The sequence below is a fragment of the Falco biarmicus genome, chromosome 14 (assembly GCF_023638135.1).
Source record: "Falco biarmicus isolate bFalBia1 chromosome 14, bFalBia1.pri, whole genome shotgun sequence".
In the NCBI taxonomy this organism is placed as follows: Eukaryota; Metazoa; Chordata; class Aves; order Falconiformes; family Falconidae; genus Falco; species Falco biarmicus.
Window position 1 is genome coordinate 409,599 of NC_079301.1, and position 57,044 is coordinate 466,642.

At 45.5% G+C, this 57,044-nt stretch overlaps 2 protein-coding genes across 8 annotated transcripts; one reads left to right on the top strand and one right to left on the bottom strand.

The window, feature by feature from the left end:
• Positions 1-2,310: 2,310 nt before the first annotated feature.
• LOC130158600 (heat shock factor protein 3) lies at positions 2,311-19,582 on the bottom strand. 2 transcript variants are annotated; one of them, XM_056359317.1, is made up of 13 exons: positions 19,408-19,581; positions 18,112-18,220; positions 16,332-16,459; positions 12,787-12,911; positions 11,832-11,907; positions 11,038-11,099; positions 10,493-10,574; positions 10,077-10,210; positions 9,012-9,257; positions 7,741-7,846; positions 6,548-6,613; positions 5,324-5,390; positions 2,311-4,742 (listed from the first exon to the last, which is right to left on the bottom strand). In XM_056359317.1, exons 1-13 carry the CDS (start codon positions 19,516-19,518, stop codon positions 4,411-4,413), a joined length of 1,644 nt encoding a protein of 547 aa, XP_056215292.1. In that variant the 5' UTR covers positions 19,519-19,581; the 3' UTR covers positions 2,311-4,410. The 2 variants fall into 2 exon arrangements, with proteins under 2 accessions (XP_056215292.1, XP_056215293.1); XM_056359318.1 differs by lacking the exon at positions 9,012-9,257 and having other exon boundaries at positions 19,408-19,582.
• A 79-nt stretch (positions 19,583-19,661) lies between these two features.
• Positions 19,662-46,265, top strand: HEPH (hephaestin). 6 transcript variants are annotated; one of them, XM_056359310.1, is made up of 21 exons: positions 19,662-19,812; positions 22,542-22,738; positions 24,992-25,236; positions 25,946-26,158; positions 26,719-26,898; positions 27,279-27,533; positions 28,130-28,298; positions 29,508-29,647; positions 32,596-32,727; positions 33,275-33,486; positions 35,141-35,291; positions 35,619-35,831; positions 36,632-36,842; positions 37,108-37,247; positions 38,145-38,276; positions 39,242-39,348; positions 40,099-40,324; positions 41,767-41,906; positions 42,265-42,427; positions 43,571-43,603; positions 45,144-46,265. In XM_056359310.1, the coding sequence occupies exons 2-21, from the start codon at positions 22,578-22,580 to the stop codon at positions 45,386-45,388; spliced, it is 3,468 nt and encodes a 1,155-aa protein (XP_056215285.1). In that variant the 5' UTR covers positions 19,662-19,812; positions 22,542-22,577; the 3' UTR covers positions 45,389-46,265. The 6 variants fall into 6 exon arrangements, with proteins under 6 accessions (XP_056215285.1, XP_056215287.1, XP_056215289.1 ...); XM_056359312.1 differs by having other exon boundaries at positions 24,995-25,236; XM_056359311.1 differs by having other exon boundaries at positions 19,676-20,003.
• Positions 46,266-57,044: the final 10,779 nt, after the last annotated feature.

Here is a 57,044-nt window from a genome sequence, read left to right on the forward strand (position 1 = left end):
AGTCTGGGGCAGTATGAAAAACAATTATGAAAGGAGCATGTGAGGGGCAGTTTTCACTTTCTCACGCTGTGCTTGTCATGTCTGGGTGTGTTCTGTAAATTCTCAGCATGTGGCAGTCAAGGGAAAGGAACCTTTCCTTCTCCAGACACGGGACACTAAAACCAAGAAGTAAAAGTGGCAGCTATGTGCGTTGGTGCTGAGGAGGAAGGAAACTTGCATTACAGTGAAGCAATTATGGTCACGGGTAGCACAGACTTGTTACGCATCAAGTTGCAGTGGCATAGTAGTCCTAACCAGCAGGTTGCTGTACATCAGGGGGTTACGAGCCCCTGGCTCTGCCCACCACTGGGGCTGTGCTGCGCCGCAGGTGTGCAACGGAGGAGCCTGTCCATAGCTGCTGGCTGCTGCCCTGGCCACATCCGTACAGAGCCATAGAATCATTTAGGTTGGAAAAGACCTTTAAGATCAAGTTATCTTGACATATAGTATATATATATTTTATAATATATATATATGTAGAAAATATAGCATATGAAATATATATAATCATCCTTCTTCTTGAATAGAGTGGTTTAGCTCTAGGAAAACCCTACAAAAAGCTCCACCCTACAGCCCACAGAGCCTGTTAGCCTCCGAGCAGAGATCTGTGTGACGCTAAGATTATCTGTGCTGTTCCCGGTTTCCCTCTCATGTTGCCTCCAGTGAATGTTGTTCTCATCAATACCTTATGGAGCTGAGGGCCTTTCTTGCTGCCATCTAGGAAGAACACTGGCAGGGCTGCACTACATCTGGCACAGCTGGCAGAGCCCCGGTGAGAAATGGCTTTTTGGGACAGGGCAGCGCTGTGTGGGCAGGTGGGTGCCCCTCTGGCAGGTGTGGGGGCCCTTGTGCCGCCTTTGGGCTCAGTCACCATCCTGCCAGCCGGAGCGCTGGGAAAGAGCAACCTGGGTGCCCCACCCCAGCTGCAATACCAGCTTGTTTATATTTCATAAGCATGAAGGATTTTCCAAGGAAAAGGAAAGCGTGATATAAACCGCAGCAGAATTTACAAGGTAGTTGGTTGTTATTACATGCTTTGCAAAGCACACTGGGCAGCTCAGACCGGGCAGGGCGGCACAAGGCCGAGACTGGGAGAGCTGGGACAGGTGCCCCAGCAGCGAGAAGAAGCAGCAGGTGCAAGGCCAAGGCTGGGATCCACGTGGTTGCAATGTGGGACCACAGGTTATGAACGAGCTGTGGGGACCCTGGACAACCTTTCACACCATCTCTGTGTGAGGTCACACCCTTGGAGAACTGCAGATCATGGTTGAAACTAACTGGCAAAATCCCAGAGAAACTAGGGCAATGGGTCTAGAACAGTCATTGGTTTTAATTTTTTCTTTTTTTAAACAAACGCGTAAGTAACAGAATAAATCTAGAAATCAGCATAGAGGTAATGCTAAGGGAAGAAGGCATAGATAAGTATTAGAAGGCACTCAGACCTGTCTGATAACCAACCTTAACAGCTGTAACCTAGCAAATGTAAGTTAACGCTGTATGATACGTGATCTTAAGGTGCTAACACCTTCCTTTTAAAGGAGAGGAAAGAGAAGATGGCAAGTGTCCATGCATAAATACACCAACTACTCGTTTAAGCTCCAAGGTGAAGTTTATCTGTCTTATTATAGAGAAGCGAGGGGGAGATGGAGAAATGGAGATGTGGGGGGGAAGAAGACGAGTATACTGGGTGCTTTTATGAAGGAAAATACTCCAGCTCTGGGAACAAAAGTAACTACTAATGAAAAGCTTTTTTTCAACAGGTAACAGAGGAACTGAGTATCCCCCGAACTTCTGGACTCTTACCAACTTAATGCCATTTCATCCTCCAGGACTAGCCTTGCTGCCTGCGCCAGGTTGTTAAAGGGCACCAATGGTTCCTGCACCTTGGCAATGCATGTCTGGGCATCCAGTTTCCATTCACTTGGTCCTCATCGTTTCCATCCTGTCTTTCCTCTTACTCTTCCTTTTGCTTCAGTTTATTTGTGTTTACGTATACTGCTTATATTACTCAGAGGATAGCTCTACTCCTCTGAGTAGATCCCCAGAGAGCATTAAAGCTCTCCTTTCTAGCAAATCCAGTAAACAGGTTTGGGAAGTATTGGCACACACAGGAAGTCACACAAAAAGAACATACAAGAAACACAGTAAGGGTTTTGCAATTCTTGAGTTTAATTACTTCAGCATGTGGGGTTTTCTTACTCTTCAGCTTTCCCCTTTCCACTGCAATCTTTCTTAGGAAACCTGCATAAATAAACACTTCATGGACCAGACTCAGATGCACAAGTTTTTATTTGCAGCTTTCTTAAGCCTTGGTTACTTAACCTCTTAAGAGAGAAAGTGTATTAAAAAACTATTATGCAATCCGATCAAATATCTGATGGTGAGATGCACTGAGATCAGAGGACTCGATGATGCAAGAACACGACAGTAATCCTTAACAGGAACTACACTTCAGTCTAACCTGTGCAGGAAGTCAAGAGTTAGAGAAGATCAGTCTTTCAAAGAACTTGTCTGCACTGTGCTGTCAAAACAGCACAGAAGAGTCTGTTTTAGTTACTGTTGCACTGCTGGCAAAATTGAAGCCTTTGGCAAGATATTAAAAAATAAATCAAAACAAAACCAGAACCCAAGACAGAGATGCAATTCACTAATTTCCCCCTCTCTAACTCACAAAAACTTGAGACTATTCAGCCCTTTTGTCTCAAGAAATAAGCAAAAGAAAGACTGGAAAAAGCTAGAATAAGACATACTTGACAAAAGGTAATTCAAAAGATACAAACATGAAGGGTAACAAGGTAAAGAATAGTTATACAAGCATGGGAATAAAGTGACAGTGGGGAGGCATTACACATACACACACCGTAGCAAGATCCTCCTCTGCAAGCAGAAGATTTGACAATGAAGCACAAATCTAACTAAGGCCAGCATAGATAACATGCGTTACCTAACAGGCTTCAGAATATCAAATTACCTTGGATTCTTGAATACAAAAGAACTCCAAACTTATTAGTTCAGACACTTTGGAGAGAACAAAGCCCATAGGTAGCCTGCATTCCTAAAACTGAAAAAAATTTCAAGTAATTGCACTGGTAGAAATATCATGTGATATTATATAATGGGTTTTCTACCTGCCTCCAGGCCTCTTCTAGCCCCAGCAGCTTTGTATCCCTACAGCAAATTTCAGGTTTGTGTGGGCTACGAACTGGGGATCAGTGAAGGAGAACTTGCTATTCCACTGACACCAGGGCCTGATGTCTACATTACAGTTGCGCAAAGAAGTTAGGAAAACAGTGTAGAAAGGGATTTTAGGGAAAGATTTTTTTGATTAAACAAGCACTAGTTTTTGTAATTCACTGTCAAAGGACTCAAATGCATCTGGTTAATGTAGCTTTAACATTCCACAAGCAGAAAATGCAGCAAGAAGTCCGGTGTTCATATATAGTCAGATAGACAAGCAGCTACTGCAAGCAGAAGAGAAATCTTAAATGTCGATGCAAGTTACCCCATGACTCCTTTTCTTTTTACCCCCCTCTCATTTTAAGGGCAGCTGCTAGACTTCGCTAGACACGAATCAGTTCTACTCAAAATTTCTGAGGACACGTGACCTGTGAGTTAGGTGCAAGTTATCCTAGAAGAACTGCCATGCAATGTGCATGAAAAATCAGCATTATGCAGGGTGGCAAACACTTCCTACCACAACACCTACAATCCATGGCAATGGATGTGTGTTAGCATGTTAAAAAGTAATATTCCACAGTTAAACTGTAATTTTCCATAGGAAAAATGTTCCCTGTACCTAGGAGCAAATCTAGGATTACGAAAGTGATCTAAGCAGATGCAAACAATTGCAGCCATAAACTATCAAAAAAGAAATCTCAAATTAAAACCAACATTTTTAAAAAAATATCTTAATTCCAAACAGTAGACAAGCCACCTACTGAAACAGGCTCTCAGAAAGAGTAAACCCCATGTTTAAAATATTACACACCACATTACTATCCAGCTAATTAAAAAAAAAATCCCAAACCAAAAATTCAACAAAAAAACCCAGCCAAACTTTACCAACAGGATACAAACAGATTTCCTCTTGCAATAAGGATATCGGATAAAAAGTTACAGAACACATAGCGGTACATTTACAGGGAGGTTGTTCTTCCTCCCGCCCAGTGCCTTCATTCTCACCAGCTCTTGCTTTGAGCTTGTTCTCAGTTTTTCCAGATGTGCTCTTTGCTTGTAGAAAGAGAACTTTCTTTTGCCTATACAGAATATGGCACCCAGGAAGCAGGTAAGGAGGGAAGTCAAACTTCTCGTGGATCCATTTCTTTGTTGTCTGTGTCACCTCACTAAGCCAGTTACAGATGTTACGTAAGTTCAAGAAGTTTCTATCTCAGAAGCGTCTTCTATGAAGTTAGCAACAGGACTGAGGAGCAAGAGTGGAAACAGTTTATATTCTCCATTCCCATCTTCTGAGAGGAGAGGTGGATCACCCATTCCCAGAGTGTCCAGAGGCTCAGCCTGGCTTACTGGAGCTGCTAGTGGCAAGACAGTTCCACTACCTGATGGAGAATGAACAGCAGTTTTCTCCTCCAGGGAGGGCAGCAGCAGGTCTTTCAGATCCTCTGTCTTCCCCGCAGCTTCACTTGAAGGTACTTCTTCAAATAATGAAAGCAGAGGATTGGCCCTGTACTGTATCAGCTGCATATCTAAGGGAAAACAAACAGTTTAAACTCCAGGCTCCTGTGTCACATAAGTGAAGGCTTCTATTCAAGACATGGAAAACTGGAGAGGCTGCTTCAAAACTTGGTTTGCTAAAGTAAACCATACAGCTGAGCTCTGACAGACTACCTCCACAGCTACAAGAGTGGAGTGAAGGCTCCTGCGTTGGTTAAGATCAGTACCTGAAGCACACTCCAAGCCCCTAATACACATGGCGTGCAATGGCAACACTGAAGTAGTAATGAGTAGCACTGCATGTGTGGGGGCTGCAGCCCGTATAGGAGAGATACTTCCACACGGATGTTTGCAATTCTGCTCCCTATTGTGGCACTCTGTCACGTATAACAGAAATGAAGTGGTTAACACCAACGTGGGGCATAGGATGGGGCCTCTTAAGACTGAGGCACAGCTTCACCAAGATCAGAGAAACATCCCAGCCTTCACAAAAATTTTAAGTCCAGACCAAAGAAGGAGATAAACCATACACAGGCTACAAAAATTCCATTTCAAAACACAGTTTTGGAAGAGTTTGGAGCCGTCACAGCTCTCAGTGTTCCTTCTTGCTCACCTTTGCTTCCTGCTGTTTCTCTCTCACTTGCTCCCAGATCTTCGGTGCTCTCTGCCAAGTTTGCAATCTGAAGCAAAACGGACAGAGAATAAGACAGAATGCTTAACAACAATAACAACAAAATCCAAGTCTTCACTGATTGGTTAACAAAATTAAAGGTAAAAGGAGGAGGGAAGAGAAACGCAACAGCTGACCAATGAGCCCACTGTTGCACATGAGGGCCAGCAAGCAGCAGCTCTCAGAAGGTGGCACAGTGAAATACAAACTTAACTTAAAGCCAAACAAGCTTCTGACTAGGAAATATCAATTTTACCTCCCAAACTAGAAGCTTTTATTAAAGTCTGTCTTGTTGGAATAATTATATTGATGAAATCATGTGTTAAATTTTGCAAGCACTGCTTGAACACAGCTGCATTTAACCCCAGTTGTAGTCTAAGCTCTTATGACTGGGAAGTCCTAGTTGAAGTATTATTTCAGGACTACAAAATAAATGACACTTGCAAGGCTTTTTTAAAACATGAGTCAATTTTAGGAACCAGACCAGGAGAAATAAATTTGCACTGAACTTTTGTATGTCCTCTGAGGAAATTTCAAACAGCTGTGTTCGGAATAAATACAGTATATTGCATTACATTTTTCATTTAGAACTTTTCCTTCGGTCTTCAGACAGACTAAAGACACACAATCTCATCTGAACTGTAACCCCAGACCTAGTTATTACTTGGCTGAAAGACATCATGGGAATCCCTGAGGCTAGGAGAAACAAGCCAAGAAGCTGTTCTCACACGCTTACACCAAAAGACGACAAGATTTTCTAGCCTCCTCATTCTAAACAGAAAGTACAGAAGTAACAGGAGTAAAAGAAATCCTCAACATGGACAGTTGGTCAAACAGACACTAGTTTGTTTCCCTCTTCCTTATGTTCTCGGTTTTATCCAGAAAGCAAAGAACACATTATTCAAAGTGAAGTGGCAGTTTAAATCAGCCCACTGAGTGTGTATTACTGCAGCTAGGAACGTAAGACTTGAGGTTACCTTGAGAACTCTCTTAAAGTCATATATGCCAGCTGTGATAACAGAAAACATTAAGTCAGCATGACTAGATAAAATGGCAGTTTCACCCCATGCCATCAATCCAGTCCCTCCCCTCAAACTGCATCAGTCACAACTCAGCTCTCAATATCGTATTAACACTCCCTATCATAGAAGCAAATCTTACTCTTACATTTTCCATACCAGAGGAAGTTTCCATCAAGTTCATATCCAGGGCTGGCAGCTCAGGATTAAGTGTCTGAAAATAAAAACAGACCATATGTCATATAATAAGGCCCTTAAAACAAAACTTCTGAGAGCTCCTGAAAGGACAGCAGGATCCAGCACACCACTCCATCCACTCAAGCCCAGGGAAGGCTCCTCCACAGGCCTACAGCAAGATCCTTTCATCCAGTGGCAGTAAACTGAGGTCACAGGAGAAAAGGACACCGTATTTCCCAGTGATGCCAGGTATATGGCTCAGTTTCATTCTGTATTGGGTATGGCTGAGCCCCAAAGCACCCTCACAGTGCTGTGCTTGTATTGGTAGCTAGAAAGGAGAACACACCAGGGCTTTGGCTACATGGCTGAGCAGTGCTGCACAGCACTGTGGGCTGTCTCTCCGACCTTCCCCCCCACCAGTAGGCTGGCGGGGGGAAGATCTGGGAGTGGGCATAGCCAGGACAGCTGACCAAAAGTGACCAAAGGGACATTCCATACCACATGATATCTGCTTAGAAATAAAAGCTAAGAGAATGGAGGAGCAAGGGAGCGGCGGGTATTTGTTATTTACGACGTTTGTCTTCTGGAGCAACCGCTACAGGTACTGAAGCTCTGCTGCTTGGAAAGTGGCTGAAAATTGCCTGCTGAGGGGAAGTAGAGAATAACATCTTTTGTTCCACGTGTGCAACTTTTTGCTATTGCTTCATTAAACTGCCTTTATCTTGACCCACAGGGTTTTTTTCCCCATCTTATTTTCTCCTCCTCATTCTGCTGAGGGGAGTGATAGAACTGCTTGGTGGTCACCTGGCATCCAGCCAAGGTCAACCCACCACACATTCCATGTCATAATGCATAATCAAACACATAATCAGGATGTGATGATATGTGACAAGGCTTGAGAAGAAGTGGATCAAATTTTTTCCTCCCCCCACCCTTGAGTTATGTAGAACAGAAATACTTTATGAACTGAAAAGGGCTCTCAATGTTACCTTGTACATTGTTAGATATCTAGAATGACTACGTACCATTCCATCCATAACGATTTGCTTTTCGGGATTTCCCCGCATTTTGCCCATTGACAACATGGAATAAACCAGTAAAATGTCACGATGCAACCTCATCAGTATTTTTCAGAAATCAGAAAAAAATTGCGGAAACACTCACATCACTGAAAGCTTCAGAACCAAAGTTATACTGCTTCCCAGATAACATTGCTTGAAGCTCTTCAAGGCTGGCATCAATGCAATTAAGAAAATCCTGAATTTCTTCTCTAAAAAGACAAAATCATATAGTACTGTAAGAAACAGTTGGCAGTCATGACCTTCTTTTGCCCCACAAAGCAGGTTGCTAACAACACAGAATAGCTTAATGTAAATGAATGAAACTGCATTCCTGTAGCACAGTCCAAATCTTTGAAGGACAGGTACAAGGAAGACTATCTGAACAACAAGTGTAATAATAGCTATCATATCGAAAAGCAGTTCCTCCTTCCATGCCTGCTTCCTCCTTCTTTTTAATATCTTTTGAATGTTTTCAGATCCCAGACTATATAACAGTATCTGTTTAAACTAAGGTCTGATGGCTTTCACCTGGGGGCAATAAATGATAAGCAAAGGGCTGGAAATATTTCAAATCTGAATGAACACTACCGATTTTGAAACATCAGATTGTTGCCAAATTGTACACCATTTTCAAGGACGGTGGGCAGGATGCAAGGGACAGTGAATTAAATTGTAAGGAAGCTTCATGCGTGGCACCAGTACTGAGCTCGCTGTGCTGCAAGCCACCTCTGATACTGGAACACCCTGCTATGAGCAACAGACAGTTCCAAGGCATCGCCCACATGCTGCGATGCCAGCGAGGTAAGGTACCACAGGGCCTGCAGATTACGCCAAGTGCTGTGACACATCATCTCCATACTTCCCACCTGAAGTTAACCACAGCAGAAGAGCTATCAGGAGGAAGAACTTAATTTTGTTCCTTGATCCAGCTCATGCTGCAGCCACAGAAATGACGGCACTGATAAAGCTCAGGGGCCACTACCACTGATACAAATCCATATTCAGCTCTCAGAAACAAAGCAGTGCACAGGGTCCTCCTGAAGTCACTCCCCTGGATCTGTGGCTTGGCAGCACGTGGCAGTGCCAGCAGTTAGCATTACAAGGGCTGCTGTGACAGACTGACCCCACCAGTCCGCAGACTGATGTATCCCAAGTCTGGCATGCTCACTCAGAGATGTGACAGATGAGCTTGCCCCACTTTTGATGCTAACACTTGTCTTTTTCAATATTTACTAATGAAGGGGCAGAAAATTCAGTTCATCAATGCCATTAAAAAAGCTAATTCCCTATATTTTGCTGAACGCATCCTCTAAAACCTTGACAGGGTCCCACGAGATGATGACAGCATAACAGTTTCCAGAAACAAGTTACTACCTGTCCAGCACAGGATCGTTTTGGTTTCCAGAATTGTTCTCATTCAAGATGGAGTCAATCACTGACACAGGGTCTTCTGGAGCATTAGGTTGTGGAGTATGGAGTTCCACAGCAACATTTCCTATCTCACTGGATTTGCTGACATCATTTATGTGAACTGGTGGAATAGGTTCTGCACAATTTAACTCATTTGACTGCAACACTTGACAAATAGGTAAGCCAGGATCCAGAGCTGCCTGTGTCTCTCTGAAAGACGACCCAAAGAGAAACAACACACAGGAGAATTCATCAACGTATTACTACTCATTTCAAGTTTAGTATCTCAAATCTTAATACCTAATAAGGTCAAGCCAGTCAAGAGTTTAAACAACCAACGCATCTCTAGAAAAAGAAGTGCCTTCCTAAAGGCAGATGAAGCATCTCTTGTTACAGGTTATACAGATAGCATGTAACAGAGCAAAAGACCCCATTTTGCCAGACCAAAAGCAGTGAAATTGCATATGGAAATCAGGTTGGAGGAAACTCCTAACCTTGTGTCTCTGGAAATAAAAGATCCTGAACTGGTCCATATTTCACTCTAAATGTTAACAACTAAATGGGTTTTCACAAGAATATGATGCCACACAAAAGAATGCCTCCCCTTCAGATATGCTTAGCATAGTATTAGAGACAGTAGTACTGAAACTGGAGACAAAACATCTTGATTTGTTTATTAGCAACCCATATACATTTTAGATTGTTTATTAGTAACCCATATATGCTTCCAGGTCCCTGTTTGGTGAAAAAATATGTGCTTACTTGTTGAATAGACAGAAAAGCCTCAGCAAATTGAACTTCAAGCACCAATCAGCCTGACAGGCCTTCAGGCACTCCTGAAGAGACACAAGCTCTTAAAAAGCTCTGCTGACCATGACCAATGCTATATGCTGTAAAAAAAGACAGCCTACAAACAGACCTGTCATGTGCAAATAGGCTGTTTCCCAGAATTCACACAGATCACTTACACTAATATAACCACCTGGTTAACAACTCGGGCATAAATACTTCCACGTCCGTTGAACGTACCTGGCTCTGTCACTTGTGTGTGCCACAGCAAGGAGACCATCGGTGGCATTTTCCAGGGTATCAGTGATATCTCGAATGATGAGACCAGTACCATTTCCATCCTCATCATCTGCATTATGTTCAGAAAAACCCATCTGCAGGATACAGCAAACAGTAAGTAAACCAAAAGGTCTGACTTTTTTTGATGTTGAAGCTCCATTCTTCTCGCAGATTCTCTTTCCTGTTCAATTTCATCTTTGATGAGCTGCAGTGATTTGCATGATTTCACAGACAGAGCAATGCTTAATAAAGCTGCCCATTTCAAAATGGAGTGCACTGGATTATAAGATTAGGGTATTAATAGTTACAAGGGAGACTTTGAGACCACTGTACATCACCCTGTCCAACCCACTGTCTCTTTCCCCGGGAAGACTTACTGCTTGGCCACTCTCCACGGGTATGCGAACATACTGACGGCTGTATTTGGAAGGTGAAGCACCTGCGGCATCTGTTAGAGACCTAAGATAAAACACGGCTTTAGTATATGGTTGCACAGTCAAAAGCTGTAGCTATGTCAAATACATGCAGCAAGGGTAAGAGCCATCATTCTCCTACTTCTAAGAAAACTGGCGTTTGGAAATGTTTTTCAGTAAAGTTTACTGCAGGCAGGCTGCATTCTAAACACGCTTTTTCTTTTGATTAAGTCACATTTGAACATTTTGAAAGAGTTACCATTTCTGACAATTGTGCCCTTCAAAATTTAAAGTGTGTATATATTCTCTTTCCCCCCATTTTTTTAGTGACAAAAAAGAGGAAATCTTTATTCTATGCTTTATTCCACTTCCATCAGCTTTCTCAAGTGTGAATATACAAGTGATAAAAATGTTCTTCATCCACTTTAAGAAAATTATCTTGCTTCCAGAAGCTGATTTATACCTCTAATTCACATCTGATGCTGTTTTGTGACCTATCCAGTAATTACCTCTTTCTTTTGACCCCAACAATATAATTTCCTCGCATCAAACTTAGTATAAATTGAAGAATCTAAAAAGGAAAAACAAAAAAATAGTAAGTGGTCAGCACAGTAATCCTAACATTAAATTATTAATTCATATTTTACTACAAAATTATGCAGTTATGTGACTGAAGTTAATAGGTAAATTAAAAATCCATTTGTATTCATGTCTTAAACCCCAAAATGATAGTTACAAATATCATTGAAAGATAAACCCACTTGGACAGTTTTGGTTTTTAAAAAAATGTAATACAACACCTCAAGTCACTAGAGGATTCCAGACCAGAAACAGCTGAGGGTTAAACCAGAGAAAATTTGTTCCAGTACAGAAATTCCTATAGTTTCTGGGTTCCAAGTTGACTTCTTGAGCGGTCTAAGTCTGTCTTGATCCAAGATCTTTCACAGACTCCATTCCATGTCCCTGCCATCTTTTGTTTTAGGCTCCGGTTGCTATGCTCTGCCCTCCAGCCCCACATTTACTCGAGGTCAGCTTGATTTACCGATTTCTCTCCAGATAAGATTCACTGAGAATTCAAACCCACTGAAATCCTTTTTACTATGACTTTTCCTTAGTACTCTGCTCATGGTTCTTTGCCGTGCTACTTCTAGGACACTCAGGAACTGTGAACATTTTATGTATGCTGTATTAATATAGCCTGTTCAGCTCTGTGTCATTTGTCATTCTACATAAGCAAAGAATGCCATCAGGTATCACAGAGGCAGGAATAAGGATGGTAGCACTGAAGATGCTGCAATGGTACCTTAGACAGCAGCTTCTGTTGTTGACTGTGCTTCTGCCTTAGAACTGCCACTTCTTTCCACAGGGCCTTATTTTCTCTGCAATGCAGAATAAATCAGAAGACAGAGGATGAACAGAGTTTACTTCATATGCTTTAGTTTTACACCTTTCAAACTTTCACAGCACCTTGCAGGACCAATGGCAACATTCCTTCCATGGATAACTAACAATCAGTTAATCTGATCCACTACTATAAACTCTGTGTTAAATTAACTCCATTTTCCATCAGGCAGGACCAAACAGTCACTAATAAGGACATTCTCATCCTCCACTGCTCCACCAACAATCTTCATCTGAGGTACTCCTTCAAAGCCTCAAAGCCTTAGAATAAAGACCTGGTGTTTGGAAACAGGCTGCATGTAACAGACCACCTCAGAACAGTTTCACACTTTGTGTTTGAAGGGTTTGGGTATTTTTTTTGTTGGTTGGTTGTTTTTTTTTTTTAAAGGAACAGAGGGTATGGCGTGATAGTATCTCCTGAACTTTGGTTGATACTTGCTTGCATACCAATGATCTGAATGAATTACCAGTGCCAGTTCAAAAAGGATCTGAGGGAACAGAGATGACGATGTGCAAAATACACTTCCAAATAGAAAGAAAACCAAAGACTTAATTCTCCCTCACTGCATCTACATCACCCTGTTTTGTGTTTAGAAAAGGAAATGCTTTGATAGCCCTAAAAATCTACCACAGGTGACAGCAACCAAAATGAAATCTCAAGATAGTCAACAAACTCCCAGTCTTAATCTCTGGTCTGTAACTGCATTATAAACACAAACAAGATTCAGAATGTTTTGTGGGGTGGAATAGTGATTCTTAGGAAAAAAAAAAAAGTCCAGTTCAAATGAAACCCACATTTACAGTCAAGTTCCATTAGATATAAGCAACATTCAACGTGTAAGTGCCTCAGAGTCTACCTCTTCATGTTAGCCAATCTGACATCCATGTTGTTCTGCTGCTCTCTCATTTCCTGGACTTCAGAGAGTACTTTGTGCAAATCCTCCGTACAGACCTTGAGGTCCTCAGTTCTTACTGCAGATACCTAAAATGGGACCAGGTTATAGATGTTTTACTACAAACGTTGCCTTGCATACTCCTTTCTGCAGGACCAGTGTTCTTAGTCTGTAGAAGAACAGGTACAAGCTCTACTAAAAGACTAGGTAACGCTATTGCTTTTATGGATCACAAGACACTGCAATTGCTATAGACAGCAGTCCTTAGGACAGTCCTACAACGTGTGAAAAAACAAAATGTCAATGAAAATGTGAGATTAGCACTTTGTACATGTAGACAGCAGATTCACTGTTTTAATTCACGATAAAAACCTACTGCTGACTGAAAACAGCCTTCCTTAGGGGGTTCTCTGACAGGTCTGGTGACAGCTTGCCCTCTGTGTCCAACACTAAGACACCAGCTAAAAACAATGGCATTTAGCCTTGATAGTGGAGCAAGACCAAGATGGTCATATTCCTTTTACGTGTGGGTAAATCTGCCATCACAAGAGTAATAAATTTCCATTAAGTTACTGGGGGAGCGAGGAGGAGGTGTCTAATTAGATGCATCCTACTCGATTTGAAAATTTGTCCCACACCACCTGAATTGCAGATTCACATATTAGTGTTTCCTTTATTACCTCTCTGCTCAGTGACATTCCAAAATTATGTAGACTTGTCTCCAGAAAGTCATGAGTCCAAACTGCTTCTCTGCCCAAGAAGAATCCATGAACGCCACCTCCTCAGACGATGGTGAAAGAGTCATCAGAAAGCACAAAGCTCACCCTCTCCTCTCCACACTTCCATATTAAAAATCTTTCAATTCCTTCAGCAACTCTCTCTGAAGTGGTGGCACTGATGGCTAATGCACAACTCAGGATTTTGGAAAAGACAGGTCTGGTGCATCATACGTCTGAATGACATGCCCAGGTTTGTGGGCAAAATTTTAAAAAACATTTAGCCAAATACTGGCCGTAACTGACCACACAGAGCTGCACCAGAAACCCACCAGACATCCCAGCCAACCTACTGCTTGCTATGGTTTTTCTTATTATTCTATTAAATTCCAAAGGGGAGGTGAAAGCATCCAGGATCAGCCTGCTGAAGTGCTGGATAAATTCCCTGCAGGTAGGCTCACAGACCCTTTTTTTAAAGGAGAACGTGATGGCCAGAAATGGACTTATGGTCTTATAAAATAATATCACATCACTTCATGATGAAACAGAACATACCTGTTATGTAATCACTCCACAGAAATAACTACCTGCCTTCTTCACATAATCCAGTATTACAAAGGATGGACTGAACGGCCTGACAGTTCTCCTCTCTGTCTACATTTTTAGACGTTTCATTGCAGATAATACCTTATGCTAAGGTACACAAGCTGTATCCCAAACAAAATTCATGGTCATCTGATTTCTCTTCAGCATGCCACCTCTCCATGGGGAAGACACGTAAAAGATGCAGACCGCAGGTGGAAATTTCAAATGCAGTTAGCCTGCCTCTAAAGAAAAGGGCTAAACTAAAACATTCTGCCCAAGTGCAAGGAGTTGCTGTCTTCAGAGTCTCTAACTAGATAATAAGGGTGTCAAGACTGAAGCACACGAGCAGAGCTAACAGTAAAAGGCAGTACATAAAGGAAGTCCTGCATCCAAACCGGCAGTCCTGTTAGAGGCTTGAAATCCAGTTTACAGCAAGTGCTGAACTATGACTCTGTTCCAGTCCAGACAGTATGTCGTGGTTTAACCCCAGCTGGTAACTAAGTGCCATGCAGCTGCTTGCTTGCTCACTTCTACCCTCCTGCCCCGGTCCCACTGAGGGATGGGGAGGAGAACCAGGAAGGAATGTAAAACTTGAGGGTTGAGATAAGACCAATTTAAAAATTAAAATAAAATAAAGAAATCCCCAATAATAACGACAATTATAATGAAAAGGAGGGAGAAGGGGAGAGGAATAAAATCCAAAGGGAAGGGATAAAAAACCCCAAGTGATGCACAATTGCTCACCACTCACTGAGCAATGCCCAGCCACTCCCCCTGCACCAATCCCACCCGCCCAGCCGACTCCCCTCAGTCTATATACCGAGTATGACATTCTAAGGTATGGAATTATTCCTTTGGCCAGCTGGGATCAACCGTCCTGGCTGTGTCCCCTCCCAGCTTCTTGTGCCCCTCCAGCCTTCTCCCTGGCAATGCCTAAGAAACTGAAAAGTCCTTGACTTTGTATAAACATTAATTACCCAGCAACAACCAAAACCATCAGTGTGCTATCAATGCTGTTCTCAAGCCAATCCAAACCACAGCACTGCACCAGCTACTGAGAAGAAAATTAACTCCATCCCAGCTGAAATCAGGACACAATAAAAGAGCAAGAAAAACTAATGCACATTTTCCAAAAAAATCACTAACATTTCCTGCACAACAAAGAATACGTTTCACCACTCTATTTAAAAGTTTCATATGAATGTGCTTGGCACTAACTAGAGTTAGTCCTTTTGTCTTTCCATCGAGAATACTCCACCCAGTGCAACACTCCTGGGATACATGGAGCCATGCACAACATCATCAGCTGGCAGCCCCATACCAGCAAGCAAGGTGTGCAAGCCAAGACAAGTCAGCGATTACAGCATCTGGGAAGAGCACAGGCCTGAGTCAGAGAAGCAACTGTACAACTATATTTAATCAATTGTGATTCTGAGCAGAGACAGCTCAGTGAAGAATCAATCAAAATACAATTGTGACTCTCAAGCCTACCCTTGTGTTTTTATTAACTTGGGTAATGTAGCTACCGCATTATGACATTCTAAAGAAAAGATTTTGCAGTTCAAATGTCAACATGATGTATCACAATATGCTCTTTCCCTGGTAGCCAGGATATTATGGGCTGTAATGTGCCAACAGAGGGTAAATACCGGTGCAGAAACAGGTTAGGCAAGTCCTGAATGTACAAAAGAAAACTGAAAAGCGCTAATAAAAATGTAGCTTAGTGGCAACATAGTTTTGGAGGAACAATGTAATTTATGCAAACTCACCCAAATGAACTGATTACCTATGCCCTTGCTAATTTTCAATGAGCACGAAAAGGGAATGTATTTTCTTTTACTTCTTTTACTTTGTGACTCTTTCCAACTCTGCTGTGATGGCAGAATGGAAGACCATGCTAAACTATAATTGGGTACATAAACTCTCTGCGGAAAAAGGGCTCTAATCTGACAGCTATGAAGAATGTGTTCCTACTCTAGTTGCTAAATAACTGCAGGGTGTGTTTTGTCTAAGAGCTGGCAGGAGGAGGCCAAACCAAGGATTAGCCTGGCACTCAGGAAGGAGTTACAAAGGGTTGCATCATGATGCACAACCTTGGTTCCCATGGAATTTATTGGCTGTGAAGTGTCTGAAACCCATGGAGATGCTCTTGATAAGCTACTTTTCATAACAAAGTGAAGTATTCACGTATTCATGCTTAGACTGTACCTTGCGCTTGATGTTTTCCAGTAAATGTGCCTTCCCTTGCTTGAAGAAAGGGTGCTGGAACTCAATGACTGAGCTCTTCTCTGCTGTGATCATACCATTCTCCAGAGCAATCACCTTCCTGAAACCATCTGTGGAGAGGTATTAAATAAGTCATTTCTTTCAGTGCAAAGCTGAGTGTTAAAACACATAGCTAAAGAAAACCTCAAGGCTACTGAAATACCTACAGCACTAGTTACTGGGAGCAGAAACTATGAAAAATAGCCAAAGTAGCTTTTCTTCGTGGTGCTGAATGATTTGACTGCTCTGATCTTCAACAGCTAGAGAACACATGCACAATGCCATCAAATGACCTTGCAGGCTGTACGAACAGCATGCATGGCAGAAGTCAGCTATGTCTGCAAGCAAGACAGTGAAGTCCAAATAAACACAGTTAGTTAGAAGTGAGATGTATTAAGACATCCTGAATACAATTTTGTCCCAGTGGAAGCAGAGGAATGGCGCACCTTCCCTTTCGTGCCTATAATCCCAGACAACCACATATCAAAACAAATGCTGTCATGTACCACCAGGGTCTACAGAATAAAGTAAGGAAGAGAAGTTAGTTCTCAGCCTATGCAAACGCACACACGCGGAGTACTTTCTCCACACCAGACTGCCTCCATGAAGTAAGACATTGCTGGCTTTGTTTCTGTCACTGCTTCAAGTACTACAGAGTAGACGCAAAATACAGTTGACAGACCGCTCCATCCCTCTCCTCCTTCAAGTTTGTAACATAGTTAATGTATTTCAGTTTCACTGCACTATGATTAGAAAACTTTACTTGAAGCTAGTATAGGTCCAGCAGGAAAAGGAGGCTGCCATCGCATTGCATCTCTCATAGCAATATTTGCATTTTAGTGTTTATCCTTGCTACAAGGCAATTGACAATTGTTTGTTTGCATTATCCTTTGACACTCAAGTGATGGAGTCTCAACACTTGACACAAACAACAGCATCCACCCTGTGTCAAGAGGCTAAATGTATGCTTTCTTTATCATGTCTGACAGTATCTAAATAGGCACCAGCTAGAGAGACTAGGCAAACCTAGTGGGCAAGGACAGAGACTCCTCCTCCTTACTCTGAATTGCAATATTAAATGAGGTGGCCATCTTCTATGAAGTTTGTACCTTCACTCAGCCCACAAGCTGTCTGCTGCAAAACAGCTGTTTCTGCTGTGTGCTGTGGCCCCACACATTGCACTGTATCTTTGAATTACTACCTCACTCCAGTTTCTTTGCCTGTACAAGTTGTACACATTACATACAGAATGCTACATGATGCTCACAAGTTGACCACAGAAAACACAATGAGAAATTTAGTCCAGCTCGATCCATCGGCATGACTAATCTTGTTTCAACACAGCAATGCAGGCAACAGCATGATCTAGGCAATTTTTTTCATATACTAGATGCATGGGCATAGATACAGCCTTTGCTCCTCTAGGTGAACATTCGTTCGTTGTTACCATTAATGCTACCCCTGGAGTGCACTGAACTCTACGCAAGCTTTAGGTACCAGCACATGAAACAATATTTTTACAGTTGTTGCTCAAAAGTACTCAGAGCTGAAACACAGAAAAAAAAAGGCTAAGCCAAGCTCTGCTGTCATTCTTCTCTTTTGCAAAGCAAGCTCAAGACCAGAATTCCACTTTTCAGGGATGAAAGACCCACTAAGTCAATTGGTTCATTTAAAGTAGCAATGAACTTGGCAGAAAGAATACGTAAGGACAGCTGATGCTTACACATGTTAAGTTGTCGTATGAAGCTGGAAATATTGTTGTGTTTGAAGTACTTGGGGAGTAGCTCCTTGGCAAACCTCTGCTCATCCAGAATGCAGAAGTTCTCACCATTCTAGGAAATAAGCAAAAGTAACAGTCAGAGAATAAGCACAGTTTTTCTAAGGTGTTGCTCATAAGATCAAAATCAACAGGGACAGTTTTTACAACAGGGAAAGGCAAAACACTCTGCAGAGGGAATTGTCTGCATGAGCACTTCTGAGTACTTGGGACTGTACTAAAAAGTTTGCATCCAAAAAGATGGTTGGATGGAACACGTCTACTGAATGGGGTATTTTTTTAAAGCCTGGAGGTTTTGATCTCAATCCAAAGAAATATTGTTCTAAAACCCTGTGTATCTGCTGCTTTCTTCGTCTACAGGAAACCTAAATGTTGCTCAAGCACAATGGAATTCATGCCACCGGAGGGCTTTTATCTGCTTTGATCAGTCTGCCCAGCTCCTGACGAGATTCTTCCATTGTACGGTACTATGTCACCACTAAAAATAACAGAGCAACACTGCAGTTACTAAAAGTTCAGACCGCACTACCCAGCGGTGACCGAGGGTAACTGTGACACAAGCCATCTCAGATTGACTGTAGTATCAAGTTCAAACTTCCTGAAACCAGGCGGGTCTCTGTATCATTTTTGTGCTGTTCACATAGAGAACAAAAATCCTACGTCTCTTTCCATCTTTAGCCCTGTGAAGGCCAAGCCTCTGGAAAAAGTGAAGAAAATCCTACAGGTTAAAGAGTAAGAGGGGACAAAAATAAACTTGGGGTTTGTGCTGGACACCTCACTAGCCTGTAATGCGTGTAGCGTCCTGCGCCTGAGAGCTCACGGGGCCAGCCAGGCCGCTCTTCCCAATCTCAGGAGACAAAAATTAAAAGTTAATTACCTCTGACACTGTCTTTCCTACGGAGCACCACCACCCGGAGCTAAACGGGTGCCACCTGACATCTCCACGCCCGGGCGCGCTGCGCCGTTGCAACGCCCGATCAGGCGTGGGGGCCGCGCCGCCACCCGACGCGCTCCCGGCCTCTGCGGGGGGGACGGGCGGACACAGAGGGCCCTCCCCTGCCGCCAGCCTAGGTCCCGCTCCCCGCAGCGGGGCCGCCCCCCCCCGCGCTACCCGCCCGGCCCCGCCGCTGCGGCCCGGCGCGTCCGGCACACCCCGGCCGGCCCCGCCGCCCCCCGCGGCCGCCTTCGCGCCCCGCCGGCAAGCAGCGCCCGGCCGGGCCACGGCCCCGCGGGCCACCTCACCCGGCTCCAGCAGATGACATCGTCGCTCTGTGGGTCCTCCACCAGCGCCCAGAGCTTGGCCAGGAAGCCGGGCACCGGAGGCGCACCGGCCAGCGCCGGCCCTTCCCTCATCCTCGGGCCGGGCCGCGCTCCCGTGCAACGGGCCAGGGCGGGCGGGGCAGGCAGCGGCGATCGTGACGCTACGCAGGGCGGGGCCTCCGGCGCGGGGAGCCCGCTGATTGGTGCACGACCCCTGGCCCCGCCCCCTCGCCGCCCGGCCCGGCGACTGCGAGCGTGACTGTTGTTGTGCTCCCCGGGGAGCGCGGCCCCGTGACACCGCCGGGCGCCCTTAAAGGGGCCGCCGCGCGACGCCGCGCCTGCTGTGTCCCTGGGGAGAGCCCGCGTCCCGCCCTAGCCGCCCCGTCGGTAGGTGCCGGCACCCACGTGCCGCAGCTCCGGCACTGCCCCGCGCTGCCAGGGCTCACCGTACCGGGGGGCTGAGTCCCCGCCCGGGCAGGCCACGGGGCGCTGAGCTCGGGGCTAGGCCGGGCAGGCGCGCGCCGTGGGAGGCCCTGGTGGGTGTCTCGCGGCCCGGGCTTCGTGTGCGCGGCCTGCAGGTGTGTGGCGGGGCGGCCCAGTCCCCGCGGGCGGTGGGGGTGGGCGCCGGGCCCTGGAGCGGGGGCGCATGGGGCTGGGGTGTCGCCGGGCCCTGGAGCGGGGGCGCCCGGGGCGGGGTCGCCCGGGGCGGGCGGGGGGGGGGTGGGCGGTGCTGGGCCCTGGAGTGGGGGCGACCGGGGCGGGGGCAGCGGGCGGGGCCGCGCCGGCCCTTTCTGCAGCCCAGACTTTGTCCCCCGGGCACCTGTGCGTCCCGGCCCTGCAGCTCCCGCGCCGGGGATGCCCGCCGGCTGCGGCCCCGCTCGGCAAGTGAGGGGAAAGACGGGCAGGGGGCCGGGTGAGGGGGGGGGGGGGCAGGTGCGGGGGAGGACGGGCAGGGGGCCGGGTGAGGTGGGGCAGGTGGGGGGCCGTGCTTTCCCCCCCCCCCCAGCACTTTGCTCCCCTCTTTCTTGGGCAGTGGTTCGCCTGGAGTCAGGGGTCGGGCAAGAACCCGCCCCTCAGCCTGTCTGCCTTGGTAACATGGAAGCTGGTTAGTCAAAGGAACTATTAAGCCGTGTAAAAAAAATATATATATATGTATTAAAAAAGCCCAACAGGGAGGAACTAAGTTCTGAGAGGGTGGCACTGAGGGGTTTTGTGGGCCTGGAGGGGTGGTCAGAGGTGGGGTCTCCTGTTGGTCCCTTGTGTCTCACTCATTTGCATCTTCCCCGTCCTGCAGCGCTGCTTTCGCAATTCCTGTGCTGGCAGTGAATCGGCAAAGGCGAGTCTTGGGAGTGAGGATTCTGCTATAGAGTACTAAGGTTCAGGGACGAATGTAGTACAGAGTTTGGGGTTTGGGTTTTTTCCTTTTTTTCCTTAATCAAGCCATATATTTCTTGATGATGTCCCTTCCAACCCTGACCATTCTGTGATATTTCAAAGAAAAACTGACTTTTTGGAAAATAATTTAAACTTGATTTCCTTCATCTTGCACTAGTAGAGTAACTAAATGGCGTTAGTCTGTGAAGAGAATGTGTGAGTGGGATTAGTCTAGCCTGTTGAGCCTTCCTTGAGTGATGTTTTGCCGTTCCCTAAAATTGCTGCAGAGGTACATGTAATGTTGTGATCCACCTCTAGCCTGAGGTCCGGACAGGAACTTTTGTAAAGCCTCCATAAGGCTGTCCCAAAGACTTCTTTTCAACACCAGAGCATGTTCACAAGGCATTTAGATTGCCATGACTTCTGGTTTTGTCTGATTTATCTAATTTGTCTCAGTAGGCAGTTTTCACAACCAACTTTAAGATTCACTGTTCGCCCTTGGTATAAAGTCTAAGCTTTGTCCTTTTCTAGGATTTGGTGTTGCTTACAAAACCTGTCAATGTAAGAGAACATAAAGATTAGCCTGCACTGACCCCCAGGGCTCAGCGGCAACCAGTCCCTGAGGCTGGGTGTGCTTTCCCTGGAAAACTGCTCCTATGTACTTTGACCTACGTTGACAAGAAGGCTGCTGCTTCAGCTGAGTTGGAAGCATCCCTGTGGCCCTTCCCAGCAGGGTGTGTGCTGGCAGGATGGGAGGTTTCAGGCTGAGGGCTGGTGCCACTGGCTCTGTCTTTCATCATTGCTCTCACCGCTGCCGTTTGCTAGTATGGTGTGTGTGTGCGAAAGATCATGAGCACAGCTCTCCCACTCGTTCTGTGCCAATAAAGAGGTCGCAAAGCATGGAGTTTGGTCTGTGCAGGTATTTCACCTCTCTGAACAGCACTGGTTCCTGGAGCAGCGGTAGTGGGGAATGAGGTTGGTGAGGTTAGCAGACAGTGTGTAGCAGCAGGATAGAGCAAGCACTGCCATCATCACTGCTCTGTAGTGCGCTGCATGGGAGGGGGCTGTTCTGTGCCTGAGCCGCTTCAGGTGTGCGACAGGTCCTTCTGAAGGGCTTGCTGCTGGAGCAGGGCTATACTGTGCTGATGGATCAAAACCATCGTGGATTTAGAGAGATCCCTACAGCCCCTTTTTGAGAAAGGAGGGAAAAAAGGTTTTTCCAAGTTGAGAGTTGCTGTGTCTCAACTTCTCAATTTAATGACTGGAATAAGTAAATACTTTATTACTATAGCTTCTGAGGATAGTACAGCATGTTTGGAAGGTACTTAGTCCAAGTGCCTTTTGGTCTTAGTACAGGTGCCTTTTCTGCTAACATAGTGCTTGCTGTGAATCTGCTGACCTTGTCTCCTACGGTGTGAAAGCTTACTGAATGAGCAGTATCTTCTTAGTGCTATGAAGCAAAGCATTTGGAAGACAACTACAGACAAAACCAAAGGTTAATTAAACTGTTACGAGATAAGGATGTTTTGTATTGGGGGCTGATTAGCAAGGCATTATCTTCACCCACCTTGTGCATTAATTTTGTTATGGGAGTGATTTCTTTCTTGGATATTTGAATAATGATCCCAATAGGACTTCTACCTAATTTCTTCAGACCCTCTCAGAATGTCCAGTACCTTCAAACCATTTGGTCATATTCTACTTGTGTTTCATTACCTTTGTTGTTCTGTTCTCCCAAATAGGTGTAACCTCCAAAAGTGCCTTCACTTCAGGTTACGATGGGATTGTTTTGGTTGTTGCTGCTTTACATCCATGTGCTGCGACCCTTGTTTGCTGGAGGTGTCACCCGAGTCTATTACCTGGGGATCCATGAGGTGGACTGGAACTATGCTCCAACAGGAAAGAACGTACTCTCTAACCAGAGCATTGCACATAACCTGTATGTTTAGTTCTGTCGGAGTTGAATCTGGTACTGGCTTAAAATAGGAATTTTGTGAGTAATTTCATGCAAGTATTCTGAGGCATCTAAGCAAGTGAGAGACGTGATCTGATAGATGCCTGATCTTTGAGCTTAATATTTAATTTGTTTTATGATAGGAACATAGGAACTGTATCAATGGGAAAATAAATGGTCAGTTTAGTGGAGCATCCAGTGCCTGTACTCGAGAGAGAAGTACCAATGCTCTGTAATAGAACAGATTGTGCAATACACTGCCCTGGGGTTTCATTTTTCTTAGTTCCAGCTGGTGATTAGCTGGTGTATCCTGGGGCATGATGACTTTTTGCCTTGATGTAAATGACTTTACAGAGCTGGCTTGTTTTTGTTTAAATGGAATTTTCTGCTGGAAATTTTAGGGGTTGTTTGAAAAATGTTTTGTGGGGTTTTTTTTTGCAAAAGTAAATCTGGAAACTGCAATAATTACTTTGAGTCACTACAAAAACAGGTTTTGGTTTTAGGTTTCAAAATGCCAAACCTTTTTCTTTGGTGGCTGTTGTTTGGTTGTTTTTATATAGCTTTCCAAAGCCTTTTAAAGGCATTTGTGCTTCTCCCTGCCACCCCTACTTGCTGCCCCCCAAATTTTCTCTCTGGCAAATAACCTGTATTTCTTGACCTGTTCTTAGTCATTTACCTCTTTGTAATAAATAACACTTGGATTTATACATACCTTTCAGAAACAGCGCAGCAGGAGTAGGAAGGGTTCACAGAAAAACATCAAGGTCTGTCAATTTAGTGTGGAAAAGTTAGTTCTCTGAAGCTGCTGAATAGACTTAAATTAGTTCACAGAAAAGGAAACCCCCCAGAATTCAAGATTAATGAAGATGTTATCACTGACTCCTGCAGTGATAACAAATGCCGTTGGGTTTTGTTTGCTGTATCTCATAATACATGAAGAGAAGGAAATTAAATTCAAGGCTATTAAACTTAAAAGCAATTTAAAAGCTGTTCTGTCACAGCAAACAATTAGCTAATGAGATTTATTTGTACAATGATTGTAGAAACCAAATTGCTAGCAATAAGAAAAAGTTGTGATGGTGATATGAATGACAGAGATAGTAAAAATGCTTGAAGTTTTTTTTGGGGGAAGAAATGGACTATGTGGGATGGAAAAAGAGGCACATCTATAAAATGAAGTATGAATTATCTGTGCATTCTTGCCTAATAGTGGCTGCAGGGATTGTATAGCTAGAGCCCAGCCCTTCGCGATTTTGAATGGCAAGGGCAATGCTTAATATTTTGGTCTTCACTTTTCATCTTCTGGCGGTACGCGCTTAGTTTGCCTGTTTCAGGGCTACTTGTATTACTGTGCAGTGATTGACAGTAATGGGCAAGTAGGAGGAGTAACCTCAGCTCTCATTTAGCTGGTCCCACTCATGCCTGGACCATGATTCATCTCTTTATCTGTTAAGAATTAGTCATAAAGAGCAAATACGCTCATGAGTTGAACTTTAGTACCTGTATGAGGTTTTAACTCTGGAAGCTGGTTATGTGCTGGGTACGTGCCTGCCTGACTTGTCTGCTATTTTACAAGTAACTCAGAATCTGTTAAGTGAAAAATCATCTTTTAGACTGTGAATTCTGGCCAGAGAGCTCAGGAGATCTGCCCCCCCCCCCGTGCCTCTTGTGATTTAGTTGTGAATGCCATGAAGGTGTTGAAGTAAGTTTCTAAAAGCCTAATGAAGGCTGAAGCTGGCACGAGAAGGGCTTCGGTCTTCCCTGTGACAACCACATGTGAATGTCAGGGAGGCACCATCCTTCCCATTCCTTGTTTGCAAGGAATGGCACAGTTCAGGGGTGCACTTTGTTTATTTGTGGAGAACTGGGGATGGGGCTGTGCGTGGCAGCAGGTGTCTGGCCATACTTGTGGCTGTGGTCCCAGGCGTTACCCAAGGTGGTAACATGCTGATGTCTCCCTGTTGTTTCACATGCTTGGAAGGCAGACAAGCCTAATGGCTGGTACTGCCTGTTTCTCAAGAGGGCTGTGCTACCTGTGTCACAGCAGCCAGAGGAGTGGGAGGAGAAAGTTCATGACTTAAAGCATGCTAGGGTAGAGCACAGATGGTCCTCTGTACTGCCAAAGCCTTTGGGCTTACCTGGAAAAGCTGTGTGTTGTTGTCACTCTACTGTGTTATTGACCAGCTGTTTTATATAATGTATGACTCATGGTGTCTCTCCCTTTTCTGAATTTAACAGCAGGGCCTCAACATTCCTCCATCCTGGGAAAGACAGGGTGGGAAGCACATACAAGAAATCTGTCTATAAGCAACACACAGACTCCACGTACACCACTGAGATTCCCAAACCTGGCTGGCTGGGGTTCCTTGGGCCCATCATCCGAGCAGAAGTGGGGGATACCATTAAAGTACACTTAAAAAATTTTGCTAGTCGACCGTATACAATCCATCCTCATGGTGTTTTCTATGAAAAGGACTCTGAAGGTAAATGAGCCACTGCCATAAAGGAGACAATTTTTTCTTGATGGGAGCTTAGGAGTATATGCACTGTAAAGCCACAGACTTGGTTAGCCGAAAGCTTTCCAGCAACTGCATTTAGGTGTTTAGTGAAGTCAGCTGATGTTGGGTTGGCAGGTTCACAGCTCTGGGAGTAGTCTTCTGACCTGGGCAATATGATACACACCCCAGATTTCTTGATTTTTAGAAGAACCTCCAAAGCTTGCTAGTGGGAGAGAGGTGCAGGAGGAAGAGAGCTATATTCATTTTTTGAAGTGCTGTAGTAGAAGTCATGAATGTGATGAGCTTCAGGGAGTTCACAAGAATGGTGAAGTATGAGATCAAAGAACTGCTGTTTGAAGCAACCCAAGAGAGCTGACAGTTGTAGAGAGCTGACTGTGGCACACTGCAGAGCTGAAGGCAAAGTAGCAATAGGCAGAATGGGAATCATCTTTCTGACTTTGTGCTGAACTATTTACTGGGCAGGTTGCCTTATAATGGCTCTGTGCCTCAGTTTCTCTTTGAGGGAATGATGATTAAATACTATTTCAGCCTTGGGATGGTGAATCTCACTTTGAAATTTGCTACCCAAGTGTATATGTGCAGTGCTCTGAGTGAGAGCAGCTCAGTATAAGATTATGTGTGTGGGCATCTCTGCTTTTGTTGAATGGATGTTGTGATTGCTCAATTGTTCTAGGATCCCTGTATCCTGATATGTCCCCCCAGGATCAGAAGAAGGATGATGCTGTTTTCCCAGGAGGGAGTTACACTTATACTTGGACTGTCCCTAAAGATCACAGCCCAACTGCTGATGACCCAAACTGCTTGACTTGGATTTACCACTCTCACATTGATGCACCAAAGGACATTGCATCTGGATTAATTGGGCCATTACTTACATGTAAAAAAGGTAAAAACTCCAAATAGAAAGCAGCTGAGGGCTGCAGTTTCATACTGTGAAGATTTTGTGGTGACTTGGAACAAGGATAGGATAAGATACTCTGGTGGGCAGTTCCCAGCTTCAGGGGAAAATGCAGCCCTCAGTACCTGTGTTCTGGTTGTTATGTTGTCTTTATCCCTTAGTGGCTGGGCAGGTGGGCTTGTAGGCATCTTGATTTGAGAGCTGTCTGAATCCATATTAAAAGCAGGAATCTTGTCCAAGACCTAGTTTGTGTATTTAAAAAAAAAAAAATGGGGGACTGTTTGATTTCAGCAGGAGTAAGAACACTGAAGGTGTTGCAGTTCATCCATGCAGCAGCAGAAATGCTTGGGAGTGAGAAATGTATTAGCAGGGATATATTAGAGAAGTGAGTTTGCTAGAACTCTGCAGTGAGCTGTGCTAAGGATGGTGGGGAAAGCATCTGTCTCTAACTTGTGTGGTAAGAGTGACTCTTCTATTGGTGTGTTGAGCCCTTGACTGATGTCTGATTTTCTGCATAGGTGAGTATTCATTTGTCTTTTTCACCCTAGGAATACTGACTGGCAGTTCTCAGAGGCGCCAGGATGTGGACATTGATTTCTTTCTGATGTTCAGTGTGGTGGATGAGAACCTAAGCTGGTACCTGGATGAGAACATAGCATCATTCTGCACAGATCCGGGCTCTGTAGACAAAGAAGATGAGGAATTCCAAGACAGCAACAAAATGCATGGTCAGTGTCACCTTTGTGAAGCTGCTGACTCTGCCCAGACACTCCAGGGGTGTCTGTGGTCTGGTATCTTGAAATGTGCATTCTGCTGTTGTGTGGGTAAACGGGAGATAGCAAGCTCTGAGATCACATGCTAAACTGTGTCACAGGGACAGTGCAACAACTCCAGAAAGAAGTGTAAACCACAATAAATCTTTGGCTTGAGTGAGACTTGGTTAAGTTGCTTGGAGATTTTGAATACACTTAATTTTGGGAGTGAATTGTGGAGCTGGGCTCTCCAGAACAAGAGAAGGAGGATTTCTGGTTAGGTCTATCCTCCAAATGTATCTGTACTCTGAAAGGCTCTTTTCTAATCTCTGATTTTGACTTGCTTGATTTTGCAGCTATTAATGGTTATGTGTTTGGGAACCTCCCTGAGGTGACGATGTGTGCTGGGGATTATGTTTCATGGCATCTCTTTGGGATGGGCAATGAAATTGATGTCCATACAGCCTACTTCCATGGAGAAACACTCAATATTCGAGGCCATAGGACAGATGTGGCCAGCCTCTTCCCAGCCACTTTTGTTACAGCAGACATGATCCCCAGTAATCCCGGGAGATGGCTACTGAGCTGTCAGATCAATGATCACATCCAAGGTAAGGCAGAGGCTGGAGTATGTCCTGCACCCTGCAGCTTCCCCCCCCCCGCCCCCCCAGTGTGGTCCTGTGATGTACAGTGTGTTAGGGGACAGTGCCTTGGGCAGCATTCCCACTAAAAACATCCTTAGGTGAATGGAGGGATATGTCTTTATAAATTGCGGTGGACTGATTATTAATGTGCAGGCCAGGCTTACTGGGGATGACTTGCACCATTGTGTGATGTTCCACGTTGATAGGTGGTGAAGACAGTAAGTTTGGTACAGCTGAAAGCTAGGATGAGGCAGTGCCTGAAGAGCTCTAGTCCCTCTGAGAGGCACTTGTATGGTACATCTGAGAGTAGCAGAAGGCTCTGTTTGCTTTCTGTCCATACTTCCGTAGCATCCAATATGCAAGGTAAGTGGCTCTGCTCACTAATGCAAAAAACTCCTTGCTGGGGAAACCACCCAATTCCCTTCTCCCAGCTGTGTGCCTTTTGAGACAACAGAGGAGAAACAGCCAGTCTGTGATAGAAAAGGAAGGTGGGACTGTGTTCATTGCCTAGCCAGACTGGCTGCGAGGTGTTAAGCATGTGTCTTTTGCCATGTCTTGGATAGCTGGGATGGGGGCACTCTATGAAGTCCGGCCCTGTTCTCGACAAGCTCCAGCATCCACCCTGGAAGGGAGAGTTCGGAAATACTACATAGCTGCAAAGGAAGTGCAGTGGGACTATGGACCTTCAGGGCTCGACCAAAGCAGTGGGAAACTGCTGAGTGAGGCAGGCAGGTAAGCCAGCAGTTGATGGGCTAGGGCAGTATTTGGGGGGCTGCTATGGAAAATATGGAATTTCTTTCTTGCCAAAATACATGCCTGCAGTTCACATGGAGTACATTCCATGGGAAGGTGGATCGCTCCTGGAAGCATGGGCTGTTGTAGGTAGGCTGTACCAAGAGCAGTACTAGGTACCTCAAGGGACTTCATGTGGAAGCATGCTGTGTTTTGTAGTCTCAGCCACAGATGCGAGGAGTCCCAGCTTATGTAGAACATGAGCTGCCACACTTGTCACCACGTTTCATTTCTGCTTGCTGTGCCTGAGCTAGGAACAGATCCATATGATTGATGAACCATTAAGAAAGCACATCTTGCAGAAGACACAGGGTGGCAGAGCTAGCCTGCAGATACTCTTCAGTGTAGCTTTGCTGCAGCAAGCAATTTCTAGGAAATCAGATGTAGTGACCTGGATGACAACCTTCCATCCCACATGTCAGATGGTTGTGATAGTACTTGGTGAGTGGTTTCCCCATTCAGATTTTGAGTAACTGAAACAAAGGTGTTCCTCTCCCTCCATTCCTTTCCCTGGGAAGCTGTTGGGAGAGGATATGCCTCTTTCAGATGGGGAAGTAGAAATGCAGAGAGGTTAATTTACTGAAAGTCATGCAGCAACTCTCTTGCAGACCTTAGAACTGAAAGCTCCTTAGACCAGTGAGCTGGCCTTGTAACTAAACTTCCTTTCCTGCAAGGCATATTACATTTGTCTGTATGTTTGGAGAGGGTGGTAGCAGAGGAAATAAATCTCTCTTTCCAGCTGTTGTGTGGGGTTTTCTTTCAGTTATGATTGCAGTTGTCGCCTGGCCTCTGAACTGTGTTTAAGCACTGCCTTTTGCTTTACTGCACTGTTGTTCAGTGCCCTCTTTTGCACATCTTCTATAGAAATGCTGTTCAGACCAGTGCCATCAAACCTGGCTGTTTCAGCTGGGAGAGGGCTGCATGTCAGAAGCGCTCCCTGAACACACGGGTCGATGAGCCTGTGGGATGAAAAAGCTTCAGAGACAAGCTGTGCTTTTTCCAAACCAGAGATGCTGTCCTTGTCTGAAAAGCTGCTTGATTTGGAGATGTTGCTGGCACTGCTGAAGGGGAGGGGTGTGGGGAAGGGAGCAGGAGAATAACAGGACTGATTTTCATAGAAATGACCTGATATTTGCTTTTTGCATTTAGACCTGCTGAGCAGTTTTTCAAGCGTAGCACTTACCGAATTGGGGGAGTCTATTGGAAGGCAAAGTACGTGGAGTATACTGATGAGAGCTTCCGTGAGGAAAAGCAGCAATCAGAAGAGGAGAAGCACCTTGGGATACTTGGTAGGAATCATCCAGTAACACAAATCCTCTTTCAGTGTCAGTGAGAACAGTGCTAATGTCAGGAGTGCCAGACAGCTGTAACTGTCCTCTCGTTTTGTGGTGCAGTGAGTGGCACAGGAGGTGTTTTGCAGCAGTTACACCCAAAGGTGAGGGAGCAGACTGAGGATGTGGAAAGGTAGCATAGAACCACTATTCTGCCAGGGCAGTTTTCAGAGGTTGGTAGTAAGGGCTGAGGGACATAGTGTCTTATTTGTAAATAGAGCTAAATGGCCAGTAGTAGCCCCTGGTTATGTCTTTTTGACTGAACATCTTCAAGGCATGCAACAAACCCCACTTTCTCACAGAAAGCTTCATCCTCTAAGCAGCTGCTTGCTTTATTATAGCTAACAGGGAAGGTGGTGAAGGAGAATGAAAGAAGAAAACGGGGAGTCTGCAGAGGCAAACAAATTGTGTGTGAAGGCTGTGATGTGCATGTTAGAGGCATATAGGTGTGGTCCAATTTCCTTGCATCAGCAGTGACTAATAACTTAATAACACCAGAAATTAGCAACAACTATTCCAGCAGAGGCCACAGAAGGGAGAGAGCATGTGGAGTAAAATACAGACTGGGAGATGGGGGAGAGAGTAGCAGAGAAAAGTGAAAAAGAAGTATAAGAAGCTAAATAAAAGTTAAATGGTGGAGTTTGCATAGGAGAGATGCAGCACAATGAGCTGACAGCATCCTGCTGGACCTTGGGAGTCGGGGGGCGGGGTGGATAAAAGGGTTAGTGTTGCCAGGAATAGCCACATTCTTACAGAAAAACAGGTGACTGAGGGAAAACTTAGATATGACTTTGCAGAAAGAAATTATAGGTATTTTCTACTGACAAACAAACCACTGAAGGATTAATTGATTAAAACCCCTGGTCAGATAAACAAGTTACATCTGTTGGAGTTACATGGATTCATTTGAACTGGCTGATTAAAGCAGACTTGGTGAAGTGGTTGGGGTGTCTAGAAGAGATATGAGGCTCTGGAACAGGGAGCTGCTGAATGTGATGTGGCATGGTGTGGACAGCCCATGCTGCATGGGCATGCACTGGTGGCTTATGCTGCCCATTCTTGCCCTAAACTACACAAAGCTATACTGTGGGGAAGGCTGGGTAGTCGGCTGTTAGCATTGTTGTTTTTCTTCATGAGGCTGTTAGACACACCAGCTGTGGGCACCTTACTGTCCATCACCCTGCAGCTCGCCCCTGCAGCCTGCCCTGTGCTCTCCCTCGCAGTGGCTGGCTGCAGTGCTGCCCAAAGTCCTGTGTGCTTACCAGCCACTGTGGGTAGCCCATCCAGGCCACCAACCACCCAGCAGGTTGCTTGCCTTTTGTTCTCAGTCTGTTGGTTTTACAGCCTACATCAGTTGCCCAAGGTGTTTAATGAACAGTGGGGATGGAGTTTGGGCCATCCAGGATGGGAGAGATGGGGAAGAAGAAGAGGGAGCCTCATTGGTGCAACAGTTGCAGTGGGATTGCCCTGTGGTAGACCAGTGGGCTAATGGGGTCCCTCTGAACTGTGAGGAGCAGTCCAGCCCTAAGTCTTAATTGCTGGAGCTGAGAGGGACATGGCTCCAGGCCAGAGAGGTGATCCCTCTCCTGCAGTGGAAGGAGAGTGGTACATTAACAAAGGGCTCAGCTTGGGGTTCCCCTGAGGAATTGGGGTGCCAGGCAAAAGAGATGTTAAGCCCCGAGGTAGCAGTTGCTGGGGTGCAGGGCTGGGGGACACCATGGTTACCTGTGGCTTTCAGGTGCTCTCCACTGGGGAACCTGAGCATGTGGAGGCACATCAAGAGTGTGGCCAAGAAGGCCAACGGCATCCTGGCTTGTATCCAAAATAGGTGACCAGCAGGATGAGGGCAGTGACCATACCCCTGTGCCTGGCACTGGGGGGGCCACCCCGTGAATGTGGGGTTCAGTTCTGGGCCCCCCCACTACAGGACAGAAACTGAGGGGCTGGAGTGTGTCCAGCCATGGGCATGGAGCTGGGGAAGGGGCTGGGCACAGTCTGGTGGAGAGCCCCTGGAGGTGCTCAGCCTGGAGAAACAGGGCTCGGGGGGGGACCCCATTGCTCTGCAGCTGCCTGAGGGGGCTGGAGCTGGGCTGGGGGTTGGTCTCTTCTCCCAGGGAACAAGTGACAGGACAAGAGGAAACTGCCTTATGTTGCGCCAGGGAAGGTTTAGATTGGGTATCAGGAGAAATTTCTTCACTGAAAGGGTTGTCAAGCACTGGAACAGGCTGCCCACGGAGAGGGTGGAATCACCATCCCTGGAAGTGCTTAAACACATAGATGAGGCACCTAGGGACATGGTTTAGTGATGGATTTGGCCATGCTGGTTTAATGGTTGGACCTGATGATCTCAAAAGTCTTTTCCAACCTAAATGATGTGCATATCCAGGCATGGGTCTGCTGGTTTAGCTAAGCAGCAGCATGGCTTTCCTCATCCCCTCTCATGGCTGTTGGGAGTGGGCTGTGGGCCCGGGGGTCTGCAGGCTGGTGGGAACTGACTGGCTTATTAAAGACTCATGGCTCCTTTCTGGCTGGCTGCGGCCGTGGCCTACAGACAGTGGTGGGCTTTAGGGCATCCTGCACCCCTCTTTATGTGCCTGCCTGAGGCACACGCCTTCAACCTGAGGCCCCCTCAGCCTTTGTGAGAGACACAGCCCTTTCCTGAGGGCATTTCAGCACATCTGGCCATTTTGTTACTCCTGTGAAGGTCTGAAGCCTCTGCTGCCACAAATCCAAAGCTTTCAGTTGATTCTGCTCAGCGCCCTGCTCCCACTGTCAGGGCTGAGTGGCTGTCGGCAGTGCTGGCACTTCCCCCTCTCCTGTGTCTTAGGCTCCCCCCGGCTTTGGTGGTTTGCCTGGTCGTCTGGGGAGTTGCTCTGTGGCTGACGTGCTCTCTCCTATTTGTGCAGGTCCAGTGATCAAAGCTGAAGTTGGAGACACCATCCTGGTGACGTTTGTTAACAAAGCCTCCTGGCCTTTCAGCATCCAGCCTCATGGAGTGTACTATGGGAAGGCGTGGGAAGGGATGCGGTACCATGATGGTTTGTGGCTCCTTTTTATTGAGTGATTCAATGCTCATGCTGGTGGAGGAGCTCCATGGCCCCTGCTGCAGCCAGGAAAGACTGGATGTGCTCAGGAGCTGGGTGGAAGCCAGACTGCTCCTATGAGCTGCCTGAGGCCCCACTGATGGAGACCTTCCACTGAATCAGTGCCCAGGGAGCGTGCTGGAGGGTGCTGTTTTTCAGATGAAAATTGTAAAACAAAGCTCAGACCATTTCTAGCTTTTGTAGACCCCATGAACAGAGGAATGTGCCCTGTGCACTCCATGTGCTTCCAACATTCATCTCGCCAGGTGCAGCTGGATCTGCTGTGCTATTTCCCATTGCCATGCCCATCTCTGCCATGGCACTGGGGGATTTTACTGAGGGCAGCGTGTGCCTTATAAACACACCCACATCACACTTCAAAGATGCCAGTAGTCTAGTGACATGAATGAAGTAAAGCCCAGTATGAATGCAGCTTGTGAGAAGACGTAACCAAGTTTGCACAGAGACCTTGAGAATAACCATGCCAACCTCTGTTTTAAAGGTCTGTCCCAGAATGGAGTTTCTGTTGCGCCACTACACAATTTCACATACCGCTGGACTGTGCCGAAGCATGTTGGGCCCACGTCCAGTGACCCTCCCTGCTTGACCTGGATGTACAGCTCAGCTGCAAATCCCATCAAAGACCCCAGTTCGGGCTTAGTAGGGCCTCTGGTCATCTGCAAGCCCGGCACTTTGGACAGCAACGGCAAACAGGTAAAAGTTTTCCCGCCACACTTTTATCAGGTTCTTTGCTTTCTTGTAGAGAAAGGAAGCATCAGGAAAACGTTAGGGAACCTGATGAGAAAAACGTACGATAGCATGAGTGTGGGAGAGTCGAATCAAAGCCACGAGGCAGGTTAACATCAGGACAGCTGGTGCGCGGGTCTCATGGGGAAGGCTGGTGGTCTGGGCTCCCAGGGGCTGCCCTTTAAAATGGTTTCTGGGCTCAGCTTTAAAACTCTAACTTGACTGAACAGCCGTATCTAGGGTGTGACTTTTATAGGTTGCTTTTGTCCTGAGACTTGGATAGCAGGCTGCTTTCAGATGCATGTGGAATATTAAATGCAGTCTTGAAAACATTGGAAAGACATTTTCACTTACGGGTGGTTTGCTTGAGTGGTACAGTGCTTTGAGGCTTGGGAGAACCTCATTTCTCCTGCAAGATCAGTTCATTTTCAAGCAGAGTTGGCTACAAAAAAGCATGTGAAAATGCATGTCAGTCTTTATGCTTTTGATGAAAGAGAGGTGAAATCTGAAGGGCAGCCAGAGCTTCCTCCTGGACTTTCACTCAGGGATAGTCTACTCATGGCGGTAAGTCTAGGGAAGACAGTAAATTAATATGCTGGGGAAGTGGAAGACAGATTAGTAGAGCCTTATTGTGAAAGACAGTGGGCGGCAGAAAAACAGCCTGCTGCCATCCTGGCTAGCCTGTGGTATGGATCAGGGAGTGGCTGACAGCTGAAAACAGCTGCCAGGAGAACCTCCCTGGAGTTTACTTACAGTGGTGGCACAATGTGGCTAAATTAAGAGTGCAGAAGAGATCAGCATGTTACACAGGGCAGAAATGTGAGCAGAGAGGATCCTGAATATACACAGGCCACTCTGTGAAGGAGCTGTGATAATTAAACACTTGCAGATATTGAAAGGATGTAAACAAAACAGGAAGACTTGTTGGTAAAGGTAGGATGGGGGAAAAAATTACCTGGGGCAGCAATTCTGACTGCAGTTTGAGGCAACCCTTTTAATGAATGCTTAACTGGGAGAGGTGCACAGCCACTCCTTGTGCACCCAAGTGCTGTGGGCTGGGAGTGGCTTAGCCCTCACTGCAGGCTGTCATCCTGGGCACAGCTGAGGAAGCTGATGCCAGAGCAAGAGTCTGGACAGCACCAGTGATCTTCTAGTGGGAAACACACCAGGCTTTGGAATGTGTTTCTTAAGAGAATTAACATTCTCAAGGATTTAGGCTAACAAAAAAATTCCCAATCCAGGCCTGTGATAGGAGAAAGAAGGGTGGAACACAGTCATCAGCCTGTCTCGTGGGCTGGGCTCTGATCTCAGCTCTGGCTTGGACAGGCGGTGAAACCTGCACCTTAGCGTAGGGGTGGTGAGGGAAGGAGGCAATGATTTCATATCCTTGACTGGATTTTGATCACTTTACTCATGAAATATCATGGAACAAAAACCACAAGTGGTGCCTCTCATGGAACAAAAGAGGAACATTCAACATGAGTAAAAGAATGGAGCCCTGGCCTTCAGTGAGTCAAGTTTTAAGATAAAGGGGAACATGAGAACTGGGCAAAATAGATTTAACTGTAAGGATAGTTAACTGGTGCATTTTAAAAATTAACAGCCATCATTGTAATTATAGAAAGGGATCGACAAAGAATTTTACCTTCTCTTCAGCGTGTTTGATGAGAACCTCAGCTGGTATTTAAATGCAAACATAAGGTACTATTTGAGGATGGAAGAGACTTCTGTGAAAAAGGATGATGGCTTCGAGGAATCAAACAGGATGCATGGTATGGCCTGATGCTGTTCTGCATATAGCAGGAATGCACCTGCAGGACATGGGGCAGTTTTTCACCTAAAGATTGAGCTGGGAAGCTGGAATGGCTGTGTTGTATTGGCCTGAAATCTGGTGAGGCTGGGGGCAGTGGCTGGGGTGTGGGATGGATGTGGGACAAGAAGCGCAGCTGTCTCAGGAAGCATGTTCTGAGTATATTCGGGGGTGAATTACAAGCAAGCTGCATCTCCACTGACAGGCCTGCCCTGTCAAAATGTATGCGCAAAATGAATCTCTTGGCTGGTGCCTACCTGCAGAGAGTTAATTGTTCTCTCCTTTGCAGCTATCAATGGACTCATGTTTGGTAACTTGCCTGGGCTGAATGTGTGTGAAGGAGACAATGTGTCCTGGCACCTTCTGGGCTTGGGCAGTGAAGCAGATGTTCATGGAGCTGTGTTTCAGGGAAATACCCTGCAGATGAATGGGATGCGGACAGATTCAGTAAACCTGTTCCCTCACACATTTGCTACTGCATTCATGCAACCTGATAACAATGGTAAGTGCCTGCACATCTAACGTAGCAGCAGGAAAAGTCTCTCTTTGTAGTATTTGCTCCTGTGGCTGATTCTTAAGCACAGTGTAAACTCTCACTGGGTGAGCTGTGCTTTAACATCCTGTTTGGTCCCATTTACAAGGTCACAGCTCCTATATTTGCATCTGATTCTGGAGAAGAACAGGAGATAAAAGGATACTGTCCCAGACTGATTCTCTCGGCTGACACTTTCTATTAAATATTTGTAGTAACAGCCCCGATGGACATTGCTGCTTGTGACCTATAGAAACATGCAAATATGTATTTTAGAATGAAGTAGCAGACAGTTGCCAGAGCTTAATTCCCCTGTCCATGGCTTGAAGAGATTCATGTTTGACAGGCCCCAGTCTTCCCAGTTTGCAGGACAGGCACACAATACTGTGTCGTCATCACACAATGTGATGGACTGACTCAGCTGCTAGTTGTCTCCTCCCCTTCAGCATTTGCAGGCTAGATCTTTTACTTAATCAGCATCTCAGCAGTGGTAGCACAGTTATATCATTTTATTGGTTTCAAGCTGGTTATTGCAGAAGAAAGACTACAGAGATGGTTTTTGTGTAGGACTTTTTTGTGCTATTCCTGCTTCATTTCTCTTAACAACCCCTTTTAATCTTGGCCTGTGGCAACCAAGCTCCCTAAACAAACGCATAGATACACAAACACACATACTGAAGCCTGCCAAGTCACAAGTGCTGCATGGCAAGCAGCTGTTTCCTAGAACCTTTAACAGTAACCGATTTCCTTGTTTGTGCTGCCTCCCTCAGGGATTTTTGAGATCTACTGCCAGACAAGCAATCACTACCAGGCTGGGATGAGGGAACACTATTCCGTTTCCAAGTGTGGAAAAAGGGCTCCTGCACCTGCCCCTCAGTACAAGAGGGTGCGGACATACTACATTGTGGCAGAGGAGGTGGTGTGGGACTACATGCCTGACCGAAGCTGGGAGAGGGAACGGCACAACCATTCTGCAAAGAGGTAGTGCCCATCTTCTGGGGAAGCCGTTGGCAGAGTTTCTCAGTAGACCTTGGTGAAGCCTATTGGGTATCTTGGCCATCTTGTGACCTGGTGCACATGATCCTGCTGGAGGTGCTGCTGATGGAGCTGCAGCACCACTGTGCCCACCTGTGCAGCCAGGGCAGGTCTCTGGGAAACCCGTTCAACTAGTGAACCCCTGCCACAAGTTAGATGTTTATTCCTCATGAGCTTTTGGGTATCTCAGCACCTATTCTGCATTTCTCAGCTACGCCGATGTATTTTTGAGCAATGAGAACGGACTGCTTGGCTCCAGGTACAAGAAAGCAGTTTACAGGGAGTACACCGACGGTACTTTCCAGACCCCCAAGGACAGGATAAATGGTGATGAACACCTAGGGATACTAGGTAAGGATACGTGCAGAGGGTACATCTTCCACTCACACAGCCGTGGGACTTGGACTGTAGAGCTTCAGTGGCTAAGGGCTGTAATCTGAAGGCCTCCTAGATATTAGGCATCTGGTGTGTTTGCAAGCGAGGAGAAACTTGGACTGTCTTCTATCCACATCTGCCAGCTTTGGAGACAGCAGTGAAGAGAGCCCTGAACACAGCTTGTAGTAAAGGCTGGCTGCTCATGCCTGCCTTTGCACTAGTTTTCTTTTGTCTCAGACAAAGCATTTTTCACGTCTGCATTTCTCTGACTGTAGAACTGCTGATTTCTAGAGGGCAGTCTGAGAGATGTAGGTGAAAATCTGTGAGAGAAATGCTTTTGGGGCAAAAGGAGGCAGGCCTTGGGAAGTGGGGGAGCCCATTATGATGACTGATGGAAGTCTGTGGAGGCACAGCTCTGTTATGAACCCAGGACTATGGTGCAAAGCAGCAAGGCTGAGGCAGTATATGCTCTTCAAAATAGGCTGCAGCTCCGATTTGTGATGCTGTCAGACCAGATTGAATATTACTGTGTTTTGTGAAACCAGCAGCAAGGAATGATCAAGATACGGAGTTTAGCATAGTGGTATTCAGAAATCAAGCCTTAGATGTACTGGGCACAGTTAAAAATGCATAACAACCTTCATTTACCTCATTGTGAAACTCAGTCTGGTTTTCTAACACTTGCTTGAGTTGGGACTGTCCTCCAGTTCTTTTTGTGGGGTAGAGATAAGGTCCAGAAGAGGGAGGGGAACATCATAAATATTATAAGGGAATATATTGTGGTGAGAGGATGTTGAGAGAGAGGTGGGAATATCCTCAGGAGATAAGTTGATGGATTTTGCTTGTCTCAGAGTACATTCTTCCTATCTCAAGGTCCTTTTCTGTGGGCAGAAGTAGGAGATATTCTCAACATTGTGTTTAAGAACAACGCCACTCGGCCCTACTCTGTTCATGCACATGGGGTGCTGGAGAGAGAGGCAGGACAGCTGCAAGTAGCAAACCCTGGTAAGTCACTGGTCTCCAGCTGTATGCCTGTATGGGCTTATGAAGCTAATTTTACCCTGTAGCTAGACTGTTTCCTTAAGTAGGCTTAAAGTACTTGTTTTCTTATGGTAGAGAACTGGAACTTAACAATAACTGGTCTTTCAGGTTCACCATGGTTTTAATGGTATCATTTGTGTGGGAATTGGCAGCCCTGGAAGTTCATACTCGGCTCTGACTTCTAGGATAAGTGTAGCACAAACTTTTCTGTGTGCAGCTTTTTTCTCCTTGACTGAGTGTGGCCTGTCTGCAGGAAGAAGAGAGGTGGTGGCAGTTCACATCTCAGTCAGTCCTTGGTAGCTCTGGGCTGACTGCCCATGGTGGAGGAAGCCTGCCCCTCTTCTTTGGGACCTATGCTTTTTTTGTGATGTGCACAATGGCATGAAAATAGTACAGAATAGGAGGAATGCCAGGATTCTGACTGAAATCATAGCTCTGTTTTACAGAAATTGGCATCTGGACTGTGATTTTTGGTCCCCTTCAACTTGCACAGGCTGTCTAAGCAACAAACAGGTTTTCAGTTGGGCCCTGTCTTTGACACGTATTGCTAATGTGCAAAATATTAATTTTGAAAACAAATTGAATGAGCATCATAGATATACCTCAAAGAGGAAAGATCATCAAGCTCCATCTGTACTGAAGAGGTGGAACTTCCTTGGTCAGGTCCACCTTCAGAGATGGCAGATAAAACAGTTGTGCTGATACCAGATAGTATGTGCATCCTGTGACCCCTCTGCTTTGCTTGTGAAAGGGGAGCTTCCATCCTGCTCTTTGAGTGTTTGGGGAAAGAAGATGCAATGTCTGACGCAAGCAGAATTGAATTTGCACTTTGGAGACAAGGTCTTGTTTTGTCTTGCTTTGCATGCTGCTCAGCAGACCGGCAAGTGTGTGTATCACACTGGTGTTAGTGGTGCTTCTCTGTCGCACAGGCAACATTGTGACCTACCGATGGGAAGTTCCTGAGAGAGCTGGTCCAGGGCCAAATGATTCAGCCTGTGTTCCTTGGATCTACTACTCCACGGTGGACCCAGTAAAGGTAAAATAGAAGTTAGAACCAGAAAAGCCCAATTAGGCCATTTTTAATGCCCTCCAGAAAACAATGTGAGCTGAATATAATTCAGGGATTGGTCCAGCTGAAAGGTAGCAGTCCGACACTCTAATGGGAGAGGAAATCCTCCAGATTTGTGTGGATGTTTGTCCTTATTTTTTCCTAACACAAGCCTTCATAAAACAATTCCACTGTTGCATTGACAATAGCCTTCCTTCAGTTACTTGCAGGATATTGAGAACATCTCCCAGTCAGTCATGGTTTCTACTGGTGAGAGCCATAGGGCTAAACTAGAAAGGCAGAAATTATCCAAAATTCCCAAAATTAGGCCCCACGGATAAAGCAGGAAGATTTGAGCATTGCTAGAATCAGTTGTCATAGCATTGATTTCACAGGGAAACAACCTTGGAGGATCCTGCAATAAACAATCACATTCAACCCAGAGATCCTTCCCTTTTTATCTCAAGTTGCAGATGTTTGCAGATGTTTTTGCAGTCACAGATCCATTCATATTTATGACTTTTGGATTTGCATTCATACAAGCATGTATAGTCTCTGTTCTTGTGCTTTGGTTGCTGATGTTCAAGTGAGAATACTTGCACAGTAGCACCATTTGTTTTAAGAGGGCTGATACAGGGAACAGAAAATACAGTTGCTGAAAGGCAAAGAGCTGCATACAAAAGAGAGGATTAGAAGATCTTTGCCTCAGAGATTATTTTTTTCCTTCATTCTGATTAGGATATGTACAGCGGTCTGATTGGACCCCTGAAGGTCTGCCGGAGAGGGGCACTGCAGTCCAATGGGATCAGAAAGGATGTAAAGAGGGAGTTTGCTCTGCTCTTCCTGGTTTTTGATGAAAATAAGTCTTGGTACTTGGAGGAGAATGTGGAACATTACAGTAAGGGAAATCACAAGGACATCAACCTGCTGGATGACAAATTTGTGGAAAGCAACAAAATGCATGGTAATGCCTTTTAGGTACCTGAGGACCCATTACTCTCTATGCAAAGTTGATGTTGACTCTGTGATGTCTATAAGTAGTCATTCACCCAAAAGCCAGGAGCCTGACTTCTAGTGAATGCCCTCATCCTTTCCTGTTGTCAGTGGCACAAACAGAATTAAGCTGTCTTCTGTTCTCCGTATTGCAGCATGTATGCAGCACAAATCTTTGATCTACAATGAAGGCTAATAGTTATGGCTGTCCCTGTTGGGAGGAATAGCAAGATACAGATTAGAGAGGTTATTCTCGGATGTGTCTGAGTAACTCAGGGCAAGAAATAAAATGTGAAATTAACTTGTCAGATTAATTTCATTGTTTGTGTTGGGACCGTTAGAATATGTTAGATCTCAAATTAATTGGCTGAACTATGTGGCTGCAATACATGGCTCAATTGTTTTAGCTGATTACCAAAAAGCTATTTCTACCATAGGAGGGTGAGCACACTTTTCTAAATTAATATGTTATTTATGATTATTTTTCTCCATACTATTATCTGGATCTATTTAAATATTCTCAGCAGAACAAGTCCCTTGGCAGTTGTGGAGACAAGAATGCGTTGTGTACTGTTATTACTACTGGTTTTGTACAGGTGATATAAAGAATCTCCAGCTGTACTTGTCCATGAAGTTATAATTGTTAACCAATATTATAGCTAGCAAAACCAATGTGCTGAAGTTGAATGCTTGTTTTTGGCTACATGAAGTGCCTATGGCAGATAAGGGAGTAAAACACGGGTGTTGCTGCCCTCAGATCATGTCTCTTTCAGCTTTATTCCCTCTGTTGTCACCAGAGTGTGAAAGCTTCCATGTATGTGCCATTGCAATCAGCTCACTCACTGTTTAGTCCCTTTTCTGCATTTCCTTCTGGCTGTGCTAATTGTGAAATAAAGTCCTGCCATGTAGTGATTTTATCAGTGATCAGAGTGTAATGAGTGCAGCCAGCATGAGACATAGAATGACAGGGTTGCCCTTTGGCAGGATTTACCCGTTTTGATTGTTCAGCAAGGAAATTGTTCAAAGGTTTATGTGTATATAGATATGTATTTCCCTATTGTAGGGCTAAGAAGGCTGGTTTTATGCATCTTGACTTGTAGAAGCAACCACCTGTGCTGACTGACTGCAGGTTTTCATCAAAGGGTAGTTTTTGAGATTTATTTGAGCTGAGCTACAGCATGGCTTGGATGCAAGTCTTTTGCTATCTGTTAACAGAGCGGATAAGCAGTTGAGCTGGAGAGAGACTGGCAAACTTTTGGGGGACTGTCATATGGGGACTGCTGATGCACTGGTGTTGTGTGAGCTTTGTAGCGTCTAATTTGCCCTGCATGTTCTTCCTCTGAGATGGTTCAGCATGTTTACCATTTCAGTAACAGCCTTTTCTACTCTCCCTGTATGTTACTTTCTGCACAGCGATCAATGGGAGGCTTTATGCGAACTTGCCTGGGCTGACCATGTTCCAGGGAGAGTGGGTAAACTGGTACCTGCTGGGATTGGGTCAGGAGGTTGATGTCCACACAGTCCATTTTCATGCTGAGACCTTCATATACAAGGTAAGAATATCCTGCTGCTGATAAAGCAGAGGCTGACCACTGACTCCGATGGACTTGAATTCTTGAATGTCTTTACAGTGCCTTCACCCAGTTAGGAAAGGGATGTGATTTTACACATCCGAATCTGACCCACTGAGCCTCTGTACTGTGCTGTCTAGATTAACCCTTTTTAGGATTAGAGATTACAAGAGTGTGTTTGCTTTCCCAGCTACAGCCCTGGAGCTGCTCTTTGAAATCTTTTTTTTTTTTTTTGAGCTTTAAAAACTGCAGTAGTGGCCTCCAGTGACACTGACAGGATTTTCTTTCTGAAAAGATGCACAGAGCACTGCAGGCTGACAGGCTCCCTTCCCTTTGACAGAACGGGAAAAGCTACAGAGCAGATGTTGTGGATCTGTTCCCTGGGACCTTTGAGATGGTGGAGATGTTGGTTGGGAACCCTGGTACGTGGCTGCTTCACTGTCATGTCTCTGATCATATTCATGCTGGTATGGAGATACTCTTCACAGTCTTGCCTAGACCAGGTAAGGAGCTGTCACTGATTGCTACCATAAAACATCTAACAGCACTTTCTACTACTGCTGCTAAATTCTGAGTGTTTGCATCATACTTACACCTCTTTTACATACTGTAAGTAGCCATTTAATTGAGCAGATAACTACTACTAATTGAAGTTGTTCCCTTTGAATATGGTAATACCTGCAGCTGGAATTAATAACAAATTGGTTTCTGGGGTTTACTTTGCCTACATTATTATTATGAGTTTCATTTTAGCTTGTATCTGAGAAACAATGTTCAGTCATCAGCTAGTAACTTTTCTTACAAAGAATATTACCTGCAATCTAAATGCACATCCTAAGGCTTCTCATTTCACCAGGAAACTTGCTCAGAGGTGAGTGACATTCCATGCTGGGTTTGGCTGCCATGGAGTTAATTTTCTTCTTAGAAGCCCGTATGGTGCTGTATTTTAGATTTGTTACCAAAACAGAATTGATAATAGCAGTGTTTAGCTGTTGGTGAACAGTGCTTGCACAACATCAAGGTCTATGTTTCTCACTTGTGGGTTGGGGTGGGCAAGAGGCAGGGGAGGGACACAGCTGACCTGAACTGACCAAGGGATATTCCATGTCATATAACATCATACTCAGCAATAAAAATAGGGGGGGACTTTTTCCAAAGTAGCTGTCACTCAGGGACTCCCTGGGCGTTGGTCTGCTGGTGGCTACTGATTGCTTTTGCGTCACTTGGGTTTTTTGGGGGTTTTGTTTTGGGTTTGTTCCCCCTTCCCTTCACTTATTAAATTGTTTTTAGCTCAACGCACACGTTTTTTCCTTGCTTTTGCCCTTCTGATTGCCTCCCCCATCCCACTGAGGGGTGAGCGAGCAACCCTGCCAGCCACGTCAGCCCACCACGTGCTCAGAGACTTTGTGCTTTTCTTTGAAAGCCATAAAGGGTTGTGCAGCAGAAGTGGGCCTGCTTTTGAAGCAGGTAATACAAAACCACTCTTGATGTAATGTGGAGAGTGAAAGCATTGACAGGAGAAAAGAAAACCTGCAAACCCTGGAAAACAATGCTGCCTCTGGATCTGATCCTTGCCAAATGTGCCATGTTCTGGACTTTACCTGTTCAGCCCAACACTTTCTCACCCCCTTTTTCTTTCCTTTCAGAGCCAGAGCCTGAAGTCATACACTACAGTGCAGGTACAGTGTGTGTTGCCCTGCTAAATACTGTCTGTGTGTGTGAGGCGGAGGAGGGAGGGAGATCTCTGCTCAGCAGGGTGATTCAGATCTGTAGGAGAAGGGAGGAGCATCAATGCTGCTTACAGCCTCTCCCCTCCCAGGCTGGCCAGCGGGTCAGTCTGAGGCCTGGCTGCCGATGGATAACAGGGAGGGTTCCAGTTTAGTTTCTGTCCTCCAAATGTCTGTGCTCTGATGATAAGAATAAGGAAGCTGCACTTGTTGGGCTTGTTTGACCATGTTAGATGAAAAAGTTTAGTGGTCTTGCATCCTGTTAGATGTGCTATGGATGGATGGAAGGATTCATCTTCAGAGGAGAGTGCAAGCTTAGAAACTGGCAGAGATTCAGAGGGTTTTAAAGGATGGCATTGCAAAGGAGGAGACTTTTCTTCTCCCTTTCAAAACCCAAGGGGCGTCTTAGATTAGTTGTCCTCCCTTCCTGGACTGTCAGTGACTGTGGTTTAAGGAATTTCAACATTCACCATTACTAGTTAAAGGAGCTCAGTTAGCATGCAAACAAGCACATTTGCCTTCTGGTCTGTTCTTGCCCCAAGAAAAGAGCCTAAGCACGTGCCCTGGGTCTTTCAGATATTTTAAAGAACAGATGTGAGAAGATACTTGGTTGAGCAGCATCAAGGAGAAGGGGAGTAATAGATAAGAACCCTTTAAAGTTTTCTGGGGTAAAAGTCAGAATAGTTTATGGTGGTGATCTATTTTCTGATTTTTCATCTTTTTCCACAACTCCTTCAGCTGCTGTGAATAAATCCAGCTGAGCTGATTTCAGAGCCAGCTTGGGCCAGATGAAAAGACAGCCTTACAAGTCTTCAGTCTTTCTCTACTGATACTTTAGTCATTTCCTTCCCTGTGATGTTTTTGTCACTCAAAATGAGTGTAAAGAAGAGTAGGAAATGTCTTGGAGCAGTAGTGACAATATTAAATAATTTGGTTTTATACCACACTCGGGCATCAACCTGTATATGCTTACCAGGCAAAAGCCTTGATGAACAGTTGTTACCTGTGCAAATAGCCACTTCTCTCAAGAGCTTGCTGCTGCCTCTGTGTGGAAATACAAGAGAGCTCAGGATCTTAAGTGACTCGCCACTGGCATGACTGAGCAAGTGCACTCTAAAAAGTGATGATTAGGACAACAGCCATGTGTGGGGAGCTCAGAGCAGCTCTGGTCCAGATGCACATTTTCATCTCCATTCTGTTCCAAGCCCAGCCACTGATTCCTCATACAGCCTCAATTTGCCTTCCTGATTGGGCTGAATACCTGTGAGACATGGTGAGGTCCTGGGATGGAATGGCTCAGGGAAAGAACCATTCATTCTCAAATTTCTGTGTGACCTCAGGGATGAGGATCTGTTACTGCATGGTGGCTGGGTCTCCTTTGACTTGCTTTCATTGCATTAGGTCTTTCTATGACTCCCTTTTTATTTCTTGGAACATTTCAGTTGTGGTATTTCTGGCTTTCATTGGAACTGTCTTTTTGTTTGTTTCTCAGAGTTGCTACCTGAGGATAAGGATGAGTCCCAGAAAATCATGCTTTTTGGAGCTAAGTTGGCTCCAGGGCAGATTGAGGCCACAGTCATCACTCTAGCTGTTGCAGGAATAGTGCTGTTGCTGGTCGCCTGCTTCCTCCTGGGAGTAGTTGTCTATCTCGAGAGACAAAAGAAGTTAAGACGCAATCGGAGGTCCATCCTGGATGACGGATTCAAACTCATGTCTAAAAAGAATTCAGAGCTATAAAAGCCATGTACAAACTTTGGGCTGTGTGCTTGGAGCAGAGGCTGGATTACTGTCTACAGCAAAGATTTGGCGGCGTCATTTCAGTCATACACTGTAATTCTAGAAGTTGACGAGGGAAGGCTGGAGCACTGACCTCTTCATATGTCCTCCTCAGCACCCTGTAAAGGAAAAATCCATCCAGGAAAGATCCAAGGAGCCTTTGAACTGTCTGAAGACAAGTAACAAGAGTAAAAAGGTCCTTCTAAAAATACTCCTGTTCCCTGAGATAGAGGAGATACTTACTCTATTTTCTTCTCTCCAGGAAAAACTCCACTTGGTCTTTCTCAGCAGACTAGCTTAGGCCAGATTCCAGTCTTGCTCCATTGCTAGAGCAGAGTTGGGAATTGTCTCCCAAGAAACTGTGAGCCTTTAAAATCATTAATCTTAAAGGGGAAAGATAATCTTCTCATTTTTGTGAATCAGTTGTGAATACAGAAAAGAAAATGTTATTTTAGATTTGAATTGCTGTTTTTGATGAGTAATAGGACAGACACAAATTCAGGGCTGTACATGTCATGGTGTGAGAGCTCAATCAAGGACCATGACAACGGCTGTTGTTGCCTCACCATCAGCCTTGCTGTGACACATCCTTCTGCTCTCTGCACCCCAGGCAATGTGCTTTGATATTGGACATCTTGTGTCTTGTGCTAGGAGGTTTTCCAAGTGCTGCAGAGTGTCCTCGTAACTTCCCTGCACTGCAGTTCAGTCTGTGTGTGTGAAGGGCTGTACCTCACTCAGCACCTGTGCAGCTCCTTCTGCAACAGGGTCAAGGATGCTGTGGTGATCTGTGGTGTGGTTTGCTCTTTCTTTCAAATAAATTTTATTGAAGTTATCACTAGAGCTGAGCTGTTGCTGTGTTACTGCTGTGAGCCAAGCCAAGGATGCAGTCCTGTGTGAGCTGGAGTTTACCATTGGGACAGAAAAAGGCAGGGACTGCTTCCCCCATCGTGGTGCAATGGCAGTTTTGTCTGGGCAAATGTGGCAACAGTGAAGGAGAAAGCTGAAGTTCAGGTGGAATTCAGCAGTATGGAGCAAATTAGCTGCAGTCTGTGGAGTGTGAGGTAGTGTGGCTTGAGAATGTGGCTTGCTGTAATGAGGGATTGTACTAAGGGGACCCTTGCCTTTTAGATAGCACAGAGTCATGGGTGTTAGAGATGGAGAAGCCTGTGCTGATAAATAAATGTCTACTGAGCCAGCTGTCTGTGGCTAATGACAGTCCACAGGGGGAGAGGAGCTGGGTGCTGGAGGGAGCCAGCTTGCAGCCAGGAGAGGGTGGGACACAGTGCCTCCCCTCTGGCCCGGGGGTGCCTTTGGGTTGGGGTCTGGCTTCTGGTGCCTGCGGCCTTGAGTCACATTCGGGGGGGTGGGTGGTGCATCCTCTGCCGAACTGCAGAGCTCTATAGCCCACCCTGCAGGCTGTGCTAGCCATCCTCCAGTGGCAGCTGTGCCCATGTGCTCACATCACCCCGCATTCCAAGTACCAAGCGGTTCCCTATAAAGTATCTGCCTTACTGGCTCACCCACAGAACCCCCATTATCTAAATGGATGCAGGTTAGTGCTTACATATTTCTGTTCCTGGTTTTAAATTGAAGGGGTGTAAGAGAAATCCTTTCTGAGTGGCTTTCAGAGGCAATTAAAGCAGAGCCAGTTAAGTAGCTGTAATGACAAGGGACTCTGCTGTAGGGTATTTGGGTATAACAGCACCATTTTATTCAGAACAATAGTTATAATGTACTTAATCATGCTCAGTTCATATTGGGTCCCTGCATATTTACAGCTGTCCTTTCCTTTGGCAATAGGGACAAAGCTCATTAATTTCCTTTCATTACACTTCATTAAGCCTGGTGAGGAACTGGAGGGCTGTTGAATGCTCTGAATGTGGGTACTCTTTGCTCGTTGTCAGCCCTGGTTCAGCTGCTGTTGCAAACCAGAGACTTATAAGCTCACCTGTCCTGGGTGGATTATAGAAGTTATGTCATCAGAAGAAAGAACCTAGCAGGAAACCTTTAGGGGGGTGCGTGTCCCTTGGCTTGTGAAAACATAGATTAAAGAATGTACTCGGCCCACGCTGAGACAACAGAGTTATTGTAAATGTATTTATTTTCTCCCAAGAAAGCAGAAAGAAGGAAGTCACCCTTTGTCCAGTTCTCCAGCCAGTAGCTAGGGCACTAAGCTGGGCGATGGTGGTCTTGGGTTCAGCGCTGGCTCTGAGGCAGGGCAGCACAGGGACTGGAGCTGGGTCTCCAAATTTGCATGTATTCCATAAACAGCAGGCTGCCAAAGTTCCTCCAGTGTAATTTGTTTTGGGCCAAGTGTAGCATCAGTGGCTGGGTCTCTGCAATGTTGGTAGCTAGGGCGCTCCAGGGGCCTCAGCTGAGTGGCTGTTGTGTTGAGGGCTGTGTCCTCTGCTAAGCGGCTCCATCCTGGACTGAGAAAGCTGAAGGGGAAGGCTTTGGATAAATCAGATGATTTTGCTAAAACTTCCTGTGGCAACAAACTGTGACAGAGAACAGTTTATCAGCAACTTCACAACTGCCTCTAATCAGAATCTGGCTCTCCCAGCCAGTGGGGGTATGAGGAGGAGGAGAGATGCTTCACAGTTCTGGTGACTCTGAGCTGGAGCCTGTGAACAAATGTTTGGTTTGGCAGCGAAGCCTTCTGTGAGCATCCCACGGTGTCTTGTTTGTGCTTATCACTGATGCACGTATGGCTGCCAGGGAATCACCTGCTCAGAAGGCAGCAAGGTGACAGGGGGGTCTTGGCACTGCTGCTCCCCAGGGAGGTGCTGGGACGGCAAAGCTCCCATGCTGAGCAGAGGCAGCAGATCATGCGAGTGTTCCCACTTCTTTTGCTAGTGCAACATAAACTAGCTGAGGTAAAACTCCATCCTCTGGTGGTTCAGGATAAATTGTTTGCAATAATACACACTGAAAAAGATTAGTATTGCTTGGGTAATCTATTAGGGTGGCTCAGCTTATGTAGGGACAGAAGGAGAAAAATACATCTATTATGTGCTTTTAGGTAACTTGCTATAGGAAACAAGAAAACCTCCCCCAAAAGCCCACCCCACTGTGATACACACTGCTGGATGTTTATCTTCATAGGAAAACTAGTCTCCCAGGTTTTGTATGGGATAAAGGTAAGAAGCAGCAAGTATTTCCTGTTGCATTCACTTCAGGTAGGGCTGTCTGTCTGCAGTTCTAGTATCATCCCTCCTAGGCCCCAATTAGATGTGATAAACTTTTCAGAAGTTTACCTAGATGATCACTCACCTACTTAAAGTTACCCCTGCTCTTCCAAGCTGTCTTGGGTGACTGCAAAGCCAAGTTACTCCTTTCTGTGGCAGCAGCTGGATGTTTGCAGCGGGGCTGAGATGAAAATCCCTTTATTAGTGCTGTCATCTTGCTCAGTAATGGGCACAATCAGCTCTGCATTACTTCAGCAGGCAGACAATTGCGCCCTTACTCCACGTCAGTGCAGGGCGAGTGTTCAGCTGACATTCCTTTATGCTCACACTCATGCTGTGGGTGTCAGAGAGGTGCAAGTCAAAAGCAGGGTACCTTTTGGATGTGCCCATGGAACTATAAAATGCTGTCTTGATTTTCTTCTCAAAACACAAAAGTTAATGTCAAATTAACCTAAGGCACACCATAACCCCACCCCCTCCCCCCCCCCCCCCAATACTGGTAATTGTCAGTAAAAGGATTTGAATGTTTTTCAAGTGTAATACAGTCTTTAGTCCTGAATTAAATGCGTGGCTTAACGTGCAGCTTGCTTTGTAATATATAATTACCATATGGACTGTTTACAGTGCTTTATAATTTTTTTGGCACAGTGACTTACAGGAGTGATTATAAGCCTGGAGCTATGTGCATATATACGGCTGTGGGAAAGGAATTTAAGCACAATAGCTGCCGAAATCTGCCAGATCACAGTTAGGGGATGGGTCTGAGTAGAAGTAAAAGCTGGCTTCCAGCTTATGGAATATAGGAATAAGGCAATACGTATACAGAAAGTACCAAACTTGCCAAAGCATTAGCCTCAGAAACAATCGGTGAATTTAGTCACAGACTATTCTGGCAATGTGAGGACAGCAGGACTGGGCATGTGACTGATGAAACAGCTATTACTGGAAATTAGTGTTTATGGTGTTAAAATTCAAAGACAGGCTGTCTTTGAAATCAGTTCATCATTTTGCTTCTGTTTTCGGGAAAGTAAATCTAATACTCAGCAGGTGTTCTTTGTAAACCCCATAGCCTTTGGTGTTCTTGAGAGACAGGTTTCATTTTGCGTTCTTTAACCCCGGAAAGGACTGGAGAAGTGGAACAGTCACCTACCCCAGATGAGTCCTAGAGGAAGACTAAGGGGGTAATTCAGTCCATCATGAGACGGTTTGGGCAAAAATCCTGTTGCATAAGGGACAGTTAAATAGGTGTGGTGCTGCTGGCAGCATGTCTGACAGGCACAGGAGAGAAAAGTTCTCTTATTCAATGTCATCATGAATAACAAAGAAATGATGTCTTTGTGTGCTGAAGGATGTTGATGTAGTGGGAAGTATTGGGATCTCACTGTAAGGAGCTTACAGAAAACCCTGCCTGAAGACCTTCCTGTCAGATCCTTATTTTTCATATTTAGAGGTTATTTTCTTCAAATAAAAGCTTTCGCTTTAGAGGTAAGCAAAGAACAGTCATCTGCTTTCGGTCAGGCTGACTTGCTTTGTGAGAAACAGAGGCCGAAGCTCAGGATGCCAAGAGAGCACAGTGTGTCCCTGCACCACCACCCCCACCCCCACCCTCTGGGGTGCCGGAGTCCGTGTCCAGAACACTTGCTGCAGGAGGGAGGTTCAGGCTGTCAGTGAGGAGGTTCCTTCTCTGCTTGTCAGTGCAAAATACTGCAAGGTCCTAAGTCACAAGTAACAGCCAGGAGAGGCCACTAGTGTGGCCCCCTCCTAGCTTCAGCCACTCCAGCCTTGGTGTTTGCCCATCGGTCACTGTACAGAACTTGGCCATCGCCGTGGCTGGGACGCAGTGGGCTGAGCAACTTATAGTGAGGTGTGGGTGGGCTGTGCAAAACCTAACCTAGTCCTATGTAAAAACTCTCAATTTGTTAAACATCAAAGAAAAAAACAACTCAACCCTGAAGTGTAACAGCAGGGTGGATTTTAAAACACTGGCTTGTTAGCTGGGTTGCATGTAACTGCAAGTGCTGCTGTGCTCTGGCTGGTCTAGAGGAACTCGTTAGTGGTGCATCAGGCTGAAATACTCTTCAACCTTCTCTCACCAATACTCTGTGAGCATACAGGTCAGTAGGTCACAAACAGCATGGGGCCCCAGAAAGCATCCTTTCTGCTTCCTTTTTTTTCAGTGCAAAAGAAATCATCCTTCCTGGGTAGAGAGCTGCTGTTCCATTTAATCTGGGCCTTGGCCTAGACGTTCCACATCATGTCTGTGAACCTGTGCACAGATGCTGATGGGCAAACACTCATTTTTGCACTGGCCCTGAGTGGAGGGTCCTCACTGTCCCCCGCCCTCCCCCTGGCTGCTGGGCACTCTGCTGTCCTGCATGAAGTTCTTGCCGTGCTCTCATGTGTGCAGCTCCCTGTAAAGCTGAGCAAGTGTGACCTTTTCCCATTTCTCAAGGCATGGCATGCTTTTAAGTTGTAATCTCTTTGTTTCACAGAAGTAGCCAACTGACAATGCAGTCAGTTCCTGACTGAAAGGGTTTGCTTCAGTAAAATGGAAACAGACATTCCAGCTCTGATTTCTAAAATCCCGAGGGAGATCTATGTCAAAACTATGACCTCTCTTTCAAAAGGTGTTTGTGATGGAAAATGGGAATTACCCTTCAGTTTACAAAGATGTTTTGATGCTACTGGAATGTTTCCTGTGATTTTTGCAAGGTATAACTGAAACTATTCAAAAAAACAGATCTATAAAGTCTTGACACAAGTTCTCCCCCCCATCTCTTACCTTTTTGCCTTTCTGGAGATTTACCCAATCCCTCCTGTCATCTGAAACTTAGAGAGTAAGCGTGTATCTTATTTAAAAATGCTGGCTATCTAAACAAACCGTAAGGCAGGAGGAACACACGTGCCTGTTTTAATACCAGAAAATTACTTGAGGAACAAATCCCTGACTTGCTGATGGTCAAAGAGGCAGTCAGCTGGTCAGGCTAGGGCTAGAGCCTACATCAGCTTGGCCTTGAGTTTGTCCCTTTCTGCAGCCATTGGCACAAAAGCAAGACAGCCTTTGGGGCAGTGCCAGGGAACATTTTAAGGCAAAGCTGTTGTCTGGGCACAAGGGCTGCCCCTTCCTCATCAGCCTGCGCCCCTCCTGCCACCTCCTTGCCCACCTGTGCTCTGCTGAAAGATTTGGCAGTGAGCCTTGTGTTGGGATAGCTTGTAGCTCTTGGGTTTTCTCTCTGCAGCCTTTAGAGCTCGTCAGCTTGGAGGTGTTTCATGATGAATCAGGCTGGAAGAACTAGCTGGGGTCCCTTGATGTTGCTAATTGCCAGCCTGAGAAGCCGAGTGTGTGATGAACCACCTGTGGGTATCATAGCCATGGCTTCTATGCCTTTGTTAACGCTCCAGGGCACAGCTCAGGAATGGCTTGCTCATGGGTGCTGTTCTGTCCCTGGAATGAGCGGGACCTGCAGGCTGGCAGGTTTGCTGTGAAATTCCGAATTGTAGGTGTAATAAATACCAGGTTTTACTGTTGCTTTATAAGGAACCTTCTGGGGAATCTGCTGCTGGTGCCATAGCCGAGTTACATGATTTCCCTTGGGTGAAGCTGTACAAAGGTTTGATAAAACGGATTACAGCGTTTCATTAGTCAGCAAATTCCCAAAAGGCTGGTAATCCATCATAGCATCCAACCGCTGTCACCACTGATTCAGTATGTGAGACAAGGCCACAGCTTTTACCTCTTTGAGGAACTCTGATAAATCACTGTCAAGGTAAGTTGGCGTGTTGAAAGCCTGAAGACTCAAGGCTCACAAGGTGCTACAAGGCTCACAACAGAAGTGGAAGTGTTGTGGGGAAGGGAGTCTTGAAATGTGCAGCTCAGCCGTGGTAATGCAATGGGTGGAAATGCCATGGGGCACCAGTCTAGTTAAAGTGATGGTTAAGCCTACATGCTGTAACCTAGGGGACTATAAGGAGTGAGCTGGCATCTTGAAAGCTTACGCAAGGCTTCAGGACTATATTGCTGTGAGCTGCTTTATTTTCTAAGAATTTAAACAGGTAATGTTGGCATTTCATGCTGTGTTACAGACAGCAATTTCATTTTTACTCAGGGGAACATCAGTATTGCTGATACAAAAACCACACCGTGATTTGGCAGATTTTGAATAGTCCAGTGAAATGGAACCAGGATTTAAAATTCTTCTCATTCCAGTTTGCCCAAATCAAACCTGATCAAACCAAACACCTTTTCAGATTTTGCCTATATTCAGTCAGTCTTGCGAGCAATAATTCAGTAACCATCAGATACCTGTCTCCTGAGCCACGCAACCGCTGCAGTTGGTCTATGATCTCTGTCAGCTCTTCAGTGAGGTGAGCACGGTCCAGTATGGCTTCCCTGGTAATGCTTTTCTCTTGGGCTGCTTTCTGCTGCTTTATTTAACTGACTCTCCACAACCTCACTGCTTCGGTGCTGCTTTGTGGTTTCCACCCCTGCGTACCCACCAGGTCCTGCCTCGCTGACCACCTCTCCCAGGGGCTGCTGGTGGTCTACAGGCACCTTGAACTGGCTCTTTGGGTCATCTGTAATGTCAAGCTTTCCTGCCTTTTCTCTCTAAATTGTAAGTCTTGGGAAAATAGCATATTTGTTTTAAAAGCGTGTTGCCATGACAATGCCACATCTATGATTTTGTAAATATTTGGGAAGTGTATGTTGTTAATCAGGGAAAATGAGACTCCCCTCAATTATGCATTAGGTGCCTGTTTGTAGCTGGACGCCTTCCTGTAACCCTGAGAGCCTGCGGTCAGTGGAGGGGATGATGGTGCTGATGGCACAGGGCATGCACGTGTGCTCACACACTGTCCAGGAAGTTATCAAAGCATGTGTTAGAGAGACCAGGGCTGGTGATGTATGCCATGAGTATTGCCCAGCTCTTGAGGAGTCAAGCGAATTCTGTAAAACAGAACCACTTTCTGCCTGCCAGACTAATTCCTCTAACAGCTCTGAAACAATTGCTGATGCAGGTTCTCTCTCCCACAGTTGAAATGGAGACAATTTGTTGCCTCTTGATGGCTAAGCTCTCAGACCTTATCTAGCTGTCACTTAAATGGAAAGTTTTAAATCTAGACTGGATTAATGAAGCCCCAGGTTCATTCACTCGACCATTTTCTTTCTATTCCACAGTACAATGTGGATAATCAGGCATTTTTCTCACATGTTACTCACTGCTTTGCAAACACAGTAAGACCATCAGCTCACCTGGAAGCCATACATATTTATTCTGGTGCTTGCTTTTAGATTACTTTCACTTAATGCAGAAACCAGTGTCGTTTATAAATGTTCAGCGCAGCCTGGGAACCTGCCGTTTGTTCTCAGCCATTTCAACCCACGGGTGACTCTGCAGAAGAGCATGTCAAGAATAATTCCTTTTCTTAAGAGCTCTGCAATGAGCTATGAGCTTCCCTTGCTGGTGAGAAGTCTTTTAAAAGTTCAAGCAGCAATGGCTGTTGAGGCGCTCGCCTGCCTGCTCAGCCAGTGCCATTTCCAGACGCCGCGGCAGCATTGCTGTGTAATTGGGCTGTGATTGCAAAGCGTGTGTTCTAACAAGCACTACAGACTTCCAGGGCCTGGCAGCAGCTGAGATTTCACGCTGCTTGACAGTAAGACTGTAAGTGTACGAAATGCTTGCTGCTACAAAGGTAACCATGGAGGTGGATTTTTCTATTCCATTACACGAAGATCAAGCCTAATGCTAAAGCCTACCCAGACACATCTTGCACACACCAGCCTGTGCGCTCCTCCTAGGAAACCAGCTATAGACCTGAATGCTCTACCCAAAATAATGATCGAAAGCTTGCTCCAGACGTTATGCCTGGAGATACAGCTGGTTGAGCCATTCAGGGGAGATGGAAATAGGCAATTTTAAAGTTGGATGAACCCCACCTGAGGATTGACGTATGTTCATCTGCATCTTTCTGGGGTCTGTCCTTAGACTGCAAGATGAAGGTGGTTGCCCAGCTTTCTGTAGGCTAAAGATATGTAAATTACCAAACTGAATGAAGGAGAGTCAGCAGATTCCTGTATGCTTTGTTCTAAGGTAATGGAAAATAAATGTCACCCTGTGGAATGGAAAGACAGCAAATGTCAGCTGGGTTCATTGCACTGGGCTGCCCAGCACAACGAACTCCCCGCTGCAGGGCACGATCCTGCGAGTGTCAGAGCCCAGCTGGGCTTCTGAGAGATTCATATTTGCTTTATGTGATAGAAAAGAATCTCTTCAGGAGGTCATCTACCTGTTGCATTTGGCATTTGGATGCTAAAACATTATGGACATACAGAAACAATTTGGTTTATTACTGCTGAGTAAGCTCCTCCCTGGCATTCCCTAGTTATGTGTTACAGTAGCAGTCAGTTGTCCGTGGCAAAACAGGATTAGTGAAAACTAATTAGGCAAAACTGCAGAGCACAGTTGAGAGAGGCAGAAAGTAGAGAATTAATTGAGGGAAAGCCTGCAGGAGTTTTAGAAGGGAAGGAGGCTGCTGGTGGAGCCTTAGAAATATGAATTGCAGTTTGTTTGCGTGGCTTCCAAGTAGACCTCTCCTAAGGAGTGATTTTAATTTAGCTCATGCATCCGTGAGACACCTGTGAGGTGGCCCACTCCATCGTCTGCTGGCAAAGTGTCATCAGCTACCAGATGCAAGTACCCAAAACAAAGCCATGTGCGGAGGAAGCCAAGGATTCCCCTCCAAAACATAAAGACTCCTAGAAAGAGATCAGACACCAGCAAATGGCTTGGGGAAGCCGGGTTCCGCACCTACCATCATGGCTTGGTGTTTGACCAGCTCCTGAGGAGCCTTCTAGATCTGGTAGAGGAGGGAATGACTGATTCCTTACACTTGTTAGGAGAAGTTGCTGCTACTTAAGGAAGATCATGTTTTAAAGAAGAACTTACTGAGTTTTGCAGCTAGTCAAAACATGCCATCAGTTTACAAATACATGTTTTGTTTCTAGTTTTCAAGGAACAGAATAAAATTTAGCAACATATTAATGTGAGGAATGTGCTCTAGAAAAACTGTTTTATCCCTTTTCTGGGCTCTAGGCAGCTGTGTCAGAACAGAGATAAGGGAAAGTGCTGAACTCCCAGACTTCTGTTTCTTGTCGCGGTGAGTGAAACCCAAGTGCAGATTCCCCCTGTCATGATGGGTGGCAGCATCTTGGCAAAGATCACTTAAGAAGCAAAACCATAGCTTAGATAAGGTGTAAACCTTACGATGTATCTCACAGTCCTACAGATTGCTGCTTTATCTCCTTCCTATATATATTTTCTTCCTTCTCTAATATTTAAGTAAAAATCAAGTCAGGCAGGGATAAGATGCCTCATATGGGCAAGTACAAGATACCTGCTGGCAAGCATGTGTTATTAGGCACGATTGTACACTAGCAAGGAGGTGGCTCAGTGGCAGGAAGGCAGGGTTTTCATTGCTGTCAAAGAGTTTAAGACAGACATCAGTACACCTTCCAAGCCCTGTGTTTCAGCTCTGAGAAGTTGGCTGCATAGAAAACAGGAAAAAAAATCATTATTTTCCAAGATGCTAATTAGTAACAGACTGACCAAGGTGGAAATAGAAGTTCAGGGCTGGTTTTGTCTTCACTTGGCCTGTTTTTTCTATAGCAAAAAGGCACTAAACCAAATAAAAATCCTAAACAAATGTTTATGCTGAAGTACTTTCTTTGATTTCTGTTTCATACACATAGGGAACTTTCCAACATTCTTGAAAATTTGGCCATGATTATTACTGCTTTACGTTCCAGCAATTCTAGCTACTCCTCATTTGCTCCAGAAGTGTACTGCCCAACACATGTCAAGGCACAGCCATGGATCTGGGATAAAAAGGCATCCTTTGTTTGCAGGGCTTGTTTTTTTGCTTCAGGTTGACTCACAGCAAATGTTCCAATGTGACTCAGAAAGAGCCAATATTTAATTATGGAGACATTCTGTACTAGCATCTGAGGTTCAGCAACTTATGGTGCTGTTACCGGTAATAATAACTTTGTACTAATAGCCATTCCCATTCAAGACTCTCAAGGCTGCTTGAGCATTATCCTGTTAAGTTGGCTGAAGGGCTTTACAAGTCTGCCAGGCACAGAACCCTCTGCCCAGTTTGGGAGAAGTTTGGATGTAACCCAGAGCTACTTTGCTTCAGATTGTCTATAATTAAAAATTCATAATACCTTCTGGAGGTAAGATTTATGTGCAAATTGGATACACCCCAGCCAGTGGTCAGCCACATAAAATCTTTTTTGGCCAGTGTTAGAGGTGTTGTTGTTTCAAGTATACAAAATAAGACATCCTGTTCCCAGCCAGATTATTATTTTTTGTCTTCCGTGGGGCTGAATTCTGGGAAATTTTAGGAAAGCACAGACAATAAGAATGCTA

What these genes read in the sequence shown, in the direction of transcription:
- LOC130158600 (XM_056359317.1), bottom strand. Translation starts at nt 19,518, where the DNA reads ATGAGGGAAGGGCCGGCGCTGGCCGGTGCGCCTCCGGTGCCCGGCTTC. An exon ending in AGATTGGCTAACATGAAGAG is followed by an intron (nt 11,908 to 12,786) that starts GTAGACTCTGAG and finishes TCTGCATTGCAG; the next exon opens with AGAAAATAAGGCCCTGTGGA. An exon ending in AGAAACAGCAGGAAGCAAAG is followed by an intron (nt 4,743 to 5,323) that starts GTGAGCAAGAAG and finishes GTTTTCCCTTAG; the next exon opens with ATATGCAGCTGATACAGTAC.
- HEPH (XM_056359310.1), top strand. Translation starts at nt 22,578, where the DNA reads ATGGGATTGTTTTGGTTGTTGCTGCTTTACATCCATGTGCTGCGACCC. An exon ending in AGACAGCAACAAAATGCATG is followed by an intron (nt 26,899 to 27,278) that starts GTCAGTGTCACC and finishes TTGATTTTGCAG; the next exon opens with CTATTAATGGTTATGTGTTT. An exon ending in CTGAGACCTTCATATACAAG is followed by an intron (nt 41,907 to 42,264) that starts GTAAGAATATCC and finishes TCCCTTTGACAG; the next exon opens with AACGGGAAAAGCTACAGAGC.